This window comes from Tiliqua scincoides, chromosome 2 (genome assembly GCF_035046505.1).
Source record: "Tiliqua scincoides isolate rTilSci1 chromosome 2, rTilSci1.hap2, whole genome shotgun sequence".
Lineage (NCBI taxonomy): Eukaryota > Metazoa > Chordata > Lepidosauria > Squamata > Scincidae > Tiliqua > Tiliqua scincoides.
In genome coordinates, this window is record NC_089822.1 from 102,325,133 (window position 1) to 102,397,221 (window position 72,089).

Sequence of the window (72,089 nt, forward strand, 5' to 3'; positions counted from 1 at the left end):
ATCTACACCAGGGGTATGCAAACTTTTTGGCAGTAGGGCCACATCATCTCTCTGACACTGTGTCAGGGGCCAGGAATAAAAAAAATTTACATTTCAAATTTGAATAAACTTACATACGTTTACATAAATGAATATATTAGAGATGGAACTTATATGAATGAATAAAGGTCTTGCAATAGCTCAAAGACTATAAAAGGCCCTATACAAAGCAAGACCAGCCTTTCCTTCACTGCCTCTGCTGCATAACAGATACGAAACAGTAAGCAGTGGAGGAAACCCTTGTCCCACAGCTCATGCGAGAGGTCAAACAGTTGCCCTCACATTGAGAACAGTTGCACAGCACAGGCTCCAGCAAGTCTCCAGAGGGCCAGAGGCGTTTTTGCTGCATTAAGTACTTACGTTGCCACACTCAGTAAGACAGACTGGATGTAGTCAGGGATGAGTCTGCACACACCTGGCCTTTCTGATGTTGAGGAACATACATGGGTCCAAAGAACAGTTTCTTCAGTGTCCCCTCCCCTTTCCAGATCATACTGAAAAAGGGTACAACAGCCCCCCCTACACTCAGTTAAAAAAATTCAGCTACACAAAACCCAGTTCCATAAGGTTTAAGAGGGCTTTTGGAGTTTATTCTTTTTTAAAAAAAAAAAAGTAATGAAATTAAATACAAAAAATTCTAATGCAACATTAAGGTTGGAAGTTTAAAATACCCCCAGTCCCCCACCCTCACCCGAGGAAATGCAACATGAAAAGTTTGTTGAGCTGCTGAAAAGTTACCCACACTGAACCTACATGGCAGTTTCAGAGGTATGAGCAAACAGGAAATCGTCTCCTTAATATTTAGGAACTCAGATTCCACTGGCACTCTTCACTGAAGATGGCAAAACATCCAGTAACACAAAGACTGCCCAGTGCCTTAAACATGTGGCATTTTTTTTTTACTTCAGTGTGTTTTTATTGGCTATGTTAACCTTGACTGCATCTATTTAGAAGTGCTTTATATTCAGCATAAAGGACCTAGTGTTCTCTTACCTCAGTTCCCACAGTTCATTTGCCTTAAACCTTTTTCCTCTTAGGTGTAGCACTGAGATGGGAATGCTGAGTAAAATACTTCCAGATATGGTAGGGGAAGGGAGGATTGCCACCAGTAAGGGTGGAAGTTCTCCCTGAACTGGCAAACAATTTTCATAGTCCGCAGCAGCTCTGCCTGACAAACTGCAACACTTCCACATTCTAGTTCTCAGCACTAAGCGGCAGACATGACTTGTTAGTCCACTGAGGTTTCGGAATTTGGACATCTGTGTGGCTATATACACAGACAAGGAGGTTGTGTTATTCATACTCCCAGGGCCAGTGCTAGATTAAGAAGCTTGCTTGGAAATTAAGATTCTCAGTCATTTCCGCCTCTCCAGTGGCCAGCTTCTCAGCTTCTCCAGTGAAGACGAGAGAGAGATACTGCTTTGACCTTTCATTCTGGTGAACGAGTCAGTAAACTCACAGTTCTGACACGCTATAAGGCTCAGAGAACATAATACGCTCTCACGGGGCACTGTTCCTGCCTCCCTAGGTGCTCAATTTTTCAGAGACCTGAAAACCATATGAGAGCACCACTGATTCCTATGGTGGGGGCACACTTTTTCACTCCACTGTAGTCAAGCATGTTCTGCAGGTTCAAAAACCTGTTTGACCTGTGATGGTCATCAGAAGAGTAAAAAAAACATGTGTCACACACCTTGATTATGTTCCCATATACCATTTTTCTTACTACAGTGAACATGCTCCTGTCCATGCACAGCTCAAGACTCACCACTGACCTGTCAGAGAACAGAATGCCATAACAGTGTTCTTCATGGCTCATCAAGCCTACCCATGTGACCAGAGAGAACACTGAGAAATATGCTTCTTATTCTGGCAAGTAGCACTACTGTTTCTCACAAACATAAGGACCTACTGCCAAGTGCACACAAATGGGAGAAGTAGGGAATACACAACTCTTGTGTGAACACACAAAGCGAATGGACATTAGCATAAGACAACTTTCATTACAACACAATCATAGCTGGCACATGAAAGCTAGTACACAATTGTCAAAGCAGCAGCTCATTCTCAATCATTCCACTTCTGCCTAGTGCATAGAAAAAGGAGACAATTCCTGTAGACCCTACAATGCCTGCAACAATAATGGACATGTAGCTTTCTCAGGACCAAGTAATTCATGCCCTGAGGAAGAGGTAGTGTGGGATTCCAACACCCCCTCACTTCTTAAGTACTACTTTGTAATATTATTACAAAGTATTACTTTGTAGTAATGTATACCCATGCCTGACACAGAAGCAGTGCACACACTCCAATCCACAACAGAGCCCCTTCAGCCAAACAACTATGCTGAAACACTTATGTACCTAGCCCTTTTGATTTCACTGGGTGTGATGTCTATTCATCCTGGCGTAATTCAAGCATGCAGAATTCTCAGGTCCTTATGAACATGTCTTTGCAGACATGTGCAAGTGCTGCCTTTTGCACTCAGGGAAACAAAGCAGTTTGCATAGAAGGCAACCCAATTCACCCCTGCTGGGCTGACTCCCTGGTGGGATGAGGGAGGAACATGCAATCACCACACACTGGCACACAGCTTTTGTCAAGAATTGCCAGTACCTTTGTTCACATAGAAAGGCATCTGAATCAATTTATTCCAAGCGCCAATATTTTTAAAAGTCACAGTCCTTCCAACAACTTCCCCCCTCCCCCCTTGGGTATCTGTATGCACTCTTGGGAGCTTTCCTTTTGCTTAAGTCCCAAACACAAACAGAGCTTTTTCCTGCATCATATTCTGCCTCTGTGATCCAAGTGATAATAAGAACATTGAAATGATGGCATAGGAAACCACAAGATTTTAAAAAGGGGAGGGGAGAGAGAGAGGAAAAATAGGACAATAAATTGAAGGTGGAGAGTGAATGAGCCAGAAGGGTAAAAACCAAAGATTGAAAATAAAAATGTGCAAGGACAATGCATTTCATAAACACAGATAGAAACAGTTACAGCAAGGACAGACCAGGCTGGGTGGGGTTGGGATGTGAATAGATATCTATATATATTTTTATATATATAAATTCATTGTGGGAAGGGGCTTGAGTCTGTTCTTGGGGATTTCCCCAGTCTTATTGGTCTCTCTGTGCAGGGGTGGCTGTTTCCACCATATCCTTTTCACTGTCCACCCTCTGGAAGTTTCCTCTGGTTCTTGATGTCCAAATGTCTCCACCACAGCCACCTTATAAGTTCAGACTGTCTTGACAATAAGGAGAGTGAAGGAAGCATCTGGATGATGTGAAGAGAGGAGCAATTCAACAGTTCCCTTTCCAACTGGCCCCTCAAAAAGGTCTCCTTTTAGTCTGGCATGGCAGTCTGCAGTATTGCGGGGGGTGGGGGGGGAGGAAGGTAGGATCACTGCTTTAGCCCCCCTCTTTACAGGGGGACAACAGCCATGATCATTTTGGCACTCTTACCACCCGATGCTTTTTTGGTTCAGACTTTATATTTACCCCTGCAGCAAACTCATCACTGCATTGGTGCTTCAGCTGCAAAGTGGTATGAACTATGGCCTGCCCCAAAGTCCTCCAATTCCTTCCAATTCCCAAATTGGTTGGAAGAGGGACAATTAGCTACCCCCCCCCATTCACTGCCCCCCAGCCATCTACAGTATGAGATTAGGCTGAGACGAGTCCAGGCACATCTTAAGTAAGCCCCAGTAACATCCCTCACGTCCCCTTCCCTGTGGTTTTACAAGATGAATGTATTAGGTGCCTAGAACTGGAGCAGGGAGCAATTCCTCTTCCTCCTTACAAGAAGGGGGAAACAAAAAGAGCAAATGTCCTCCACTCTATACCCACCTAAGGAAACCTTCAGGATGTCTCCTGTTGTGCACTCACATTAAGCTGCAACCACTCAATGCTGAAGCCCCTTCCAGCCACTCGCTTTCCTCATATCTCATCAAGTTACTAGATATGAGAAGGTGCTCCTAATGCAAGAAGATAGAAATGGGGATTTTCCCTTGATAAACCAAAGATGTTTGCCAAAAGGAGGGAACCACTCCCGCCCCCCATTTAGGTCATGCTACTGTACCTCTTGAGGCACTAATGGTCAAGCCAAGTGGCGGCCACTAAAGGGATATAATCCCCTCCCCTGTTCCCGTCCCCCAGTGGGAAGCTGTAATAGAAGAGGCCAGCGGTTGTTGCATGAGGAGAGGTCATCACTCAAGAAATGCCCTTGGGCACAGGTTATGCACAAGAAGTTTTCCACGCCAGCATGCCACTGTCTCTAGGAACTGGAAAGGTGTTCCACCTGGATGGTGCTGGTACTAACTGTGAGACAGATGTCCTTGTGGTGTTCTGAAGTCTTGTAAGGGGTAAGGTCAAAGGAACATTGGGGTGGTGGGTTGGGAGGGTTGTCTCCAGAAGGGCCTCCTGCTCCTCCACCGCCCTGTGATTGGAAGTGCTGTTGCTGCTGTGATGCTTGTGTTTGAGCTTGAACCTGGGCTTGCACTTGGGCCTGGACGACAGCCGCCTGCTGTTGGGGGTCAGGGATGTTGTGTTTCCGCATGTGCTTCATCAGGTATGTCTCCTGAGACAAAAGAGAAATAAAAAACCATCAGAAACACAGATGTGCACATGACTTCCAATTCAAACCAAGAAGCTGGGGGATCCAGTGAAAATCTGTCTCCACTGCTCTGAATTACAACAGGGCCCACCTGCTCCTCTAGCTGCCTCTCCTTCAGAATAAAATAGTTCTTACCGAAGTGTAGGCCCGATTGCACATGGAACAGTTGTAGATCTTGGCATGTTTCACTGTGTGGGTGGCCAGATGAACCTCCAACGAGGCAGCATCTGTGTAAGCACGATGGCAGTTGTGGCACTTGAACGGTTTGTCTTTGTTGTGCTGCCGTCTGTGGGACTACAGGAGTCAAAGAGAAAGACAGAGGAGTGAGAATTGAAGCTAAATCTACCAATGTCCCATTGGTAGATCCCTCTACAGCTGCGATTTTCAAACTCACAGGGAATTTGAATCCTGCAATAAGTCTTTGTGGGGGCGGGGAGGCAGTGGCGCAATCCCCAGGATCGCGCCGTTCAGGGGGGGCTGCAGGGGCTTGGTGCACTTACCCAAGCCCCCTGCAGCCCCCGGGGGTGCGGGGAGCCCTGCACGACCTTCGGCAGGGCTCCCCGGGTCAGGAAAGGTGACAACGGAACAATCATGCCCCGCTCTGCTAAACCGGAAGCGGTGCGCGATTGCCCCACTTCCCCTTTTGACCGGGCTGCAGGGACTGGGGTGCACCCTCCAGTCCCTGCAGCAGCCATCCCTGGCTGCGGGGAGCCGGGCGCGAGTGCCTGCAGGGCTTCTCGGGTCAGGGAAAGTGAGAGTGGGCGCCTTAAGGGGAAAGGGACCAGGCCCTTCAGGCTGGGGCGTCGCGATGCCCCAGTTTGAATACCATTGCTCTACAGTATTACTCAAGATTCAGAGATCAAAACAATCACTCTCGTCTTCATGCTGCAAAGGGCATCCGCCTGTACATTTGGGACATTACACTTACCCTCGGTTCAATATGGGCGCAATCCTAACCAACTTTCCAGCACTGGCATAGTTCAACATGGATTCCAGCCGTGAAAGCTTTGGCATGTTTAGCCTAGCAGTGACATTTCAAACTGATTTCCAGTCTTCAAAGATAGCCTTCTAAACTGTGTTCCCTCTAAGCTGTGTGGTTACTTTGCTGGAACTCAAGCCCTGTGCAGTTTGCTTGTTGGTGCTCCAGAGCTTGAGGATGACAATAACATCATTGCTGAGCACTCTGGAGCTGCCCCTGTGCAATCACTGCCTGACTGCATGCACTTCCCTCTGAGATTAGAGGGAGCATAGCTCCTAAAGGAGTTGTGTGTTGGAGGCTATTGAACTTGATCCCAAATCCTTGCAGACTGGCATCATATTGAGCCTAAATCGGATGCTGCCAGAATGTGGTGGTTATTTTTGCAAAACAAAGGCGAGAGGACTCCTGCTACTGAGAGCTGCTAGCACTGTGATTAGATGAGACAGTCAGTGACTACATGTCATTTGTTCAGAAGTGCAGGGCACAGGAAGGAGGAAAGTAAGATATAGAAGCCAAGACTGCCCATTTTGGCTGCTAGGATGAGGGAAAGAAAGAGTGGGTCCTTCTTTCTGGAGGCCAGTATTAACAGGTGGTATTCTATATACATGGTGCCTCATTAAAGAAATTACTGTCTGAACTAGCCCCTCACTAAAGACAGATTCTCATAAGGTCACATGCCTCCAGTATACAAAACTGAAATAACATGCCACTTTATTAGGAGATGCAACAGACCAGAGGAAAGTGATAAATACTTTGAGATTGAGGGTCTGAGTTAGTTTCCCAGGCTCCAAGCACGTTCTTGAGGGAAAACCTTGTTTGAGTGTGTGTCCCAGGTTCAATCCTGGACTCTTTACTTTCTAATCATTTCTTCTCCCTTCCCTCTCACTTTTCTGCCACCCTTTCCTGGTTGTTTCAAATCTGCATTATATTTTCAGCTGATCTGCAGCACAGGATACGAATGAATGCACACCCCAAAGCTTAGGGTGCTTCCCCAAATCCTGAAGCAAAACCCAACTGCTTTTAACATTAGCATAACCTTGCAAAGCATCAATATTTTTTACAACACATTACATTTACACAAACGTATGTAAACAAGCAGATTTTTCTCCTTAAAGACTCACAAAGCAGGCACAGCAGTTGCTTTGACATAAGCACCACTAAGGTTTGCCATGATTCATACACATTAGGCAGTCACCTAAAGTCTGTTGAGAAAATGTTACTATCTACTGAGATCGCCTATTACTCACCAAGTGCTATAGTTATACACCAAATGCTATGGTAACAAAAAAAAGCCCCCTACCCCCACAAGCATCCATTCCTACCTCTAACAGCAATGCAAAACTTCATAATATCTCTATTTCTCCTTGTAGTTTTTCTGACAACATTCAGTTTCAAAAATCACACCCATGGAGGCACAAGACAGGTCTGTTTTATTTATTGCGCAGGGTAAAATGAACATACTGTAAACAATAAAAATGCACTAATGATAATAAAATGGAAGTAAAGATTGCCTCCTACACAAACTCCATAGGCTTTAAAAACCATTCCAGTATCTTTAGAACTCTTCTAAACACTGATCAGCCAATCCTTTTTTCAGCCTACGCACAGGTAGAGATGGGGAAAGCATATTAACTCCCCCCCCCATTTCCAAGGGCAGTCTTACCTGCAGGTTGGAGAGCTGCGTGAAAGCCTTCTCACACCCAGGGTGAGCACATTTGTAGGGCCGGTCTCCAGTATGGATCCTACCATGGATAGGAAAAGTATAAAGAGAAGATTAGCAGAAGAAGAATCAACACAAAATCCCACTCCCGGATGCTCTGAAGCCCTACAGCTGAGGCAGACAAGCAGATGTGCCACCCTCCACCAGACTTATTTCTCTATGTCCTTGCAGAGCCCACATGCCACCCTCTTCCACCCTCCACCTTAGCTTAGCTATCTAAGAGGGAGAGCACGCAGAGTCATGCAAGAACAAGGAAAGAGAAACAAGCAATTTATGGGCCAAAGCCAAGCTCAGAGAAATTGCAGTCGCCTCTGGAACTGCTAGGAAAAGGGACTTGAGAACAAGATCTCTATCCCAGAGCAGAAGTCAGTATGCCTTCATTCTACTCTTCAGTGCCATAGAACGATCCCACAGATCAGTTCGTTCACTTATGTCTTCATAGCAGCAATATCTTGCCCCACCCCAGATTAAAAATGTCCTTTAACAATTTTGGCCTGACAATTGTGTGCCTCTCTACCCCCTACAATACCAATGGAAGCTTCCACACTCCATCTCCACCTCCTGCCACCCTTCCACACCCCAACAGGTTGGGATCTTCATCACCCATGTCTGCCCCCCTCTGAATGAAGGGGTGAGGAAAGGATTTGCCCAGTCAGAAAATGCCCACCTCTTCCCTAGCACGGTCCATGTTTCCTCTGCAGCCCCCACTCATCCTCTCTGGTAGGCCGTGTCCATCCTGTTGACATGGCTGGCTGCGCCACCCTCCCACCCCTTGCATGCTTGGCGTGCGTGCTCCAAAAAGGTGCATGCTGACGGCACGGGGGGCCAGGCTGGGCCCCCAGCCTCCTTGGCCCTTACCGTGTGTGCTGCTGTAGGTGGGAGAGCTGGCGGAACGCCTTCTGGCAGTAACGACACGTGTAGGGTTTGACCCCCGAATGGATGCGGAGGTGCTGGGCCAGGTAGGACGTGTTGGCGAAGCTCTTGGAGCAGTGAGGGCACTTGTGCGGCTTGACAATCGCCGTGTGGAGCTTGGAGTGGATCCTGCCGAAGAGGAGGAGCAGGGGCAGCAGTTGGACATGACCGCCAGCTGGCTAGTAATGACAACATGAGGAACGGCACCATGCTGTCTGGCTACAGTGGAGGAAACCCATGTGGCTCTTGCCCTGAACAGAAGTAAAAGACCAAGGCCTATATACCCCAGGGGACCAGAAAAGAAACATGTGTTGGCAGAAGTGTGTGTAGGGGAAGCCCAGGGCTGGAGTAGCAGGGTGAGCGGGGGGGGGGGGGGAGAAGGAGAACTGCACAGTAAGTGTGGTGGTGGTGGTGGTGGTGGTGATGGTGGTGTGAGGAGGCTGCCAGTCCTGCAACTACTGTTTCCAGTTTCCCATGGATAGTACAAAGCCCTGCCTTTGATGGCTAAACAGCCCCTCAACTTATCACAGGCTGTCCCAACTTGTCCCTGCAAGGGTGAGCATTAACTAGAGTAAATGGCAGAGCTGACCTGAATACTCTCCCCTTGGGTACCCGCACCATGCCGAGATGCTGGCAGCATGCAGTGTGGATGCCCCCCACCAAACCCCAGCCTCCTTGGCCCTTACCGTGTGTGCTGCTGTAGATGGGAGAGCTGTCGGAACGCCTTCTGGCAATAGCTGCAGGTGTAGGGCTTGGCCCCTGAATGGATGCGTATGTGCTGAGCCAGGTAGGAACTGTTGGCGAAGCTCTTAGAGCAATGAGGGCACTTGTGTGGCTTTGCCTCCGTGTGGGATTTGGAGTGAATCTGCATCTCTGACTTTGAATAGAAAGTCAGGGAACACATCCGGCACCTGAGACCAGAAGCAGGGCAAAGAGACACTATCACACAGACAGTCAGACCTCCAGCCCCCCTCCCAATACCACCCACAGCTGAGCAGATAAATCTGACTACTCTGGGGACAGGGAGCATCCCCCTTTGCTAGAGCCCATCCCATCCCTTCACTAAATTCTATGATTCACTTCCATTTCCTACAATAGTTAAGACCAGACACTTGATACATGGCACAAATACGGGTGTGCGTCACTTAATGATGGGGATACGTTATCCGCTCCCTGTTGCTATGCGATTAGGTCATTAAGTGAACACTGAGTCCAATCTAATGACTTTGTTGTGTAAATAGACACTCCCTCCCAGACACTTACTGACTGCACAGGCTACTGGAGATTCATTGCCTCTTCTTTGCATTAAGAGCCTCTGCATTGTGTAAACAGACCCTCTGCTGCAGGCTGTGAGAGACGCGATTGCCTCATTAAGAGCATCTTTATTGTGCTTTGACATAAGAACAGCCCCACTGGATCAGGCCATAGGCCCATCCAGTCCAGCTTCCTGTATCTCACAGCGGCCCACCAAATGCCCCAGGGAGCACACCAGATAACAAGAGACCTCATCCTGGTGCCCTCCCTTGCATCTGGCATTCTGACTAGCCCATTTCTAAAAAGGAGGTTGCACATGTGCATCATGGCTTGTAACCGGTAATGGATTTTTCCTCCAGAAACTTGTCCAATCCCCTTTTGAAGGCATCCAGGCCAGATGCCATCACCACATCCTGCGGCAAGGAGTTCCACAGACCAATCACACGCTGAGTAAAGAAATATTTTCTTTTGTCTGTCCTAACCCTCCCCACACTCAATTTTCGTGGATGTCCCCTGGTTCTGGTGTTATGTGAGAGTGTAAAGAGCATCTCTCTATCCACTTTATCCTTCCCATCCATAATTTTTTATGTCTCAATCATGTCCCCCCTCAGGCACTTCTTTTCTAGGCTGAAGAGGCCCAAACGCCATAGCCTTTCCTCATAAGGAAGGTACCACAGCCCAGTAATAATCTTAGTCGCTCTCTTTTGCACCTTTTCCATTTCCACTATGTCCTTTTTGAAATGCGGTGACCAGAACTGGACACAATACTCCAGGTGTGGCCTTAACATCGATTTATACAGTGGCATTATAATATTAGCTGTTTTGTTCTCAATACCTTTGCTAACGATCCCAAGCATAGAATTGGCCTTTTTCACTGCTGCTGCACATTGGGTTGACACTTTCATTGAGCTGTCCACTACCACCCCAAGATCTCTCTCCTGATCTGTCACAGACAGCTCACAACCCATCAGCCTATATGTGAAGTTTTGATTTTTTTGCCCCAATGTGCATGACTTTACACTTACTGATATTGAAACGCATCTGCCATTTTGTTGCCCATTCTGCCAGTTTGGAGAGATCCTTCTGGAGCTCCTCACAATCACTTCTGGTCTTCACCACTCAGAAAAGTTTGGTGTCGCCTGCAAACCTAGCCACCTCACTGCTCACCCCTGTCTCCAGGTCATTTATGAAGAGGTTGAAAAGCACTGGTCCCAGGACAGATCCTTGGGGCACACCGCTTTTCACCTCTCTCCATTGTGAAAATTGCCCACTGATACCCACTCTCTGTTTCCTGGTCTTCAACCAGGTCTCAATCCATGAGAGGACCTGTCCTCTAATTCCCTGACTGTGGAGTTTTTTCAGTAGCCTTTGGTGAGGGACCGTGTCGAACGCCTTCTGAAAGTCCAGATATATAATGTCCACGGATTCTCCTGCATCCACATGCCTGCTGACTTTTTCAAAGAATTCTATAAGGTCCGTGAGGCAAGACTTACCCATACAGAAGCCATGCTGATTCTCTCTCAGCAAGGCTTGTTCGTCTATGTGTTTTGAGATTCTATCTTTGATGAGGCATTCCACCATCTTACCCAGTATAGATGTTAGGCTGACCGGCCTATAGTTTCCCAGGTGCCCCCTCTTTCCCTTTTTAAAGATTGGTGTGACATTTGCTATCCTCCAGTCCTCTGGCACCGTGGCCGTTTTGAGGGACAAGTTGCATATTTTAGTCAAGAGATCAACAACTTCATTCTTCAATTCCTTAATAACTCTTGGGTGAATGCCATCAGGGCCCGGTGACTTATTGATCTTTATCAATGAGGTCTGAAACATCTTCTCTTTTAACCTCTATCTGACTTAATTCCTTGGTCAGGAGCGGCCGTTCGGGCAGCGGTATCTGCCCAAGATCTTCTGCCGTGAAGACAGATGCAAAGAACTCATTTAATTTCTCTGCAATCTCTAAGTCTCCTTTTATCTCCCCTTTCCCTTCCTCACCATCCAGAGGGCCAACCGCTTCTCTGGTGGGTTTCCTGCTTCTAACATATTTGAAGAAGCTTTTATTATTCCCCTTAATGCTGCTGGCCATGTGTTCCTCATAGTCTCGCTTGGCCTCCCATATCACCTTCTTACATTTCTTTTGCCACAGTTTATGTTCCTTTTTATTCTCCTCATTAGGGCAAGACTTCCATTTACGGAAGGAAGCTTCCTTGCCCTTCACAGCCTCTCTAACCTGGCTCGTTAGCCATGCGGGCACCCTCCTGGACTTAGTGGAGCCCTTCTTTGCAGTATACACTTCCACTGGGCCTCTATTACTGTTTTAAGCAGCCTCCTTGCACTCTGGAGAGATTGGACTCTTTGTACCTTCCCTTTCAACCTCCTTCTAACTAGCTTCCTCATTTGAGGGAAGTCCGCTTGTCGGAAGTCAAGGGTTTTTGTGAGAGATTTGCCCGGGATTTTTCCCTCGACGTGCATGTCGAAACGGATCGCAGCATGATCACTGTTCCCCAAAGGCTCCGTAACATTGACATCTCTAACCAGGTTCTGAGTACCGCACAATATTAAATCCAGAGTCATCTGTCCTCTGGTGGGCTCCATGACTAGCTGCTCTAAGGCACAGTCATTTAACGTGTCAAGAAATCTAGTCTTTTCATAACCAAAACACAAATTGACCCAGTCTATATGAGGATAATTGAAGTCCCTCATAATTACAAGTCCCTGTCCTTCCGTGTCACCTCCCTGATCTTTGTCCTCATTTCATGGTTCCCTTCTGGTTTCTGGCCTGGAGGATGATAGTTTGCCCCCAGTATTACATCACTCCTCAGGCCTGGTAATTTAACTCACAGAGATTCTATGGTGGAGTCTGACCCGCCTTCAATCTCTACTTTGCTGGATTCTATCCCTTCCTTAATGTAAACGGCCACCCCACCTCCAACATGCCCCTCTTGTAGAGTTTATAGCCTGGGATTACGGTGTCTCACTGATTTTCCACATTCCACCAGGTTTCTGTTATGCCCACTATGTCAATGTTTTCCCTAGTCACCAGACATTCCAGTTCTCCCATCTTTGCTCGGAGACTTCAGGCATTCGCATAAAAGCATTTGTACATGGAATGTCCCAGGATGGGCTGCTTATTAGCTCTGCATCCTCTCACTGCGCCAAACCGTCTATCACATCCCATCATGCTACCATTCCCAATTTCTTCTCCTACTCTATCTTTACCTTGTTGTTCTCTAACCTCCCCATCCTTGTCCCATAGGGATGAGGAGTCCCGAACCGGATGCCCCTCGGCTCCTGTCGGCTTTCCCCCAAATGACCACAGTCATATAAGCAATCCATCATTAAGCAAATGGTTGTTAAGTGGCACACGCCTGTACACAATACAGTTCAAGGGCAGCTACTATTTCAACAATGTGTCGATAAACTATGAGAGAAACCATGACAAGTACAAGCAACAGCTTTCTGCTTCCTTGAATTCAGTGTCAATTTTACCTCAACCGCCACCAACTGGAAACTGTAGCTTATAATGTCATGACAGCCACTCACCCTCCTAAACCAAGGAATATACCTCCAACCTATTCCCAGCTCTCTGAAGGCATTTAATGATTCAGTACTTGTTGCAATATCTTTGGACTGCTCAACCCTCCACCCTGTTTGAGTCAGCTATAGCCACAATCCTCAAGATCAGGAGGACTGCACTTTACATGAAGATTCCTTTCCCTTGTGTGATGTTTTAAATGATAATCATGTAACGTTTATCTTCTACCAAGCCTATCAATGTCCTTGCAGAACAGAAGGACAAATACAAAGGGAAATGAAGAGACTATGTTGATCCCGCCCCCAATTCTTTCAGTGCAGGGTTTGGAGTCAGTGATTGTTACTGGATACTTATATGAGAGTTAAGAGACTATAACATATCAATAGATGTGGGGGGCATGAAGTTCTAGGCAAAGTACGGAGGTGTATCTGTACCAGAGATATCAAGTTTTCACCTTGCAAATAAGTATTTTAGGATCCCTGCACAATGACATCACATGCCTTGGGGGCTATAAAAATTATAAGCAGCACACCAAATTCTGTACAAAGCCATGGAGTATCCTCACAATACAAAAAAAATAGGCAACAGCATGAAGGAAAATATGCAGATTTGACTTCAATCTAATCAAAACAACATTCTAGAACATTGCCTCTTGAATATTAGGATGCTCTGAATTGTTAGAAGTTATTTTCCTTCTTCCACTGCACTCTCCAATTTTGGCTGCTGTTCCATTAATGGGGCCATCCTCACATACTTGCCAAATCTGTCTGGGGCTCAAAGCAGCCAACATTTACCTCTTGGGAAATGGATCAAACATTAATAGGAGGAATGCATGTAGGAGAGCAAAAACGACAGCTCCACTAGAGGTCAACCCTAAAGTCTCAACTTCTTCCACACCTGTATTGTTTAAATGAGCCATTCAGAGGAATGCAGTGGAAAAGCTGAAAGGCAAAGGAGTAGGCTGATGCTCTTGCAGGACTTTGTTTTCCTAACTAAGAAATAAAGCTCAATTCAACTTTTAATTTGATTTACAATGCCCATGCACAGCACCAAGTAAAACTATTGTGTACATCCGATGTTTCTTCAACCCAACTTCCCCAGAGTAGAAGTCCAAGTATCTGGGACTGCAGTGTATGAAGGTAGTGTGTGTACTATGGGAGCACAGAAAAAGTGCAGAATGCAATACAAGGCATAGAATTGAGCTTTCTGAAGGTCTCTCTTTTTAAAAACTGAGTTTCTAGCCCTTATGGCTGTGAATATATACTTGATACATATAGACAATGCCTGGCAAGATGTCAAAAGGGGCTGAGTCCATATCCAAGGAGTAGAAGTTGGGAGATTAGTACCATGCATATCTCCTTGCCTTTTCTCATGACTTGCAAAAACCAGACTAAATTATGCAAAAAAAACAAACAAACCCAAAAACCATGCAAATTTCTTCTGTTTGCATCATTAAACATGGGTTTTCTTGGCACAAAACTGTGATTGCCTGGGCACAGATTTGTACTTTATATAAGGATAAGAACATGCAGCTGAGTGAACTAGTGCTAGCCAAGCCTAGCAAGAGAAAAAGATGTTAACAGTAGTTAGGAAGTCTTTACTCTGTGCCCAGGGAGCTGAGGAGGGCATTTCTTCATGACCTTGCTACCTGTCGTCTGTCGGGTGCTTTAGACTTAGAGGAAGCATACAACAACACTCGGCAATTATGAAACATCCCATTTCTTGTCATTCACTATCAGCTGACCCAAATCTCAGTTTAGGTTTACTCCAGTTCTTAATATGCGTGCACTAACCCATTTAGACTGCATGAACAAAAGCAAACATTAGGGATCCATGAAAATTATTCAGGTAGACATGTTTTATCCATTGTCATAGCACCACAACATTTATATGGTGCTTTAGAGCAGCCCCGGCCTGGGAGCCATTCACAGCCCTCAGGGACCCCCAATTCAGCATGTGGGGAGACCCCAGCCTCCAATGAGGCCCTCTGGAGACTTGCTGGAACCCGCACTGACCTGATGCAACTGCTCTCAGCATGAGGGTGACTGTTCAACCTCTTGTGCAAGCTGCAAGCGAAGGGCTCCCTCCACTGCTTGCTGTGATGTTTGTGATGATTATGTTTGTGATGCAGCTGCAGCAGCAGCAGTGAAGGAAAGGCCGGCATTGCTTTGTGCAAGGCCTTTTATAGGCATTGAGCTATTGCAAGACCATTCATATGTTTCACTTCTAATATATTCATTTATGTAAATTTATTCAAATTTTAAATGTAAATTTTTCCCTAGCCCCTGACACAGTGTCAGAAAGATGATGTGGCCCTCCTGCTAAAATGTTTGCCCACCCCTGCTTTAGAGAATTCAAAGCACTTCACGTTCATTATCTTGTTGTAATTCTTGCTTGGGGGTTTTCCTGGATCCACAGCTGCTCCTGGAGTCCCAGCTGGCGGCGGTGGCCAGGGGAGCCTTTGCTCAGCTTCGGCTGATTCGCCAGCTGCGACCATACCTGAGATGCGCGGACCTGGCCACAGTAACCCATGCCCTAGTGACATCTGGATTAGATTATTGCAATGCACTCTACGTGGGGCTGCCTTTGAAGACGGTCTGGAAATTACAACTAGTACAGAACGCGGCTGCTCGTGTGGTTGCTGGGGTACGTCGGTTTGACTCTGTCGAGCCGTTGCTCCGGCAGCTACACTGGTTGCTGGTTCTGTTCTGGGCCCAATTCAAGGTGCTAGTTCTGACTTTTAAAACCCTTTACGGCTCGGGTCCGGGGTATTTGAGGGACCGCCTCCTTCCTTACAATCCTGCCCGTGCTCTTAGATCATCTGGGGGGGGCCTTTTGACTGTGCCGCCACTAAGAGATGTGAGAGGGGTGGCGGCCAGGAAGAGGGCCTTCTCGGTAGTGGCCCCCGAACTGTGGAATACCCTCCCCTTAGAACTGAGAACTGCTCCCTCATTGTTTCAGCATGGACTGAAGACCTTTTTATTTCAAAAAGCTTTTAATTGTTGACAGGTTGGCTGGCGTTCTTGCTTTTTATATGAAAATCCACAGGGTTTGTTTGTTTTTAGATTTTTTAATTATTGTAAATTGCTTTTTAATGTATTTTTAAGGTGTTTGAAAGCCGCCTTGTGTGCCCGCTGGGCAAAAAGGCAGGGTATAAATTAATAAAATAATAATAATAATAATAATTCTTATAGTCACCTTGTAAAAGTTGGTCAGTATTATCTTCAAATTGCCAGTGAAAACAGAGGTTGAGATACAGAGGCTTGCTGAAGGCTGCTGATATGTTTAAGGCTGAGGCAAGATTCAAGCAGGGACCTCCTGCTCGGGGCTCAATGTTCTTGGCACTACATCACCACAGCTGTCAAATACACTTCATATGAAAAAGCACATTCCTCACAAGGAAAGTCACATTTGGTAAAGCTGCATCAAAATAGGAGTGTTTTTATACAAATGACCTCTGTTAGATAGCCATGCTATAGCGTTCTTTAAAAGCATCATCCTACTCAGCAAGTAGCTGCTGCTCTCTGTAGGTGCAGGCTGATCACAGGAGACGAAAGAGGCCCAATAACACATGGGATGAATTTCTGCTGAAGAAGGTGGAGCTACATAGATAAGCACAGGGCAAATAGTACACCAGTTATGTCTCTGAATTCAGTTTGAAGTTAATTACTTTTAAAGTGTATTTATTCACTAGCTCCTGCTTGTATTTCAACAATCTCCCTATGTTCTCCTTTTCAGTGTTTGTATTCTGCTGGTTCTTTGCTGCTTGTCAAGCTCTGCTTTTCTCCCACGCCTGTGATTTTTCCTCTTATTGTTTATTCTACAGAACTTCTAAAACACAACTAAAAAAAATCTCTTCCTTTTAAAGTCTTTAAAATCCTTTATTTCAATTAGATAATGTCCAATTTTTTTTGGCCTTTCCTCATCTAGTTCTTTGATTTATTTCAGTCTAGATTAGATTGTAAGCTCACTGGGCAGAGCCTGACTTTTCTGAGTACTTTAAACAGTGCTAAGGTGTGTGTGTTTTTTTTTAAAGCACTTCATGCATAAATATTAATTACTATCACATTGACAGCATTTGTGAAAAATAATCTGGTTTCCACGATATGAGCACATGATTTGCTACCATGGGTTGGTTCCAATCATAGATGTCTGCCGATCACTGAACCTTCTAGGCTGGTCAAGGCAGCTTTGACCCTGGCTTCTTTTTTTCCACTGAATCCAATTAGGCTTTTTCCAAAGGCAATCGAATACTTGCACTGCTTGACTCTCTAATAAGCAATTTTGATGGTCTAATCTAGAGATAAGATGTGAAGTAACACCCAGGTTTGTGGATAAAGCTGAGATGAGAGAAGAGATCAAGACTGAAAATTAAACCTAAAGAAGGTTTCTGGCCTTGATGTAGGAGTGACTGGGCGAAATGCTGTACCTAACACACAGACCAAAGGATTATAGATACTGGTTCTCAAAAATTACGTCTTATTTAGAAATAAGACTAATAATGGAAACTGAGAATGGAAAAAGGCAAGACAGGAGAGAACCTGCCTTTGCAGACAGAGTCAAATCAGACTCCTCCCCCACTCCCTGTAAACAGTTCCAAAATTCAAACATACTGGAGATTACAAATTCCCCTTTTCTAAGGCTCCTGGAATTACCACAGCAGTTCCAAACCTAACCTGGGTCATGACACCCCTGCAAGCCACCATCACGGATCTTGCGAAATCTCACAAGATTCAAGATGGCAGCACCTAGAAAGATTTGCCCAATTGCAAAATCTTTTGGAAAGGCAAGATCTCCGCATGCAGGCTAGGATGAGAACAAGTGTCTCCTGCTATGCTAACCACGCTCATTTAAGCTCCATGAAACAACTTTACCTGACTCCAGGCCAATACACATGTGGTGGGGGAGGGTATGTTGTCACTTGCTTGTCACTTGAGAGAAATGCAGGATGAGAGAAGAATCTCCTTTACTCCTGCTCCCAAACTTCTTCTCTACTGCAGTATATTGAAGGCTGTAGACCCTGCCACAGCATCCTCGTCATTCCCAATTCCAAATTATAGAGAAATTCACCTCTAAGTTAGTGCAAATTTACTGTCCTCTTTGTCAAAACAATGGCCCTGTTTTCCTAACAGGAAGCACACAAGATATAGCTACCACAGCATTACCTACTTTGCCACTGCCTTCCAATATGGTTTACAGACTGTTGCCCTATTCTCCTTTATATGGTTACCCCATACTTCATTTTGTATTGGCTTATTATTCCTATACCCTGTACTACTCACTGTCATAAAGGTAAAATTATGTGCAAAAAGATTCTGGTTTTGTTTCAAGCTCTTTACTTGATATTTCAGATATGCACTACTAGTTATTTTACAGAAGCATGAACAATATAAATAGGGCTGTGTACACCCCATGATTTTATAGGAACAGAATCTAGGTTCCTGCAAATGAACTTTTTATTTGGGGGGGGGGGGTTTAAAAGCAAGTTTCTATCTATCAAGGTATGTTTTAGTGTATGGCTAAACCTGACATTTTGGAAGCCAAGGTGACAAAAATCACTTTTTAGTGTTTGAAAGCAGGGTTTCATTCAATAACATTGGCCCACCCATCCCCAGTCACCTATTATCAAAATCCAAAATTATATAGAATACTGCAGCATTATGCAAACTGAACAATTTTGCATAATTGCTACAAGTCAGTTTTCCCCTGTACAGAAATTTTTTTTAGCAAGACACCACAATCCTGAAAATAGGTTTATAAATTTTGACTCCCTTTCATGATCTCCTTCTCAATACTGAACACTGTATTTCCATTCAAAACCCTGAGTCAATTCCTCCCCAGGAAGAACCATTTTATATCCTTAATACAGTCAGTTCTCGTTATCTGCTAGCGTTAGGTTCCTGGAAAACCTAGTGGATACCAAATTAATAGATACTGAATCATTGAGCCTATGGGGAAAATGGGGTTAGGTTCCAGGGGACTCATTTCACCATACACTGTGAACTTTATGAACCTGAATTTTAACTTGAAGTATATGAGGATGGGTGATAGTGAGGGCTCATCAACATCTCAAACATCTGATGCTTCCTCCTCCTTGCTGCATATCCTTTGATGCACTGAAGGTTGTGGCAATGGTGATTTCTCTGTGCTGGTTATCGACTTGTTGAAGGTTGCTGGCCCAACAAGGCCTTAGAGATCAGCAGTGGGGAGGGGGTTGCTTCACCTGTCCTCCTCCTCCATCTGTCTCTTGGTGCCTTCCCTTGGCTTGCCACAGCCCCAGAGCAGCCCTCAGGCAGTCTCCAGAGACCTCTCATGATCAGCCTCTCGACATCACCAGAGTTGTGAAGATTCAACTGGAGTCCCCAAGATGGCGCCCAAGTTGGCAGGGCAAGTTTGGAAGTGGACACAAACGTGTCTGACAATTCTCCACAGGCCAATACCAATGCCTGTTTGATGCAGCACCAGCACAATATCTGCTATCAGTTGAGTTATAGAAAATGAGAGATGTTTGCAATTCTGCCCCTCACAGATAAGCAAATTTGCATATTAAGAGAACTGACTTCAATTACATGGTGCTATACGCTATGACTTTTCCCTTTACTTCTCCCAGATCATTTCAGTGAACACGTACCAGAATAAATATAGTCCATGCATATGAAATGATAGAAGGACAACCATTCTGTATTGTGCTTGCCTTTTGGATAGCTGCAGTACTTTAAACATATATTATCTAATAAAATTAATCTTTCCCATGCAGGATTCTCACATTTAAGGATGGCTGCAGCTTTTCCAAACAGCCAAGTGCCACCATGTATAAGGCTGGGTCTGACTTTCTAGAATTAACTTTTAAAAAATCCTCTGTGGTATCTGCTAAAATGCAACAGCTGGCTTTGATTAAGCATGTTAAAAAAAATGAGACACGGCACACACATGAAAAGCTACTCAGACTCCAGGTTTGAGCATAAAGATCTCAATGCTGGATTTGCCAGAAAATTCTTGCCATAGCTGAGCTATTAACTCATTTTCCCTTTTAACCCTCATGACAAACCCTCAGCAATACCACTGAAATGGAGCTGGCCTACAGAAAATTTTGCATAAGCATCTATAGAGAAGAGTTAGAAGTCCACAAGTCGCTGCTTTGATCAAGAGGTGTTTCAGTCTGAGGTTTCTCTCTCATCCCCATTTTCCACTCCAACTTTACATAAAAGTTGGTCTTCAAACTCCACATTTTCTTTCCTCAATGATCAGAAAGCTCTGTATAGTTCACAAACCGCTTTATAAAAAGGTTGCTATACTGTGCCCAAAGATACAACTAGCAGGCATACTATGTGAAAACACAACACACGCAACTGAATCTTACATAACAACTGCAAGAACAAATGTGGCTACTGGGAACCATGGAAAGGTTTTTACTTAAAATAGTGGTCCTGGAAAGCAAGACCATTCAATGCAGCACGATTACATCCACACATTGCATTTCCTAAACAGGAAACTGTTTAGATCTCCACCTTCCCCCCAACTTCAGGCACATTTTCTCACTTTTCAAGTAGCTAGTGCTGATTAGCAGAGAATAGCTTGGCATACAGAATCAATTTAAATCAATCCCAATGTTACGGATAGATAGCACAGGAGGCTGGAGTAGGAGGTGGGTGAAGGGTCAGAACATGAATTAAGGTAAGCCATGAGCATGAAGACAAAGCCATCACCACAGACTACTGTGGTCCCTAGGTGAGCTAATCAGGAGACTTGAGCTAACTGACCTGGCTTTCTAGATCTGAGACCTTGGCAAGCCACCAACACTCAGAGAAAAATGATACTTATCTAGCTAAGTCAATGTGCTGATTCAGGATAAGGCAGATTCATGTGAGCAGCAAACTTCCAAGTTCCCTTTTATACCCACTTCTATCCTAGGTGCCTGTTAACCATTTAAAGCCAGGATTCACGACTATCTAAAGGAAGGGAGAGAGGAAAGCACACATAGGCATCAGCCATAGTAAATACTATGTACAGCAATACTTTGACTTTCATTGTTTTGCTCTTTCAGCTGAATTACAGGGCACCCGCATTATCCACAGGTTAGGCATCTACGGATTTCAACATCTGTGGATGCCTACAATGACTACAGGTGACTGCAGCAGAGCTCTGGTCACCTCCAGAGGCTTTCTGAAGCCCAGAGAGGCTGTGTGCATCCCCTGCAGGCTTCAGAATGAAGGCTGGAGTGCTTTTAATGCAACTTGGAAGTTGCATTTAAAGCGCTCCAGGCTTTATTCTGAAGCCTGCAGGGGCTGCAGGTGGACCTATGCAGCCTCTCCAGGCTTCAGAAAGCCTCTGGAGGCAACCAGAACACTGATCCAGTCACCTTCAGAGCCTTTAAGTCAGTGGTTCCCAACCTTTAGGAGCCCATAGACCACTGAGGCAAGAATTGGAATCATTGCGGACCACAAGCGGCTGTGGAAAATCTGGTCTCAGCCCTCTCTGGGGATCTTGTCTCTCAAGCGCTCTTCCACAGACTATTAGAGAAGACAGAGAATGGCCCGCCCACAGCCATAGCTAACACTTCAACGGCTGTGGGCAGTCAGTTTCATGTCCCCTCTGGTGGTCTGTGGGAGACTGCTTGCACGATGAGACACTGGAAGTGATCAAAGTTGATTTTTTTCCCTGAGGCCTCACGGACCACTTCTCAGAGTCTCTCGAACCACCTGTGGTCCACAAATCACAGGGTAGGAACAAGTGCTTTAAGTGGACCCAAAAACCACGGGTTTGAACACCCACAGGTTTCCTTATCTGTGAGGGTTCCTGGAATGGAACCCCAGTGAATAATGAGGGTCCACTATATAACCACATTTCAAATTTCATCCAGACGCTTTCCTCTTTTGAACAATATCATCCAACCTTCCACGGCGTTATGAACATAAGAGTGTTGATATTTTTTATTTCTATTTATTTAGGTTTCACATGCATTCACTTGTGTTATATTTATGTTTTCTGCCAACCAAAATACATTTGCAAGCTAAATAAGGCTATGCTTTGAGTTTCATTCATTTTTTACATTCATCCATGCTCTGGTCCATACAGACAAAAGCGCAAGGAATTGCCATACTACTAAGGAAAGGTAAAAAAAACTCCAACGTTAGTGCTACATGTGCAACTATAGCATCCTTATCAACAGCTAGTGTTCAAAACATTCACAAAGATAATTCTTATAACTGGTAGACCAGATATTATCTTCACTTTTCCAGAGAGGAAGTTGAGATTTCGACTGGGGATTTCCTGACTCGGAACTTGTATTCTTAACTACTATACAATATCAGTTCTAAACACAGATACATATGCAACCTTAAGGCAAATTCAGGAATCAGCACCTGTTTAGGAACTGAACTCTTTGATATTGACAAGAAATCACACACCACCTCCAAAGAACCCACAGAAAAGATCACTGGGAAAGCCACCCAAAAGGCATTGTAAAGATGGTTTATAACAAATTTGTTATTTGCCAAGCTGATCTTTCAAAATCAAGAGAATAAATGAGTCAGTTACAGGAGCATAACAAGCATTTGCCAAAATGAAACATGCCAAAATTCTAACTGAACTATAAGATTGTGCGAGAATTTTAGAGTATTATTCTTGTTTCCTGTGGGCACAGAGGCTGTATTTGGAGGCAGGAGAGGATGGCTACTACCTCATCTGTATGCATGCCTAAGCAAGCAGATTCCACAAACTCAGCCCAATGATCTTAAAATATCTCAACAGGGGAGGGGTGTCCAAACATTTTGGCAAAAGGGGACATCATCTCTCCGACACTGTGTCGGGGGCTGGAAAAAAATTCACATCTAAAATTTGAATAAATTTACATAAATGAATATATTAGAGATAGAATTTATATAAATGAATGAAGGTCTTGCAATAGCTCAAGGCCTATGAAAGGTCTTGCACAAAGCAAGGTTGGTCTTTCCTTTGCTGCCACTGCTGCATCACAAATGTGAAACAGCAAGCAATGGAGGGAGCCCTCGCCCCACTGCTCATGTGAGAGGGCAAATAGTCGCCCTTAGGCTGAGAGCAGTTGCACTGGGCCAGCACAGGCTCCAGCAAGTCTCCAAAGGGCCAGAGACTCAATGGAGATTGGGGGCTCTCCGCAGGCCTGACTGGGAATCCTCAAGGGCTGCAAGTGGCCCCTGGGTCAGGGTTTGGGGACCCCTGGTCTAGGACATAAGATATTACTTTGCACATAGTCAGGTCACTATTTCATCTAATGCAGTCTGTCCTAGCTTCTTTCCTGAATCTCTGAACTCTACCTCATCCTAAACTAGGCAAGATGTCCAAAGACTCCTGCACAAGATCAAGGAGAAACTGGCTTGTCCTAAGGCAGATCTACTGAAATGAAGAAAGGACACTTACCATCTGCCTCCCTAGAGGGGAAATGTCTAAGGCTGCAATTCTACCCACACTTACCTAGAAGTCCCACTGAATTCAATAGGATTTCTGAATAGATACACATAGGATTGCATCATAGTAATTGCAATTCTGAGTAGGAGACTTGGTGCAGGTTGTACTCCCTACTAAATTAAATGACTTTGTGCAGCTATATTTTAGGCATACTAGAATGTTGGACTTTCCTGAATGGATGTAGGCAGCCAATCTGATAGTCTTTATAAAGTGGTGCCTCGCAAGTCGAATGCCTCGCACAACGAAAAACTCGCAAGACGAAAGCGTTTTGCGATTTTTTGGTGACTTGCAAGACAAATTTTAATGACCGTGCTTCACAAGATGAATTTTTTTTTATGCTTCATGCCAGTTTATGCTCACATTCACCCTAAGGAAGGGGGAGGATCTTCATGCCAGTTTATGCTCACATTCACCCTAAGGAAGGGGGAGGAAGACAGCGAAGAAAGTGATGTCAGTGATTGTGAGCAAATGAGCTTCATAAATTCGGACTCTAGCGATGATGAGTTCTTGGGGTTTCCAGAAAACAAGAGTACTCAAACCTTTAAGTCTCTCCATTCGTTAATGACAGTGATAATGGTTCTTAATGCCACTGTTGACTGCTGTTCACTTTACATGGAGCGAAAAATACGGTATGCCTTTAAAGAGCACTTAATAAACACTTTGTAAACCAAATTTGACTTTGTTCTGACTTTTTTTGCCCATAGGAACGCATTCATTAAATTTCAATGCATTCCTATGGGAAACCGCGCTTCGCAAGACGAAATTTTCGCAATACGAAACGACTCGCGGAACGAATTAATTTCGTCTTGTGAGGCACCACTGTATTCTGTATTGTCATATTCACCACTTTCTCCAGATTTCATGATCCAATGGCATTAACACTTGCTTGACTGTATATTACACTTTGGTATATCAGTAACAACTTACAATATGAGCAGAAGCTGGAAAGTTCACATTCTGGAAGCTGTACCAAGTATTAACAGTCAGTACATCAAATTTTCAAATCTGAGGTCCCTAAGGACCCCAACACATACTGAAGAAAATCTGAAGCATCCTTCTGCTAAAAATTTAGATTATAAAATAGGTTGGAGAACTTACTGGTACAGTTAAGTAATTTGTAACGCTTAGGAGAGAAACATCCAACATATCTAAAAGACTACAACTAAGCAGTAGTTAGCATATCAATTAGTATATCATTAGTATTAGTATATCAAAGCAAAGCCTCTTTAAATCTTCACTTCAGAGTAGTTTTATGTAGTCCCAGAGGTCACAACAAACACAGAAGAAAAGAGAAGCCTACAGGCAGAAAACAGGCTGGCTAGTTCATATAAATGTGATATTCAACCCAACACCCAGTATTGCCACTATAATGCTTCACTGATTGTAAAAAATACAGCTGGCACAATTATTCTCTCTGCAACTCTTAAAAGGTACAACCTATCAGAATCTACAAACCTTTGTCATCTCCTTTGTTTCATGGTTCACTGCCCTACGTTCTCCAAACCACAGTTGCTCTTCTTTCCTACACAATGTTTTTTTTTGGTCAATCCTACTTTTGTCTTGGCTCCTCTGCCCCTTTCATCATGGCATCTTTTCCTCCTTCAGTTTCATGTTTCAGTCCATTGTCTGCTGTGCATCCTTCTTTCACTCATGTTGCCTCTAGGTTCCCTACCCCTTATAGGTTTTGGAACCTCTCACCAGCCTTCAGCCTGCCTCACAAAACTGCTCCTTTCTCCAGTGCCCATACAAGCTTTAATCCCAATCAAACTGGCAACTTTCTCGCCTCTCAGACAAACTGGACTGCAAACATTCTGACTCCTGTGTTCCCTGAGCAGTTGGATTGTTTTTGACATGAACACTGCCTGCCATCACATCCATTCAGCAAAATCTGTGAACTGCAGTGGAGCTTCTGACAATACAGATACTGAAGAGCCAAAGGTTTTTTTGAAGATTCTGCTACAAATAACTTTCACAGCTGTGAAGTGTTCATATGAAAGGACTAGACCCCCCCCCCCCAAGAATGTCTCTAGTCTCCCACTGGTCCAGATATTTGTCCTTCTAACCTCTGTAATAAAAAAAGAAGAGGGCCAACTGTCAGGAGGGGCAGTTTAAATGCTAGTGTTGTGTCATGGTCAGAGTGTTGAACTTGGACCAGGAAGTCCCAGATTCAAATCCCCACTCATGAAGCTCACCAGGGGGACCTTGAGCAAGTCATCATTTCTAAGCCTAAACTACATTACATGGTTATTGTGAGGATAAAATAGTGCAGGGGCGAGAAGCCGTGTACTCTGAGCTACTTGGAGGAACAGTGGCACATAAATGTGTATAAACTAAATGTGGCTTTGGTAAAACTTGGAAATAGGATACATTGTTAGAATGTATATTTCTGTGGTCTTTTTAATTATCAAACATAGAAACTAAAATTTTGTATCCTCATCCACTGAACTTGATTAAAACTGTCTGAACTTTCCTGTTTAAGCTCACTTTTCCCATGTATGGGATGAAGAGTATAATAAGACCAGAGGATATGAGCAAAATACCTCAACCAATCTGTAGGTAAGGGGACCATAAAGTGGCTATTGGGACCATCTTCAGGCAGAGTAAAAGGCATATAAGGAAGATAATAAGAACCTGGTACAGTTTCTGCTAGGTGCTGAAAAAACAATCTACTTTGGATGCAACCGAAAAAGCAGCTTGCCTCTTTAGTAGCTGCTGTGGAACATCAAAAGAAACAACAGACTCTATGCATGATACACCCCATCCCACAAGCATGTACCGTTTTGCTGGACTGAAGACAGAGTACAAACATGGCAGTTTTTATTCAGAAAACCTCTGCCATATGATAAAAATGTGGGTGGCTGAAAAATAGCAAAATAGCAGTTGCAAACCCCATGGAAGTAAACGGCCAGAGTGCTGGGAGGACCAAACCTGTTTTGAATCAAGTTACAAGTGCAGGACATGGCAAAACAAACAAAACAAGGAACTCTTACAACCACAAGTGGAAGATCACCATACCAAGGCATAAAATGAATTGGCTTGCCCCATAAAGAAGGATGCAGTTGAGCACACTGAGGTTCCTTATTTTTTATTTCTACTAGCTTAAGCCATTTCTGCCCAGCGCTGCATACATGCAACAGGGACTAAATGTGTACACCTGTGGGTTATTAATGTGAGACACACTCTTGCTTAAGTGGAAGAGAACCTGAAGTACAGGCAGCAAACTTGTTCAGCCATGTCACAGTACAGAGTTCAGCACAAAGTACTACTGGAGCCATCGTTCTAAGATGCATTCCTCCAAAATAGAAGTACAACCAGACCTCAAATCTGGCTAGACCAAATATGCTACAAATGCAAGCCTCTAGCATTAGATATGCTTAATCCATCCCAGAAAAAAGGAAGTGTGGTCATTCAGCTCCTACTGCCCCAAACTTGGAAGGCAGCGTTAAAGACATCCTTGGCGTACCATAACCCTTTACCATTTCCATTACCCTAATCCAGGGGTGTCCAGACTTTTTGGCAGGAGGGCCACATCATCCATTTGACACTGTGTCAGGGGCCAGGAAAAAAAGAATTTACATTTCAAATTTGAATAAATTGACATAAATGAATATATTAGAGATGGAACTTCTGTGAATGAATGATGGTCTTGCAATAGCTCAAAGACTATAAAAGGCCTTGCACAAAGCAAGGCCAGCCTTTCCTTTGCTGCCACTGCTAAATCACAGACGTGAAACAGCAAGCATGGAGGAAGACCTCGTCCCACAGCTCACACGAGAGGTCGAACAGTTGGCCATCACGATGAGAGCAGTTGCATCAGGCCAGTGCGGGCTCCAGCAAGTTTCCAGAGGGCCAGAGGCTCACTGGAGACTGGGGGCTCCCTGAGGGCTGAATTGGGAGTCCTCAAGGGCCGCAAGTGCCCCCAGGGCCGGGGTTTGGGCACCCCGCCCTAATCAATAGTTCTATGCATTGGTTAATACACCATTACATTGGAACACCACCCTGGAACTCAATGCGAGCAGTTCATCTGACTTGACAAGGAGCATATTAATCATCAGCAGGGGCAGTCTAAAACGGTATTTGCAAAATACCACCATAATGTGAAATTGGGCTTATAAAACAACAAAACACTATCCTGCACAATTAACAAAATAACAACCCCATGTACCTATTAAAGTGGCTGCAGAGCATGTGTGGATCATCCCAATCGTCTGCAGGTTGTCCCAAGTGCTTCTGTGTTTCTAAGCCCCAAACTCGCTAGAAGCTCTCCTGCTTTAACTGAGGGTAGATTCTTTTGAGCAGGCTCAGATGCATGGTGTCCTATGGAAAGTGGAACTGAGCCACAGTGCGTTTACTCATGAGTAGGCAACTGTGTCTTGGTCCAGAGGAAAGGGCAGGCCAAGAGGAATGCAGTGCCACCAGAATGGTCCAAATCTAATGAACGCAGGCTCCAAAAACACTCGAGAAGGAAGTCCCTTCCTCCAAGCTCATAAATATAATGAACCCTATGGAAAGCAAAACTATGAGCTACATGGCCATGTTTACTCATGAGTAAGCAAGCGTTTACTGCAAAGTTTTCAAACTGGGGCATTGCGATGCCCCAGCCTAAGGGCCCTGGCCTCTTTTCCCTTAAGGGGCAGGGGCAGCGAGAAGGCAGTGGCGCAATCCCCAGGATTGTGCCACTCAGGGGGACTGCAGGGACTCGGGTGCACTCACTCACTTTTCCTGCACTTTAAAACCAGTTTGTTACCATAGCAATTCCATGCAATGTTCAATTCTGTTGGTCCAAGTTGCCATCATCTCAATGTTTTAATTAGGCAATGTCTTAATTTGTGTTTGGCAGCATTATGTTCATTGTAATTGTTCATACAAGTAGCATGCAAATCTTAAAGGCTCCTATAAGTTTAATTCAAGTAGTTGACTATGTAGTTGTGCTCTCTGGAGCACGTGCATGATGTGTTTTATGCCTTTTTTATTCCTGTGGCCATACCTGTTGACAGCCACAGGTATAAAAACAGATATACCACCTATACAACAATGATTACACTTAATAAAAATGCCTCTGTGACAGACCATGAGCAGGAGAAAAAAGCATGTTGCATTAGATATCTTGTTCCTGAACCCGGAAGCAGTGAATGGCTGTTGTGTCATCATTGATAGTCCCATCCTTGATTAATTTGCCCAATTCCCTTTTAAAGTCATCTAAAATAGTGCTCCAGCCCAGTGATCATTTTGGCTGTCCTCACTGACAGGTCAAAATTAGGGAACCAGCTTCTGCTGCAGCAGCATTGCCATTATGACCAGGAAGGGCAGAACAGCATCTGATGCAGAATGGGAATTACTGATGAAGCCAAGAGCCCATGCTGCAACAAGCTGCCCAAGATGCTGTTTGGTACATAGCTGCATGGTTATTTCTAGCAATTCCATGAATTTAGTTATAGGTCAAAGTTCAGATTTTACCTTCTTCTTGAGCCAACAATAGCACGCCAGCTCAAGGCTAGACAAGAGAAATTCTTATCTTTATTATAGAACACAATTAAACCAGAGAGGCCTAGTGACCTAGAACAGGGGTGCCCAAACCCCGACCCAGGGGCCACCTGCAGTCCTCGGGGGCTCCCAATCTGGCCTGCAGAGAGCCTCCAGTCCCCAATGAGCCTCTGGCCCTCCAGAGACTTGCTAGAGCCTGTGCCGACATGACACAACTGCTCTCAGTGTGAATATGACTGTTCAACCTCTCACCTGAGCTGTGGGATGAGGGCTCCCTCCACTGCTTGCTGTTTCAGGTCTGTGATGCAGCAGTGGCAGTGAAGGAAAGGCCAGTCTTGCTCTGTGCAAGGTCTTTTATACACCTTGAGCTACTGCAAGACCTTCATTCATTCATACAAGTTCCATCTCTAATATATTCATTTATGTAAATTTATTCAAATTTAAAATGTAAATTAATTCCCCCCCCCCCGACAGTGTCAGACAGACGATCTGGCCCTCCTGCCAAAATGCTTGGACACCCCTGACCTAGAATATCATAGTAGAAAGAGTAGTTCACATGCAAACCGAAACAAATGCTATTTAAACTATACATATGCCCCATCTTCCTACCTGTATGTCTTGCCATCCTTGTGCTGCTCTTCATCATCCTCATTTGACAATACAAAATGATCACTCATTTCTGGCAAGCCGGATTCTTGTAGCCGCTTCTTTTTCCTACCTCGGGGAGCTTTGGGGGTTATACCCCCAGCACTACTGGCTGCCCCACCCTCTGAAAGGGCAATAGCCTTCTTGGAAAGGTCAGGCACAACTTGGAGAGTTGCCTGGGAGCCAGGGGGAAGCGCTGAGACAATCATGGGTGCTGAAATGGGAAAGGTTTGCACAGAAGAGGCTGTGGTTACCAGGGACCCAGAGGGAGAAGTGATCACCAGACCAGGACCTATGGTGAGAGAAAATGAAAAGATAAGATATTCACCAACCTCCTAAGATCTCCAGGGAAGGAAAACTTGCCCCTTAAACCCCAAGTCATATAACCTACAGCAACAATGCATTCTTAGAATGCAGGACCTGAACATTTATTTAAAAGATTTTTACCCGCCTTTCCTCTGCCAGAGCAAATGCTGGCTTACAATTTATAGATAAAAATCATATGTGCTGCTGACACATTTGAGAAAATGGTAGGTAGGGGGGAGATTTATGGAGCAACAACATCCAGACCATACAGTATGTGGCTAAAGCTTTCTTCCTGTGCACCACCTGAGAAGGATCAGCTATGTAGGTCAGCATAGCACAGCACAGCAAGGAAGTCCCAAGCCCTCAACCCTGCCACCAACACCTCTCATCAACTCCTCCACCCTACTGCATTCATCCCAAACCCTCTCACCTGTTGTCATGAGCCCAGCAGACTGCACAGGCACCACAGTGATGTTCTGTGTCACAGATGCCTGACTGTGTGGGGTAAGCTGTTCTGGCTTGGTATCAGCATCCATAGAAATGTTGGTGGGTAGGGCCACAGAGGTGGGTACTGTCAGTAGGGTAGGATAATGGGGGGGAGCCAGACCACAGCCCTTTTCTGAGGGCATAAGTTGCTCCTTCATCTTGTTAATAAACATACTGTTGTCAATCTACAGTGAGAGGGGAAAAGAGTTTTTTAGAACAATTGATTGCAAACATTTGCATGAAGTCTTTTAGAAGTCTGAAATCCCTTACCTGTCCTGAAACGGTGGGCACTGCTGGCCAGAAATACGGAGAGGAGTTGAAGTGAGATTCTTCCATTCTAGCTGAAGAAAGAAAGACAGAGCCCAACATCACTCAGAGGTCCTTTTGTACTACTACTACTATTACTACTAAAATAATACTACTGAGACTCAATCCTTTCTCATTTAAAACCAGTCCTAACGCTCTAATGCCAAGATTCTATCAGCCTGCAAAACAAATTGGATGCTTCCCTGATGTTTCAATGGTTCCATAGTTAAAATTATCCCCCCAACCAACATTATCTAGAGAACATGGCCAGACATGGCATACAAAGTCATGATTTTCCCAGAAAGACACTTGTCTTTCATACCCCGAGTGGCAAAACTACACACACCTGGGTATTTGATTCTTTCCTCTCAAAACATTGCCAGGTTGCAAAACAAAATACAGAAGCAGAAGATTCTTCTAAAATGCTTAAAATGGCAACGTTACAAGAATTTGAGCCTCTGTGTAAAAAACAAACAAACTGTTGAATCTTCCCTGTTGTAGAACTTTTGATGATGTGATTGCAGAGCAAACCCTAACAGATCAGGACAGGTAGCTGATAATTTGCAGTGCAAGCCTTTTTGTGACCTTTTGGTTGAAAAGCAATAAATATTAATAGAAAACCCCAGATTTCATTGGCAGCATACAAGAGCAGGTCTCATTTGCTGCAGTTTGTTGAGATGCAATGAGGTGGGCCTATACAAGCTTTAAAATAATCACCTGCCAAGAGTGTGACCAGTCCAAATTCTCAATGAAAGATGTTAGCTTAAAAAGCTTTATACTCAACAGTCACATGCATTTAACAAACCCTTTCCCCTCTCAAAGGCAGGGCAATAAACACTACTGACATCCTGGATCCTACCTCCCCTTAAGTCAAGATCCAAACACAATCTCTAGAGTAAGTTATGCTCAGATCAGAATCATGCTATCCCTATTTTTCTTCAGCTACCAGCAGGCCTTTCAAACAGCCTAAAATGCTTTTCACAATGATACTGACTGGGTTACAGAGTCAAAAATATTGAAATAACCACAGAAAAGATAAATGAACTTATATACAATAGAATTCTGGATCTGATGGTAGGAAATCAAGAAATGGGGCCTGGAAATCATCGTATTTCTGCTAATTATGCCATTTTTATGTAGCATGATATACCTAAAAATACCACTTTTTCCAATCAGAACAGCCTTACTCCAGAGCTAGGAACAATAGTTCTTGGCCATGCATCCAAAGTGCATGCCTAAAAGTACTATTAGGTGACCCTGAATCTGAACAGGAACTACACCTGAGAAAGGGCAATATGGCAGTATGACCCAATATGGGGCAATAAGGGCAGTATGATCCAAAATAAACATGATAAGAAAATCCGCTGGGCTGCTAAACTTCCACAAGACAATATTGTTTAACGTGGGAGAATGCACCACATTGGGTAATGCACCTCTTGCAATGCAGCCTTCTAATGATGATACAACAATGGCAACAATCCTGAGCACATGTTCTTTTCAACAAAGCTCGTTAGACTCACTGGCACTTACTTCCAAGGAAACAGACTTGAGTCATGATTGCACAAGTGTATAATGCCTTCATTGTCAGAATACTTTATGCCCTGCTGAAAAGTTATCATCTCAGTTTTCAAATGCAATTCAAACTTTTTTAAAAGTTCCATTGATTTCTTTACCTCCAATTTATTATTAAAAGTCAGTGTAGCTTTAAAGTAAAAATAACTTCCAGAGTCCAATAACTGTGCACCAACAGAACAGATAGTCTACAAACAATGAGGGCAATACCACCATACATGGTTCATCTCCCTTTTCAATATTAGTCAGAGATGATCCAGAGAGTATAAAGGTTGAATTCACGCTAAACAAAATATATATGAAGTTGCAGAGTTGCAACCCATACCAAATATACAAAAGAATAAGTAGTATATGTTACTATTATACAGTCACCTATTCAAATGTCATTATCTCCTATTCCTAGCTGCTATTGATCGCAAAGGATCTGGTTTCCGTCAGAACATGCTACTAAAGCTAAGCAAAGAGCTTTTATTTCACCAACAAGTAAGACCAGTCAAAACATTAGGTATGCTTCAGGCAGGAGCACCAGGTCCTCAAAGAATCAACACAGTTAGACAGCACAACAGGTTGAGACATCACAGCACAACAGGTTCTTTAGCATCATGTTAAATATAAAACTATACACAAGACCATAAACACCACATTTCTGTGGACTGGGGTTAGCCAGATGACCAGTTTTCAACTAGGGCCCACACTGCTAAAAAATCCAGAAGGCAAAGTGATTTTTTAAGACAGACTCTAGCATAAGAGTTATATACTGCAGATAAAACACAAACACACTCCACTGCACAACTCAAACAGTGGATGGTGGATCATCTCTGACTCTTATATTGCAATCCTAATCACAATTATCCAACACCAGTAACTTAAAAAGAGTATCAGAACAAGGGACCTACACATAACCCTCTAAAAAGAACATACAGGGAAACATTATAAACATAAAAGAGCAGCTTCAGTGGGAGGGGAACTATAGGTCCTGGAACTTTATATCCTGCCTCCCTCTTCTAGGTATCCCTACCTTTCAGACCCCTACCTGTAGCTTGAGGATCTAACTTCAGAGTAAGTGTCAAAGAAGGTGTTATAAGCATCCCAAATACTGCTCACAGCACTGCCAACCGCATTTAAGCTATTAACTAATTTTGTACTGAAACTAATTCAGTGGAGGGAGGAAAAATGAATACGAACCATGGAACCTATGGGTGAGGAATTCAATCCTTACGAATAGCCCTACTTTTAAATCAGACCATAGGACCATCCAGTCCATGGCTTGTAGTGAGGCCACAAGCAGGCATGAAGGCAGAAGACCTCCCCCACAGTTGGTTTCCCAGCCTGCAGAGTAATGCTGTCTAGGAGCACCAAAGTTCCACATATCTATTATGGCCAATAACAATTAATAGGACTGCCCTCTGGGAATTTGTCCAGCCCCATTTTGAAGCCATTTAAGCAAGTGGATACCTTGTAGTAGCAAGTCCTATGAGTGGCTACTACAAGCGGCAAGTCCCGCAAGTTGCTACTGCGAGCAGCTACTACAAGTGGCAAGTCCTGCAAGTTGCTACTACGAGCAGTTACTACAAGTGGCAAGTCCTGCAAGTTGCTACTACAAGAGGCTACTACGAGTGGCATGTCCTGCAAGTTGCTCATACGAGCAGCTACTACAAGTGGCAAGTCCTACAAGTTGCTACTGCGAGTGGCTACAGCGAGTGGCAAGTGCTGCAAGTTGCAAGTCCTATAAGTGAGTAGTGCAGGACAGAAAAGGTCCTCTGGTCCAGCGCTCCAGAGGCGGACGAGGCCCGCCTAGGAGGACCCGGCTGGCGACCGCAGCGGCGCAGACGGGCGTCCCGGTCCCGGCCCGCCACCCCGCCCGCCCGCGTCCCCGCTCGCACTGACCCCGCCCGCGGCCCCTGGCCCTCCGCCCCGTGCGGGCCGAGGCGGGGAAGAGCGGTCGGGCCGACGCGGAGTCCAGCGGCGAACGGGCCAGCAGCTGGGAGGGGGCAGCCCCGGAGCCTCCGCTGCCGCCGCCGCCTCCCGCCGCCACCGCTCCCCCGGACAGCCAGGCGGACAGGAGGCAGCCCTTCTCTTCCGCTTCCGGGTGACCCAGCCCCGGAAGCGCCCCCTGCCGAGCGAAGCCGCCCATGTTCTCCCGCCCGCTGCCCATGGCGCGGCCCCGCCCGGCCCCCGGAGACGGCCCCCCGCTCCGGCCCCACTGGCGGCAGCGGCGCCTCCTCCTCACCGGAAAGGGGAGCGCGCCTTCACTTCCGGGGCCGGGGGCGGTGCTTCGAACCGCTTCCGGCGCGCCGCTCCCGCCGCGCGTAGACGCCGCTGCTCCTCGCAGGAAGTGACGTCGGCGCGGCCAACGGCCGCCTTTCGAAAGCGGCTTTGCCCGGGCGGGCGGAGGGTCCGTGGGCGGCTCTGAGGGCCTCTGGGGCGGGCCGCAGTCTTGCCACGCTGTCCTGGGAGCGGGACTTCCTTCTGAGTAGACCTGCTCTGGACTGGGCGCTCAGGCTGCAGGCCTCCCCACAGTGACCTGGGAGTAAGCCCCACTGACTGCATTGGGGCTTCCTTCTGAGTTGACCTGCCTAGGATCGGGCCCGCCCGGCCACCACAGCATCTTTGCTTGTGCTGACACGCCGCACAGCGGTGGTGATGCCCAGAAAGGGGCCTGGGAGGGCTCTTGCTCAGGGATGCCTCAGGCTCCTTCTCAGTCACCGCTTTGCATTTCGAAGTCGTCCTCGAGCCCAGCGAGTCTCAACCTTTGACCTCCGCTGCAGCACTTCACGTGGTCCACCTGTTCAAAGGACTGCACTGAAAGTGACTGGTGATGACATCGTCGCCAGTTACTTCTGGAGCGGGAGGCCAGGCGTGATGCAGCAAACGCCAGAAAGAGCTTTGCAAATCTGCCCACCAAGCTGAACTTCCTGCCACTGTTTGCCATGTCGTATTCCTGGCCTCGCTGCCAGGAGGCAGGTGTCCCACACGTACCGCTAGACACCACCTCAGGGACCACTGGTGGCACCTTGTACCACTTGTTGAGAAGCACCGTTCTAGCCCTTTTGCTTTTAGCAACACGAGGGGAAACGTGGCAGCAGCATTTCTGCACAACTGAAGCGAGTTTTACTTCAGCCATGCAGCTTTCTAGCCAGTGGAGGCAAAAGCACAAGAATCAAAAATTTGGCACTTTGGTGTACTTCATTAATATATTTAATACAGGCTGCAATCCTAACCACACTTTCCTGAGAGTAAGCCCCATTGAACAAAGTAGAAGTTACTTCTGAGTAGACCTGGTGAGGCTTGTGCCCATTATTAAATAACTTCAAGCAAGTTCATTATCTGAGTTTAGCGGGGATTCTGCCGCTACAGGTCCCACCTTTTCATACACTGATTTTTTATTCACGGATTAGATTAAACAGTGATGGCCATTGCAGTAAGAAGTGCTGATCCTTGGAGAAGGGAGAAAACACGTCCCCTTTCTAAAAACTTTTTCTAGGGAATCAAGAGAGTCAGACTACTAGACTGATATTTTCACTGAGAAAAACAACACCTTCCCTTCCCCCTGAGCCACCAAAAGAATGGAATGCAGAATCGATGAACCACTTTCACATTCCACTCCCCAGAGAGGATTACAGCCTTTATCTTACTGAACACAATGAGCTTACTTCAGAGTAAAATGAATAAATCTGTTTTCAAACACCTCTACCTATGAATTCTTGTTTGGGGATAGATAGACCAAAAGCCGTAAGCATACTTATTAGGGAGTAAGAGACCTACTGAACTCACCATTGAATGAATTCCTAAGTAGACATATTAGGATCAGATTGCAACTAGCAAAATACAGTGTAAATCGTACTGAACTCAACAGCATTTACTTCTGAATAAATATGCTTACTATCCTCCATGGAATTTTGAGTGCATGTGCACGCCATCAGGCTGTAAACTGTTTTGTGAGGGTATACTCAACTAGCCCCACATCTTTAGTTAATACCATTTCTGTCCAACATTGCATATACATAGCAGGAACCAAATGTGTACACCTGTGGACCAGGCAAAAAAAGGTTCACAGGACTCTTGTAGCTTGTGCTGAACTGAAGACTGACCACTGGTATCATCTCAGAAAGCATAAACTGTGCTCTCCTCCCTTGCAGTGGCCAAAAAAAACACCAACTGCCCTCTGAGGAGGAAGAGAAGACGCCTATAAGCCATAACCCCACATGCACACCTTTTTATTACAATAATTTCCCCATTGATTGATTTGCTGTAAGCTGCACTTCAGAGCTTTGTCTGCTAAAGGGTGGGGTACAAATGCTTAAAACAAAGAAAGCAATGTCTTCTAGCTTGTAAGAAACTGTATTTAAGAATATAAGAAGGGATCAGATCAAAGACTAGGCTTGTCCAGCATTTTTTTTTTTTTTGCAGCAGGGACAAGCCAGATACCTCTAGGAAGCTTGCAAGCAGGGAATGAGGGCAGTGGCCCTGTCGCTGGTCTCCAGAGCTTTTGTATGCTCTAGCTACCTATCCATCTAAATAGCCATTATAGCTCTATCCTCAATGAATTGTTCATATCCTTTTAAAAATCATTTCCACAAGGGTCATCACCCTATCTTAAGCCAGTAAATTCCAAAATTATGTGATGTGGGAAAAGTGCTTTCTTTGTGTTCCTGATCCTAAATATTAGAGTTTTAAGATTTTCAATGTACTTTAGGATGGATGAATGACTAGCTAGGCTATTCATCTCACTGATCTATTCAGCAACTAGTCTTGTGATCTCTCTTGTGGCAGGGTCTGGGTGACACGGTCTGGCTTACAAGACATCTTATGCATGCTTCTGTTAATACAACAGATAAAGTTTCCACCCTTTCCAGAAGAGGGACCTCATCATTGCTTATTAACAATATGAGTTCACTTACTGTCTAATCCTATCCCCCCATTGGTGCCAATACAGCCATGTTAATGGGTTGGGACCATTAGTGGACCACGACCCAATTTTTGGTGGGTTGCATAAGAAAACTGATAAGAAAAATGTATTGAGCCCTATGGAAACTGAAACAGAGCAGCATGTGCATGTTTACTTGTGAGTAGGCAACTGTGACTTGGTCCAATGTGAAGGGCAGGACAAGGGGAATGTAATGCCGCCAAAATGGTTCCAATCCAATGAACGCAAGTCCCAACAAACTCTCAAGAATGAAGTCCCCCCACTCCAAGTTGATAAGGAAAATGTATTGAGCCCTATGGAACTCAAAGTGAGCCACATGTGTGTATTTACTCATGAGTAGGTGAATATGCCTCAGCTCTTCTCAAAGGCCAGGTGAAGTGGAACACATGGCCACAAGAACAGTCCTGATCTGATGAACTTGGAGCTCAACAAACGCTCCAGAAGACACCCCCTGTAGTAAAAAAAATATAAAAAAACAGGCTTGAGCAGCTGGTAAAGTGAAAGTATTTTTAGTCTCATAAAGTTAGGTGGGCCCTGGCAGAGTGTCATTTTAAAAAGTGAGTCCTAGTGCTAAAAGGTTTGGGAGCCACTGAAATAGGCAGTGTCTCAGATACCCTGCCCCCAAGCTGTATAGGGCTTTAAAGGTCAAAACACATGGGGGATATTTATTTACTACTGGCCAAAGGGTTTTGTTAATTTTGGGGTCAGTTCCCTGCTCTTTCTGTGACCACACAGATTCCATTCTTTGGCACTCCTTCCTTGGAGTTGAGCTAGTTTGCAAATTGGGGCCATTTTAATTTCAAATCACCATATCAGGCCCTGCCTATGAGCTTCTTGAAAGATATAGGTAGTCTCTATTGGAAACAGAAAGCTAGACTCATCACTTAGACTGATCCAGCAAGGCAATTCCTTTGATGTTATGCCCCAATTTCACTGCCTGACGTTACAACCATATATGGTAGGGTCACTGTTGCTATTGTTACATATCTACTGTCTCCAGTTCTGTGTCATCCCACAACTTTTCACAATGAATCATGAATAATCCTGTCACATCAGGTGATGTTTTATGGATGCAGAATCCTCAATTGGCTCAGCATGTTGGTAGAACATGCAGTGCGGGCAGAGGTGTGGCAGCACCTCACTGTAAGGTGACTTTATGACTCCTTTGTCATAAATGGATCATACTTTTTCACAAACAGTCCATGCAGCCACTTTGGATTATGAAAACATCAGAGGAGCTTCAACTCTGAAATGGCTGCTTGATCTTTTTCACTCTGATGATACAAAAGAGGGCTCCAGTGCATTACAGAGGACTCTGCTTGTAAGGATTCCTATTCACCTCAATAGAGCAGGCAGCTTGAAGCACACAAAGGGACAGGCACTTAGAGCAGCTCATTCCTTTAAGGAGCTGCTCAAAAAACACATGTGGATATTCAAGGACCACTGTATGTTAATGAACTGACTGCCTGATCCTATGCCACTGCCATGCTATGAATTCAGGGTTGCCAGCATGGTGGCCACCAAATCCAATGTAGTGTCATGGCAGAGAGGTTGGGTGAGGGGGGTGAGAGGAGTTAAGCCTTACCTCTATGTGCCAGCTGCCCCATAGCCCCCATGAGACTCCTCTGAGTTATGCCAGCTCTGTGACTAGCGTAATGCTTCAAAGCTGCTGGCTGCAGGTTCAGCTTGGGAAGGGGGTTCAGGATCTAGTAGCCACCAAGTCCAGATCATCCCCCCCACACCCCGCTCACCACCCTTTTCCTGCCCCTTCACTATTGGGATTCTGCTGGCATGCAGTTTTTTGGCTACTATATTGACATCTGTGCAGCAGCTGCTGGTGCAAGGGCTTCTGTGATAGTGGAGCTGTCTTTGCACTTGCATACCTGGCAGTACACTAGCATTTCCCAGGGATATGAGCCATGAATGTCTTGACTTGGACCAGGAAGACTCAGGTTAAAATTCATGTTCTTCTATAAAGCACAATGGATGGCTATAGGTGAGTCATTCTCTCACTGCCTGACAGGTCACAGAGATGCTGTGAGGATTAAACAGAGGCAGTGGGAACACATTTTATGACACCTTGAGCAAGAAAGACGGGATGCAAATTCGATAGATCAGAGTGCATAAGGGGCTTTAGCTTGTAGGCAAGTCACAATACATATATAATTTTTGTGAATGTTGAAAAAATGCTACTAATCTTGTGAAAAAGCAACCCGTGTACTTTTGAATTCAACAAATTACAGACATGACGCAACAGTAAACAGCTACATGAAACAAGGATAAAAAATGTTGGCTGTCCTAGTTTATATAAAAAACAAATGAAGGCGTAATGGAAACCTGCAATATAATGAATGAAGGAGAAAAGGTAGTGCTAACATTTTTCTTGCTTTTCTTTTATAATAATCAGTGTTTGGGCACGTTCAATGAAATCAGGAGGAGAAAATGATAGAGGCAAATGCTTTTTAATAAAATGCATGTTTATCTTGTGACAAGTGAGGCAGACTGAAAAGAGCAAAGAAAATTAGATATTTTTATATGAATGATGATCATATCAACAGTTAGGCAAGAGAAAAATTGCAAAAGAAATGACCCTCTTTTCAAGCATAAGCCAAAGGATGATGGGTATGAAGAAGGCAGTTTCCCATGGGCTTATTTCCATAGATGTCATCAATATTGTAAAGCTGATGGCTTTCACTGAAACATACACATGAAAGTTGATAAAGGAAAATAAAAAATGTACATTTAGCTTAAAAGCAAATAGTTGATATGGTTTAATGCATAAAATAAGCATGAATATCTCCTTATGTACAGAGAGAGAATTTATATGGTTATCTAAATTGAATTGATTACTGTATTATATTTGGAAAACATACTGTTCTAAATCACCTAGATGATTAATGTAGTGGGACTGGTTGGTTTAACAATTGTAGGCAATTTAACAATGATGCTGATTACCTATATGCTTCACCAAGATGCAGTCAGTAGCATAGCTGGGGAAATATCATGATAAGTATTGCAGGTACTGCAACATGTCATCTAAGCCACCCCTCCCACTCAGACAGAGCCATTCCAGACTGCAACAGCAATATGCAGGCACGCACTCAACCAAATGGAGTCTTTTGAGCATTGCCAGTGCTGCCCAGAATGGCTCTGACTCTGAATGCGCCACTGACACAGCGTGATGTGGGGCCTGCAGTACTTACTATTCCCCCCCCAAGGTATGTTACTGGGTGGGGTAAAAATGTACATATTTGTCAGTGTCTCCATAGTTTCCTTTTATATAACTGAAGCACTTCTAGAGTTTTCCTCCTAAAAGACACTGGAAAGGTTAAAACAAATGCTTCTAGAACTACAGAAGTGAGAGAGTTATAGTAACAGTCACAAGAAAATTAACATAGGTAAACACCAGCTACAGTGCTATGTAGTTGGGCCAGTCCCAATAATATTTAAGGCTGCAATATTCACTGTAGATAGATTCCTGGAAGTAAGCCCCATTGAACAGAGTGGGACTTACTTCTGAGTAGACAAGTATAGGCTTGCCCAGTTAAGTGCAGGAAATTGCTTTTGGAATTAGCAAGAAAAAAAATGTGGAAAGTCTTGTAAGAACATCTAGGAGCCCAATCCAAGACTTTAGAAAAGCCATCCTGAGTGGCCCATGATATGGTGTACATCCTTGAATGCTCGTACAACTATACCTGTGCCAACAGCAACACAGCCCAGCCATTACAGTCTTACTGGTGGACATGACACAGGCACTTGTTCAATGCTGCCACTAGCATGATTACATCACCTACTGCTGATGTAGATGCCCAAACAGAGTAGAAATGTGGGTGGGCTGTGAACAGGACAGGGAAGTGCCAACTTACACCATATCTTAAACCCTCTCCAGGCAACAGACATGCCTGCACAAAAACAAAACAAAAACTATAGAAAATAGGGAAGGAAAAAGCACCATAAAATTGCAGCTCTCTCCAGTCGATTCATTTTTTTTTACAGCAGAATGTAGGATACAGACTACACTCCTTTAATCAGACTACACTACAAGCTAATCAGAACTGCAATATAGTGGGAGGGGGGGCAAAAATACTTTGTCAGAGAACCCATTCCTTAGCCCTCTTTTCACAGAACAAGAGTTTTCGGGCTAGAAAAAGTAATAAACCTGTCTTAAAATGGGGTGTAGATGTGCTGTTGTGATTGTAAGCTTGTTTATCAGTTTGGATTCCTGCTCTCACAGCCTCACATTCTTGGGTTTTGTTTATAACAGGGGTGTCCAAACTTTTTGGCAAGAGGGCCACATCATCTCTCTGACACTGTGTTGGGGCTGGGAATAAAAAAGAATTAATTTACATTTCAAATTTGAATAAACTTACATATATTTACATAAATGAATATATTAGAGATGAAACTTATATGAATGAACGAAGGTCTTGCAATAGCTCAAGGCCGATAAAAGGCCTTACACAAAGCAAGACCAGCCTTTCCTTCACTGCTGCTGCTGCATCATACTCGTGAAACAGCAAGCAGTGGAGGGAGCCATTGTCCCACAGCTCATGCGAGAGGTCAAACAGTTGCCCTCACACTGAAAGCAGTTGCATCAGACCAGCACAGGCTCCAGCAAGTCTCCAGAGGCTAATTGGAGACTAGGGGCTATCCGCAGGCCAGATTGGAAGTCCTCAAGGGCCGCAAATGGCCCCCAGGCCGGGGTTTGGGCACCCCTGGTTTAGAAGACCTGAATGGAGGGGGGGGGTCCTGGGGGGTTCCTGTCCCAAAGTCCCAACCTTACCTTCCTTCCCAGGGCTGGCCCAACCATTGAAGCCAACTGAAATGGTTGCTTCAGGCAGATTGATGAGGACACTAATCTCCACTTCTCCTTCTCCCTGGATTGGAAGAGGAAAGGGGGGCAGAGAAGCAGAAGTGTGGTGAGGAGAAGAGTGCTGAACTAGAACACTGGAGGGCGGAAGAAGCAGAGGCTGGCTCATCATTGGATAAGGGGGGGCGGCATTTCACAAGTCACCTCAGGTGTCAGGAGGTCTTGGGTCAGTCTGCTCCTCCTGCACCACCATACTCTTTTCTCTCTTGTTAGTGCCCGAAACCATTTCACCACAGTGGGCAGAAAACAGTGACAAAGTTTCTCACAGATTTATCTTACCTTAGGCAGCAGTAACCCCAGGCATCTCTCTTGTCCCTTCCACCTGAACTAGTTTAAAACCCATTTCTGCCCAGCCTACCAGTGTACACATTTGATTCCTGTTGCATATATGCAATATTGGTCAGAAATGGCTTCAAAGGATGCAAATTTCCCCGTCTCTTTTCTTATTCTTTCTTAATTTGCTCTCTTCCAAAAACAAAACAGAACACAAAACAAAAAACACAGCATGATCCTCCCCACATTTACTCAGAAATAAGTCCTATTTTGTTCAAAAGGAGCTTATTCCCAGGTAAGTGTGCATAGGATCCCCGGTATAAACACACACACACCCCCAGCCTTTTCCATTCCACTCCAGCAGCACTACCAGAAGAGGGAAGCAGTTTACAATCCACTTACACAAACTGAGGAAGCTGAGAAGAGGTGAAAAGGAAGAGTAAAGACAGGCTAAGCAGCAAGAAATATGTAAAAGTAGAAGGGGAAGTTAGTCAAAGGCTTCGACAATTCAAGCTAGATACTACTGAATTTAGAGGTCATCTTGTGCTAATTCAGGTAACTCCGAGCCCAATCCTATGCATATCTACTCAGAAGTAAGTCCCATTAGAGTCAATTAGAGTTTACTCCCAGGAAAGTGTGGACAGGATTGCAGCTTTAGAACCCAATCCTGTGCATGTCCACTCTGAAGTAAGTCCCATTAGAGTCAATGGGGCTTACTCCCAGGAAAGTGTGGATAGGATTGCATGCATGTCTACTGTGCATGTCTACTCAAAAGTAAGTCCCATAACAGTCAATGGGCTTACTCCCAAGTAAGTGTGGATAGGATTGCAGCCTCAATCTTTGCCAGCTAAGTTGAGGAGAAAGGAGAGTCTCAGCCCAATGTTCAATCGGTGGCGTGGTTGATGCTTCCTGAGTGCACTGAAGATCCATTTGGCTTCAGTTCCATGCAAAGGAAACGCTCCAATCCTATTCACACTTACCTGGGAGTAAGCCCCACTGACTATCACGTGGCTTACTTCTGAGTAGACATGCATATGATTGGACTGGCTGGAACAACCCCAAAAACTTCTGATGACTCCAGATGAATTCTGAATAAGGTGAACAGCAGCGGAACTCTGAGTTTGGTTGAGCCACTGGGAATGGATCCTCACCACATTGCATACAGTACAGTACCCTGTTCAAGCTCAGACAAACCAGGGAGAGGATGCACCAATCACAGCCCGCCTATGGAACCAGCCTTGCAACAGTTGCAACACAACAGTTCCATTGTCTCCAAAGTTCCATTGTCTCCAGAGTAACTCCTTTTGGAACTGGATTTGCGCAGCACATATTGGCCAGCTTCTGGGCCAATCAAAAACCTGCCGCCTCAAAAACCCCACTGGATCAGGCCATAGGCCCATCTAGTCCAGCTTTCTGTATCTCACAGCGGCCCACCAAATGCCCGAGGGAGCACACCAGATAACAAGAGACCTGCATCCTGGTGCCCTCCCTTGCATCTGGCATTCTGACATAGCCCATTTCTAAAAATGGGCTATGTCACTTCATAGTCCATTTCTGTATTTTTTAACTTGATTGTTAGCCGCCTTGGGTGCCCTTCAGGGAGAAAGGTGGAATACAAATCCAATAAATAAATTAATAAATAAAATCAGGAGGTCGCACACACACATCATGGCTTGTAACCCGTAATGGATTTTTCCTCCAGAAACTTGTCCAATCCTCTTTTAAAGGCATCCAGGCCAGATGCCGTCACCACATCCTGTGGCAAGTAGTTCCACAGACCAATCACACACTGAGTAAAGAAATATTTTCTTTTGTCTGTTCCAACTCTCCCAACACTCAATTTTAGTGGATGTCCCCTGGTTCTGGTGTTATGTGAGAGTGTAAAGAGCATCTCTCTATCCACTCTGTCCATCCCTGCATAATTTTGTTATGTCTCAATCATGTCCCCCATTAGGTGCCTCTTTTCTAGGCTGAAGAGGCCCAAACGCCATAGCCTTTCCTCATAAGGAAGGTGCCCCAGCCCAGTAATCATCTTAGTCACTCTCTTTTGCACCTTTTCCATTTCCACTGTCTTTTTTGAGATGTGGCGACCAGAACTGGACGCAATACTCCAGGTGTGGCCTTACCTTCGATTTGTACAATGGCATTATAATATTAGCCTTTGTTCTCAACACCTTTGCTAATGATCCCAAGCATAGAATTGGCCTTCTTCACTGCCGCCGCACATTGGGTCGACACTTTCAACCAGCTGTCCACCACCACCCCAAGATCTCTCTCCTGATCTGTCACAGACAGCTCAGAACTCATTAGCCTATATGTGAAGTTTTGATTTTTTTGCCCTAATGTGCATGACTTTACACTTACTGACATTGAAGCACATCTGCCATTTTGCTGCCCATTCTGCCAGTCTGGAGAGATCCTTCTGGAGCTCCTCACAATCACTTCTGGTCTTCACCACTCAGAAAAGTTTGTGTCTTCTGCAAACATAGCCACCTCACTACTCACCCCTGTCTCCAGATCATTTATGAAGAGGTTGGAAAGCACCGATCCCAGGACAGATCCTTGGGGCACACCGCTTTTCACCTCTCTCCATTGTGAAAATTGCCCATTGACACCCACTCTCTGTTTCTTGGCCTTCAACCAGTTCTCAATCCATGAGAGGACCTGTCCTCTTAGTTCCCTGACTGGAGTTTTTCAGTAGCCTTTGGTGAGGGACCGTGTCGAACGCCTTCTGAAAGTCCAGATATATAATGTCCACAGATTCTCCCACATCCACATGCCTGTTGACCTTTTCAAATAATTCTATAAGTTTCGTGAGGCAAGACTTACCTTTACAGAAGCCATGCTGATGCTCCCTCAGCAAGGCCTGTTCGTCTATGTGTTTTGAGATTCTATCTTTGATGAGGCATTCCACCATCTTACCCAGTATAGATGTTAGGCTGACTGGCCTATAGTTTCCCGGGACCCCCCTTTCCCTTTTTAAAGATCGGTGTGACATTTGCTATCCTCCAATCCTCTGGCACCGTGGCCGTTTTGAGGGACAAGTTGCATATTTTAGTCAAGAGATCAGCAACTTCATTCTTCAATTCCTTAATAACTCTTGGGTGGATGCCATCAGGGACCGGTGACTTATTGATCTTTAATATATCAATGAGGTCTGAAACATCTTCTCTTTTAACCTCTATCTGACTTAATTCCTTGATGAGGAGGGGCTGTTCAGGCAGCGGTATCTGCCCGAGGTCTTCTGCTGTGAAGAACTCATTTAATTTCTCTGCCACCTCCAAGTTTCCTTTTATCTCCCCTTTCCCTCCCTCACCATCCACAGGGCCAACCGCTTCTCTGGTGGGTTTCCTGCTTCTAACATATTTGAAGAAGCTTTTATTATTCCCCTTAATGCTGCTGGCCATTTGTTCCTCACAGTCTCTCTTGGCCTCCCATATCAACTTCTTACATTTCTTTTGCCACGTTTTATGTTCCTTTTTATTCTCCTCATTAGGGCAAGACTTCCATTTACGGAAGGAAGCTTCCTTGCCCTTTACAGCCTCTCTAACTTGGCTTGTTAGCCATGCGGGCACCCTCCTGGACTTAGTGGAGCCCTTCTTCCTTTGCGGTATACACTTCTGCTGGGCCTCTCTTACTGTTGTTTTAAGCAGCCTCCATGCACTCTAGAGAGATTGGACTCTTTTTACCTTCTCTTTCAACCTCCTTCTAACCAGCCTCCTCATTTGAGGGAAGTCCTCCCATCAGAAGTCAAGGGTTTTTGTGAGAGATTTGCCCAGTATTCTTCCCCTGATGTGCATGTCGAAACGGATCGCAGCATGATCACTGTTCCCCAGTGGCTCCATAACATTGACATCTCTAACCAGGTCTTGTACAGGCCCTGCTTGTCCCAAAACATTCCCCAGTGCCTAACAAATCTAAACCCCTCCTCCCTACACCACCGTCTCATCCACACATTGAGACCCCTGATCTCTGCCTGCCTAGCTGGTCCTGCGCATGGAACAGGTAGAACTTCAGAGAATGCTACCTTTGAGGTCCTGGCTTTCAGCTTCCTTCCTAATAGCCTAAATTTGACCTCCAGGACCTCACAGCTACACTTGCCCATGTTGTTGGTGCCGACATGCACCACAACCACTACCTCCCCCCCAGCACTGTCCACCAGCCTGTCTAGACGAGAAGTGATGTCTGCAACCTTCACACCAGGCAGGCAAGTCGCCATGTGGTCCTCACATCCGTAGCAAATCCCCCTATGTTTCTAATAATCAGATCCCCCACTACAAAAAGCCCCCAACCCCCTCCCAACGAGGAGTATCCTGCATGTGTTCAGATATGGGCCCGTCCCCTGTGAAAGGGGCCCCCCTAGGGGATTGTTTCCCTCCTCTCCAGAATGACGTCCTCCAGCCCTGAGACTTCCCACCCGGGCAGCTGAGGAGCTGCACACCTGAGGTTGGGATGAAGCCTGATCGTCCCTGGAAGTCTCCCCACAGTCCTTCTCTGCCTGCTTCTGCTTCTCCAGGTCGGCCATCAAGGCTTCAAGGGAGCGGACGCGTTTCCTGAGACCGTGGAGCTCCTTGCACCGAGGACACACCCATGACATGCCCCAGAGGCATATAGTCATGCATGTTACACTGGACAGCCCCCAGCCTGCTGCTGGCTGTCTGACTGCATAGCTTTTTTTGTTGTTTTCATTTAAGAGTACTCAGGGCTTTTTTTCTAATGGAACGCGGGGGGATGGAGTTCCGGCACCTTTTTGCAGGGGCCCCTCCCCTTTCCTCCCCATTCCAAGAGGGGGGAGCAAAACAGAGGCATTCGCTGGGTGGGTGCTGGGGGGTGCAGGGTCAGCGGTCGCCTGGCCCCTGCCTGACCGCACAACAACCCCCTCCTGCCCCCACAAGCTCTCGCCTGAGCCCAGCCCGCCTCCCCTCCCCCTGCGCTCTGCTTCCCCACGCAGCTTCCAAGGGTGGGCAGAGGAGGGTGGAGGGCGTGGGGGACACACGCTGATGCTGAGGAGGATGACCGACAGCCAGCCAGCCAGCCAGCCAGGGAGATGGGCTGCAGCACCCACGGAACGCCCAGGTACTGGCTTGGCGGAGGAGGAGGGGAAGGAAGCTGGCTGGTGCAGCCCCCGTGCCAATCTGCAGCACGAGCCTAGGCGTGTCTACTCAGAAGTAAGTCTCATTGTGCTCAATGGGGCTTGCTCCTGGGAAAGGGTGCATAGCCTTGCAGCCTGAGAACCCAAGCCTATGCATGTCTACTCAGAAGTAAGTTCCATTGTGTTCAATGGGGCTTACTCCCGGGAAAGTGTCATAGCCTTGCAGCCTGAGTAGACAGGCAGAGGAGGGGCTCTGAGGCTGCAGTCCTCTCCACACCTTCCTGGGAGGGAGCCCCACTGCCTCTACTGGGATTGACTTCTGAGTAGACAGGCACAGGATTGGGCCCTGAGGCTGCCATCCTATCCACAGTAAGCCCCATTCACTATAATGGAACTTACTTCTGAGTAGACAGGCACAGGATTGGACTCTAAGGTTGCCATCCTATCCACAGTAAGCCCCATTCACTAAAGTGGACTTCTGAGTAGACATGCATAGGATTGGGCTCTTAGGCTGCAATCCTAGGCACTTTCCTGGGAGTAAGCTCCATTGACTAGAATGAGACTTACTTCAGAGTAGACATACCTAGGATTGGGCTCTTAATCCTGGCAGAGATATATATCTGCACCCGTTTTCACCTGCTAAGGGCAGGTGAAAAGGGATTCTATGTGTGTACAACATGCTGTCCAGCCTTGCCAGAGATCCTCCTCATCCTTCCCCCACAAGCATGCCCTCCGCCAGCCAGCATTTGCAGCTCCTCTCCAGCAATGCACAGCAGCTGCTCAGGGCAGCAGAGAACATATAATTGCATGCCAAGCACCTTCCCAAAGACACAGAGTATTCTGATACCTGAATTAAACCATATTTAATCGCTTGTTTGCAAATGTAGCTGTTTCTAAGTGCACCCAAGGACCCCTCTTGTGTAAGAATTCCTTTTTTGTTCTTACTCCCACAGTTGCTTAGAGTAACTTTACAACATGGAACTCATGTAAGCCATTTTTTGGAATCCATTCACTGCTTCCTCTCCTCGAAGTAGTGCCACACTACATACTACATGCTATAAGTGCACCTGTACAGTATTTTTCCCCATGTGTAGAAAAAGTAGCTAGGGGGAAGGGGATGTGGAGATTGACAGCCCAATCCTATGCATGTCTGCTCAGAAGTAAGTTCATCTTTAGGGGGGAAGCACATAAAAATATTTTATTTCTCCAATAAAAAATGGTTTATAAATAAATAAATAAAAGATTAACAAGTTGTGAGTTCCTGCACCTTTTATTTAACAAAAAAAGCACTGAGAGTACTTAAAAAACCCTACACTGGTTTGCTGCCCTCTTCTCAAGGGAAGAGAGGGGCGGTGTCTGGGGCCCTGGCTTCCTCGCTGTGCTACTCGTCCAGATGCTAAATTCGTGGTGCCTTACCTGGCACTTTGTTCCCAGGGGCACTGGGTTTCCCAGAGGCCGTGTGCGCTTCTGCAGAGAGGCTCATGCGGTGGCAGGCACTAGCTTTATACCCCTAGCTAGCTGCTCCTCCCTCCCTCCTTGCTGATTGAAAGGGGAACTGGTCTTCCCAGGTCAGATTACAAAAGCTCAGGAAGACAAAAGGCTGCTGATGGGCTTAATCCACTCTGCAGGCCCCTGAATGGGCTGCTTGGATTAGCCTAATGGGGCTCTTATCACCTCCTAAAGGTCAATGACTATGCTAAATTGCCCTGCCTGGTTGGGAACTGGCCCTTCCTAGGTTCTTACCCTCCTAATTCAGTTCTCTTAGGTTGGACTGTTTTTTTAACCTCAAACTAGTTTTTGTTTATTTATTGCTCTCACCTAGATCCTGTGTCCCAATTTACTGAACTGTTTAGATTATGTTCTAACTTAGATTAAGTTTAACTTGGGTTAAGTATAGGGTTAATTTAAAACAAAGTAGAAGAACTTGCTTTCCACTTTATCCTCCTCTGTTTTATTTATTTTTCCAAGTGCCTGACCCTTGGGCTCTTACTCATAAGTAGGACTCTGCTCCTGCTCAGAGTAGACCTATGTACACACCTACATATTTATTTTTATTGCCCTCACCTAGCTCCTGTGCCCCAACTTGCTGGACCTTAGATTCCCTCCCTTAGGTTAGATTAGGTGCTAACTTAGGCAGAGCTTAGTTAAAGCTAAATTTCAGTGTTGATTTAAGGTTGATTTAAAGTTAGAAGATAAAGCGTTAGAAAGACAAAGAGTTAGAAAGAGTACACTTACCTTCTCATCCTCCTACACTCCTTCTCCAAAACTCAGAGGTCCATTTGCCTTCTCCTCGCCCAGATGCTAAACTCGTGATGCCTTACCTGGCACTTTGTTCCCGAGGCACTTGGTTTCCCAGAGGCCACGCACACTTCTGCAGAGAAGAGCTCAAGTCACGGCTATGATGAGCGGGGATTGGCTAGTCACACCTTCACAGGGAGATGCTCATGCGAAAAAGAGGGGGGGATTCTAAAGCAGGGGAGGAGCATTGAACAGATGCAGCTGGTTGTGCAGGTGCCAGGGGAATCTCCATCCTCACCAATGCATCATCCCCCCACCACCACCTGAGGCATAGGATGGGGGCAGCTTTTTGTCCAGAGGCTCTATGTGTGACAATAAGGAACAACAACAATAAAGTTTCACTCCCACTCCTTATTTCCAACCCCCCCATATCTGACCCTAACCTGTTCTCCCCAAAGAAAGTAGCTGTGCCCAGTGCTGACTTACCAGGGCCTGCAACATTACAACGCTGCCTCTGGCCAACCCCAGAGTGGTTTTGCAGCTCTTTTAAAATATATTTTTCTTATTGTAAGTGATGAAGCGATGAACGTTTGCAAGAAATGCAAGGGGAAAGACTGGGAATATCCTCTGCCGGTTTAAAAAAAAATATCCACATCTTAAGTAAATAGAAGGCTTTTGCCCCCTCAGACCTGGCAAAAACTGCTGGGCTTTGCCCCCCCCCCTTCAACCTGATTAACTCATTGTTGCCTGACCCACAGGTGTACACATGTGGTCCCTGTTGAGTATATGCAACATTGGGTAGAACTTTAAGGGCCCAATCCTATTCAACTTTCCAGCACAGTTACATCCGTGACAACGAGGCATGCACTGCATCCTGTAGTTGGGAGGCAGTCATGGAGGCCTCCTCAAAATAAGGACACATTTGTTCCCTTATTTTTAGGTTGCACTGCAGCTGCATCAGCCCTGGAAAGTTGGATAGGTTTGGGCCCCTAAGGGCCCAATCCTATCCAATTTTCCAGCACAGGCACAGCTGCAATGCAGCACCAAGGTAAGAGAACAAATGTTTCCCTACCTTAAGGAGGCCTCTGTCACTGCCTCTCCACCGCAGGATGCAGTGCACTGCGCCCCATTAGCACAGCTGCACTGGCACTGGAAAATTGAATAGGACTGGGCCCTAAGAAGGCTCCAACCCCCAGGCCTTACCCTAGCATTTAGGATGTTTGAGTTCACAGGTTGGCAACCTTAGGGCGCAATCCTAACCCACTTTCCAGCACTGACATAAGGGCAATGCAGCTCCGAGGGAAGGGAACAAACATTCCCTTACTTTGAGGGGGCCTCCAAGATTGACATCCAACTGCAGGATGCAGCACATGTCCCATTGGCACAGCTATGCCAGTGCTGGAAAGTAGGTTAGGATTTGGGCCTTAATGGTGTAATTCACTCATTCCACATCCATTATTTCACAAACCTGCAAAATTTGTTTGACCAATAGACAAAAGAAATATTGTATGACATTGGAAATAACTTTATTAAGCCATAGAATATTAAGGCTGGAAGTGATCTTGAAGGTAATCTAATCCAACCACCTGCTCAGTACAGGCAACCACTACAGCATCCTCAACAGGCAGCTGTCCAGCCCAGGCTGTGCAAACCTCCAATGGGGAAGAAGCCGCTATAGCAGGAGGCAGACTGTTCCAATGCTGGACAGCTCTTGCAGTTAGAAGATTCTTCCTCATGTCTAGCCTAAACCTACTTCCTTACAGTTTCAACCAACTGGTTCTAGTCCTGCCCTCAGGGGACTAGCTCAAGTCTATGCATGTCCAGAGCTCAAGTCTATGCATGTCGACTCAGAAGTACCATAAGTACAATTATAGTTAATGGGGCTTACTCCCAGATAAGAATGGATAGGTATGCAGTCCCAGAGCCTAATCCTATGGGCTCTGAGCACCGGTGCTGGGTATCGCAAATAACATGTCTGTGTAAGACCCATCATAAGGCATATCTGCAACATCTGGAGATGAGGGAGCACCGGTGCCAGCCCAGTGCCGAATGGATGTCCCCAGAGCAGGGTAAGAGCTCTGGGTGGCAATGAGGGCCTTGGGGGTAGGGGGAGGCATTCTAGGGTGGGGGGGAGGAACTGGGGCTAGGGCCTAGGAGAGGGGGTAAAGGGGGTAATTTGTACCCAGGCCCAGGGTCAAAAGGGGGGCCCAGGAGCCAAAGGAGGGGGCCCAGAAACTTCCTGGGATCTGACATTTTCCTATCTGCTCAGACTTGTTGCCCGTACGGGATGCTGGGGACACTACTGATGCCACATGGGTGGGTAGACCTGGGCTCCAAAGATGTTTTCCAGTTGTTTCTACCCTCCCCTCACCCTGCTTCGCCCCTCCCTGCTCTGTTCACCACCCACCCTTGCTCTGTTTTACCCCCCACTTTGCAAAGGGGCCCAAAAGAAATTTTGTACCCCCTGATAAAGTTCCTCTCGGAGGCCCTGACCGGGGCAGGAAGGGAGTGGGACTGGCAGAGCCCTGCGCCGCCGTGTCCTATCCTCTGTGTCAGACTGCAAAACAGCCGGCGCAGACTTGAGAAACCCCATTGCGGGATCTCGTGCTTTCCTCTGGAGAAGTGGATGAATCCCCTTCCTCTGAGGAGACCTCCAGTGGCCCTGGCAATGCTGCTGGACACAATAGTGGCTATTTTGGCACCAATGCACTCAGCGGTGCCACCAAGTATAGGACTGGACTGTAAATCTGTTCCTTTTTCTGCATGACTGTCCTTCAGATACATGGAGACAGCTATCACATCTCCCCTTAGCTTTCTCCAGCTGAAACATACCAAGCTCTTTGAACTGATCCTCACAGGACTTGGTTTCCAGGCCCTTTACCACTTCAGTTGCCCCCCCCCCCCCGAACCCTGCTCAGCTTATCAATATCCTTCTTAACACACGGTGCCCAAAGCTGGATGCACTAGTCCATATGAGGAAACTTTCACTTTCTTAGAATTTAATGCGTACCACAAATACATTAATTGATATAAGCCCTCCCTCCACCTCTCCAGCAATACTGGTAACTGGAGTTTGGTGAATGGCGCTCTCTTTGAGACCCTTTAACCTCTCCCCTTCACACAACTCCTACGTGCTTTCTTGGCAGGCACCCAGAGTGTACCCATGTATACACATGTGTCTCTGCTTGTCTTAAACAAAAGAAATGAAAAGATTTGTCATGCAACAAGTGCATAGTGCAGATATGCGCTTAAAATCTATCTGACTGGCCCCAGCCAATACTGTATTGCCTAAACTTGGATGAATGAGTATCAGATGAGCAACCTGAGTTTGGTCTTCTGTGAAAAGTACAAAACAATGAATAAAATGCAGTGAATAAATTCATTTAAGATAACAAATAGAACATAATATATCGGCATAAAATTATGATTGTTCTCCCAGAGCCATTGTAAAACAATCCCCACATCCACCCACCCAATCCCCTGCCAGTGATAAAGCTAGAAATGTTTCTGCTTCTTCCAGCCTTGGGCATTAATCAAGTTAGCAGCAATGTGTTCGCTTCCATGTCAGAGAAACCTGGGTATAGTCATGATCTTGTTTTAAATGATTGTCACTGAAAGACTTTTATTGCTCATTGGACAAGTTATCTACATAAACAGCCCACACAAACAGAAAGACCTCATTCATTTTTGTTTTCATTGCATGAACAGATCTCTGAGAATAGTTTCCTTGTATCAGGGCCCAATTCTGTCCAACTTTCCTGCACCAGTGCAGCCCCGAGGTAAGGAAACAAATGTTCCTATATCTTGAGGAGGCCTCTGCATTGCCTGCCCAATGCAGGAAGTTGTGCATACCCCATTGGCACAGCAGCACCAGCACTGGAAAATTGGATAGGATTGGACCCTCAATCATTAAGAAGGTCAACCATCAATAAGGAAAGTGGGTACACTTTGCAGTTGTCTGTGGTTGTGTGTGTGTACACATGCGAACAAATATACTAAACAGCATCACCTTGGTTTCTTTAAATAGATTGAGGATATCTGTTAAAATAAAATGGATCAATGAAAAGGATGGAGGTTATATTCCTGAAGGAAAGTCATGTCCCACAGAAAGCTGCCAACAGACAGTGGGCACAATCCTCACCAGGACTACTCAGAAGGAAGTCCTATTTTGTTCAATGGGGCTTACGCTCAAGAAAGTGTGATTAGGATTGCAACCAGTGTTTCTAGGGCCTGCACCAGATATGCAGTTATTCTGAGGGAAATTACTTCCATGTGCACGTCCATGATGTCAACTCATGGGATTTAAAACCACACGTTCACTCCAGTTCAGCAGTTTATCAGCTGTGCTCCAGTGCTGTCAATCATCCTTTGTCTTCCTGCATTCCTCATGAGCAACAGGGGCCAGCCTGGTGCCTCTGGGAAGTTCACAAGGGGAGATGAAGGTAACAGCTGTCCCTCCCCTAGAAACTGGTATTCAGAGGTATACCACTGGTAGATTCATGGCTAACACTCACTTTGTAATCCCATTTTAATACTGGTCAAGAGACACTCATGCTAGCCACTGACTCTACTGCTGTGGCAGGCAGCATAGCAGTAGGTTGGCTCCTGCCCAATGAGGATGGAAGGCAAAGGAGCTGGCCTTGCATATTCCCCTTCCACACTCATGAATGGGGAAGGTGCAAAGAGTGGCTTGATGGGGAGCACAGGGAGAGAGCAATGCAAGGCTTCGCCCCAGGGTTTTCTGCAACCTGGCACTGATATTGATTCTGCTCTGTGTGAAGAAGCACATTCTTTTCATTTCTCATGGATCTCCTGCTGAGCAATCTTACTGGATGACTCCTGGTGCTAGTTGTATGAGAGAGGGAGAAAAATTTCTCTGTCCACTCTCTTGACACTGTGCAATGTTTTATAAACCTCTGTCATGTCACCCTGGCCTTAATGAAAAAGCCCAAAATGCATCACCCTTCTCTCACAGGGGAGCTCCTGATAATTTTGCTCCAAGTTTGGAGATGGTTCAGGTTAGTAGCTCCTGCTGACACCCCTAGCCATGCCTTTGCCTGCTTTCTCCTCCATCAGGCCTCTCTTAGTCCAATCTTAGTCCTCCCAGCAGCTTGTCTGTGCACTCCAGTCCTGATCCTTCTTGCTTTCTCCAGCTTCCCCTGAGCTCTTTCTGCTCATCTTCCACCCTCCTGACCAGACTTCCAACCTGGTTGCATACAGATAGTTACTCTCTCAGCCTGAGGCTCAGCTTCAGAGGCTGGTCCTGGCCCCACTTTTTCCCTCTCAGCTGTCATCAATTATTTTCTCACATGGGTGGGACAGGAGTGTCCCACACCACACTTTTTAAGACTAGGCCAAACTTCATATCAGGAAGATATAAATCCACCCAGAAATGTATACATTTCCCTGGCCTATACACATTCCCTAATGCAGTGTTTCTCAAACTGTGGGTTGGGACCCACTAGGTGGGTCATGAGCCAATTTCAGGTGGGTCCCCATTCATTTCAATATTTTATTTTTAATATATTAGACTCACTGCTATGATGGTATATGACTGCATCTGGGGAATGCAGACCTGTACTTTGACCAAGCTACTATATATATTCTTTTAACAATGATAGTAAATGGGACTTACTCCTGGGTAAGTGTAGGTAGGATTGCAGCCTAGGATTGCAAAAAATTTTCCTGCTTGATAATGTCACTTCTGGTCATAACATCACTTCGGGTGGGTCCTGACAGATTCTTATTCTAAAAAGTGGGCTCTGGTGCTATATGTGTGAAAAACCACTGCCCTAATGGAGTACAAATTAAGTATGATTAGATATAGAGGAGGCTTTATTTCCCCTCCCATATACAAACAGAAAAGTTTTCCAAATGAATTAAGTTGTAGTGGTGGCATATATTAAAAATGCTGCCTGTCATTAAATAACTTTTAACTTTCAGTCCAAATATTTTTTGTTTGCAAAAGACAGACTGATCACACGAAAAGATGATTCAGAGGAGTAGCCTTTCCTTTCAGATGTATCTCAAAACAGAAGCCTGCATGTTTTTTGTTCCTTTTGGAACCCCCAAGAGTGTGTTGTGTGTGACTCCTTCCATTTCTATAGTGTGTACAACAGATGTACTCGCTCTCAGTACTAACACAGTTTTTTTAGTCTTCATTGTTACCCTTCTCCCTATGTTTCATGCAGGCTGTCTGCCTCACTTGTTTGTTTGTATGTTTATTCAAAGCACAGCTTACACTTTTCCCACGTTAAAATGTTCATTTTGAGCCTAATTTTTAGGTTGTAAAAAAGCCCAGTCCATTTTCTAAAGCTGAAAAGCTGCCCTGGGGAAAGGATAGTGGGAGGTGTCTTAGTGATAGCATGGACACCAACCAATCAGCACTTTGTACAGCCAGCTTGTGCTGTAAGCTACTTCCCCCTGAAGTTGATCAGCATACCAAAACGGAGTTAATGCCAGGGTGCACTCCCAACTCCTGTTTTTAAATATGTCTATCTGTGCTGCTCATTGTCTGTTGCAGGTGACACCACCCACACAGTAAAGGGATTGTCGGACTTTGTTTCTCTTGCAACCCTCCAGTAAAATGGATCACATGGAAGCATTGTTGGTGCATTTAAATAAAAGGAACTGGCAGGCACAATCACTCTGGTAATTAATTTTCTTATTAATTGGAGTTGCATGAATTGCCTCCTGAATATTCATGAATTCTCATCACTTTTTCTCCTCATGTAATATAATTTATTCATGTACTTTAGAGATCAACCTTGGCAATGACATTTCATTTCCAGTGTCAAGACTCAACAGAAGAGGGGGCAGATCCAAGTGGGATGCAAACCTGATAGATCCAGTACTAAAAAGGTGATGACTCCAGACTCTTTGGTTCCTACAATTACAGGACTATTGACCAGGCTATCTTTCCTGCCTGCTTTTTGACCGCATCTGACTTTCCTGCTAGATGCAACAGGAAAGGAAAGGATGCCACAAGGAAGAGCAAGCAGTCAAAACTTGATTAGAATCAGGACTGACCAATGTGTGAACTACTGTATATGTCTCATGGTCTGCATGTCCTGGTGCCTATGGGGATGAGTTACTTCAGACTACAGATGAGGAGGAGGAGGCAGGATCTTCTGGGCTCCAGCACTACCCTCATTATGTAGCCCACTTATTCCTCCTGATCTGGACTGGTTATATGCTTCAGGATCAGGTTGAGGTCTTTATCTGAGAAATACGACACCTGGCCTTCAGCTCATGCACCCACTTATCAGGAATTCAATCTGCAATTGGTCTCTTGACCTGGTAACCTGAAGGATGTGGTCACCCACAAAGATTTAGCCTATGCAAAACTACCAGGATCTGTCCACAGGAAGAACAGCAAAAAGATCAGACACGCCAGTTAAGGAAACCTCCTTATGAGTCTTAGGCGAGAGTGGGATACTGGATACTCCTTGACTCTAGCTTAGGTGGCTTTAAAAGGAGATTAGACAAATTCATGGAGAACAGGTCTATCAGTGGTGACTGGTAATGATGACAGTATGCTATGTGCAGGTCCAGAGGCCAATATCTCTTAAGACTAATTGCAGGGGAGCATCAAGCAGGAAAGGGCTATTTGTCTTCATCTGCTGCTTATGGACTTTCCAGTGGCATCCAGTTGGCTACTGTGGGTAACAGGATGCTGAATTAAATGCTCCTTTGGCCGGATCGAGCAGGGCTCTTCCTGTGATCTTCTAACCCCTATAAAGGCTTCCAGGTCTGATTTCCTGAACAACAAAATGACCTTCCACATCAGCCTCACTCTATCATCCCTATGCAGTAGCCAGGTTTGACTCTGCTGTCTGTTTCCCAGCCTGCATCTTCCTCACTCTTTGAATGGACAGTGTGACTCTTCAGTGAATCTTCTTATTGCCAGCTCTGGTTCACCATGATCCCGGTTGTAGTGTGCTGTCTCTTTGGCTGCAATCGTGGCTACTCCTGTCCATGACTTTGGTTCCCCTTGTACTGCTTATCTGGGTCCAGGCCTTACTTTACAACTGATTCTACCTCAGTGTCTGCTGTAGTGCTCCACTCAACTCAGATCCCTATCCTGCCTGCCCGGATTGATGTTTCAGCTTCCCTGTGTTTGGCTGCCTAGGGCCCAGAACAATCAGTCAAAACTACTCCATTCACATATTTTGTTAAAGGATTGTCTTTATAAAAAGAGAGAGAAAAGCAAAGCAATCTGGTTAAGGCTTTTCCTTAAGAGCCCTTGTGCATTTTGGAAAAATCTGTCTTTCTGCCATGAAATATCTGCCTCAGCTGAACTGGCCCCCACCTCTTCCATGTTGCCAGAAGCACTTAGAGTCAGTCAATGCTGAACCCATAGTAGTAAATATTTCAAATCTACAAGAGGTAAAGAAACCTATTTCCCTCTCGAGTAGTGTAAACTATCCATAATTCCATTCAGCAAATCACAGGGTAGAGCCATGTCTTTTTCAGAATTTTATATATATGGATCATAGTCAAGGCCTATTCAAAGCAGCCCCACGGCTCTGAAAATATTATGCCTATCTTCACCCAGAGGAGAGAAGGGAAGCAGCTACGGAGGGGCAGAATCCAAATCTGGAAACATTCCCTGCCATTGCATTAAATCTTTTCCCAGCATTTTGAGGACCCTTACGGATGGGAATTGGTGCAAACAACCAGCAGGTCTGAGTACAGGGAAAATGCAGAAGCACAATCTTGAGGAGAAATGAATCTCATACAGCAAATGAACAGCTGTGCATTTGCCACACTCTCAGAGATAGTTGTCCAAAGACTGACAATGCAATGGCTGTTTGGCTCATTTACAAGATCCAGCCTTGCTTGGTTTCTATTCCTGGCCTATCCACTAACATCATATTGTTTTTCCTTGATTCTCTTTGAGAAGTTGGTATTCAGGGAGCCCCTATTCCACTTGTCCTCCTGACATGGGGCTTAGTTATCTGTCCATTGTCTGGACGGAGGAAATCCCCTTGTAAATCCCCTTGTAAATCATGAAAGAGCTGGCGAAAGATTTGCTTCTCCACTGTTAATTTCTAGGAACAAGGAATGCTTTTTTTATGTAACTGTACAAAATCTCTGCTTTGGTAGCCACAATGTACTAGACAAGGCCCACTCCAAGGGAAAATGGTGTCTGAAGCACCTGCAAATTCTGCTGCCCCACCTCCTCCTCCTCCTATTTAGAAGTGGAGGAGAAGAAAACAATAGTAGCTTTCTTTGCCCACCCCCTTGCCACCACCTCCAGAGAAGGTGAGGAGGCAGTGGTGGCAGCAGACCTCTCCTGACCAGGGGAGAGGAATGGGATTGCTGTTGCTGCCACACCTTCCACCCTGTCCAGCAGCACTGGAGGCAGCCCAGCCCCCCAGCTTCTGTGTTTCCTCCTCGTTGCTGTGCCACCGCATGTTCTGAAGTAGAGCAGCAAATCTAGGCTGGAACACAATTTCAGGAGAAGCCGCAGTGGAGCGGTGCATCTTCTGGTGTTCTGCCCTGCTCTGCAGCTCTGTTTCAAAACATACAGCCGTGGAGCAGGAAGGAAGAAGTAAGGAGGTAAATGAAGGCTGGCTAAAGTGGCCACAGAAGTGGCCAATGTCTGCACCCATCTATTGCCTGAGGTCCCAATCCTACCCAATTTTCCAGTTCTGGTGCAGTTGTGCCAGTGGGGTATGTGCTACATCCTGTGGTGGAGGGGCAGTCACTGGGGCCTTCTCAAGGTATGGGAACATGTGTTTCCTTAGCATAGGACTGCATTGTGGCTATGCCAGAACTGGAAAGTTGGACAGGATTGGGCTCGGAGGTAGTCTGCTTACCTTACCTCATGGCTGGGCCAGCCCTGCACTGGAGAAGCAAAGTGAGCATAAAGCATGCCAAGCATAGCTGCATATAAATGAAATACCATGGAACAGAGTGAATACGGACACAGTCACCCTGAGGAACCCAGGCATGCAAACATAGACCACAAAACTTATCAATGACACCTGGCTCTTCAAAGTCCCAGCATTGCTCTGCCTCCCTCTTTCTGCACTTGTTGACATGGGTTTGACATGGGATTCCTTGGAGAATCTTATCAAGCAGTGGCGTAGCTAATGATTGTGTAGCCTGGTGTCAAACTCAAAATGATGTCCCAGAAGTGATGTCATACCCGAGCTTATAAAAAAGTGAAAATAGGGGAAATCCCCCCTCTTTCCTCCAGCAGCTCACCATCTGCTTGCTCTTTCACCCACCCAGGCTCCCCCTATATTAACACCTTGTTGGTTCCCTGTTGAATCATAACAACACCTAATTGGCTCTAGGAACAATCAGTCTCATTGGTTAGTTTTGAGTTAAAGAAAATCCAGTTTTTGTTACATAATGCAGTTGTGTTTTTAATATTTGGCTATTTGGCTTTAACTTTTTAGAATAGAGATATTTTGGCACAGTTTGTTTCATTGCATTCTGCATTAAATTATGCATCAAATGGTATATAAGATGATGGTATTATTTAAAATTACCAAGGTTGTCACAATTTTGGCCACTAGTATCAAGTTCAGCTTGTTACCCTCTAAAGCTTGTTGCCTGGTGCAATTGCTAACCCCTGAACCCCTTAGCTATGCCACTGTGATCAAGTCAAGCCAGACAAGACCACAGCAGAAGGCAGCATCTAAAGCAGTGATTGTCAACCTTTTTCATCTCATGGCACACTAACAAGGTGCTAAAATTGTCAAGGCACACCATTGGTTTTTTGACAATTGACCAGGTACACTGTGGTGTCAGTGAGGAGCTCACATCCCCCAAAGGCCCTATTCATAAATTGCCCTCCCCCAAACTCCTGCAGTACACCTGGAACATTCATGGCACACCAGTGTGCTGTGGCATACTGGTTGAAAACAGCTGGTCTAAGGTGAACCTGTGACAAACATTATGGGGGTCGGTACTATGGAAATTTTTTTAAAATGAGGAAATGAATGATTTTGTATTCGGCACAGGCATTTCATGGCGTGAGATAAATAAGGCCTGGGGTAGATATGCAATGATGAGAGGAAAGAAGAATATTGAGGAGCTAACCATTCATTCAGCCCTATCAATCTTGGCCTCTGAATGAGGCACCTGAGGTTCTTTGGAGAAATGAAATGAGATCCTGTAATTAAAAGAGCCTATCAAAAGCCAAAGGGGGCAGAAGGAAGGTTGAACAAGCACCCTTAATTGTAGCAATTCCCAGCCCCTGACTTTAAGCCTTCCTATTCTTTAAGCATGGGGGTCTGCTTATTCCCCCCCCATGTAATTTGCAATGAGATTGATCTCTGAAGCTAGTTTCTTGCTCAAATGATTCAGTATGTCCACAGAAGCTCTGTTTTATTGGATTTCATTTATATGCAACGGTGTTTGGTGTCTGTCTGCTTCTTGACTACCATCTATCTGTGCAGAGGTTTTACACAGACTGTGCAATTTCTTACAGCTGAAAATTGCAAGTGGAGGATGCCACAAAGCCCTATCAGCCCCCTTCCCAGGATCTTACCAGTGCATTGCTAATAGTGCATTGCACACTCTGCAGCAGGCAGTCTTGCAGATGAAGGCAAGGGAACAAATAGCAATATCCAAAAAGGGTTTATTATAAAGATTGATTTCATTAGCTATATAGCACCATCCGTGTCCACATGAGGCACCTTCCTCATTTTCAGAAAATGTCTGCTATATAGAGAGGCTTAGTCTGAGCTTCGGACTCTTGGCACTCTGTTCCAAAGCCCCAAATCCTTCCTTCAAATATATATGTCCCTCCAACTGCCTTTGCAGTATTGGCAGAATCCACCACTCCCATTTTTTGATCCTGATCTCCCTGCTTTCTTCAGGTGTTTGAGAGCATTACAAACTGGTCTGTGCTCTCCTGCTTTGTTTTGGGATTGCATGTGTTGGATGTCTGCATTAAATTTTATGTGTGCACGAGGCAGGATTCATGTGAATGATTCACGATTTAGAAAGGAGTTTGAAAGGGTATGAAAATATGATCAGAAGTAATCTTTTCCCTCTGTGTATAGTTGTAACCTGCTAGCTCTTCCTCATTATCTCATTTTCACTTTTTAAATGAACATCTGAGTGGGGGCAAGACCCAGCTTGCTCATGGGTTTGCCAGTGGGCTAGGCCCTTCCTCCTGGGAGCCCTGGGCCCCAGGACTGCAGGATGTCCCTCTAAAACAGGATCCAGAGACCCAAGGGAGAAAACTAGGGGTAAAGACTGGATACTGTCTGTATCCTGCCTATCTATAGCCCGAGGTTGGGCTGGAAACTCTGTAAATAACTCCACCTCTCCAAAGTAGAAAACCTATGTATGTACTTAAAATGTAAAAGCGGAGTGATCGTGCTCCGCTAAAGCGGAAGTGGAGTGCAATAGCTCCACTTTCACTGCTGCGGGGAGCCCTAACAAAGGTTCGCACCGGGCTCCCCGCACCCTGGGGAGGCTGCAGGAGGCTTGGGTAAGTGCTCCCAAGCCCCTGCAGCCCCCCCGAGTGGTGCGATCCTGGGGATCGCGCCGCTGCCTCCTCCCTGCCTCTAGGCTGCCCCCGCCCCTTAAGGGGGCAGAGGCCAGGGCCCACAGGCTGGTGCGTCACGATGCCCCAGTTTGAAAAGTCCTGAGTTAAGGGGAAGCTAGCTCTTCTTTCAGTGGAAGCCAAATGAGCACTGGGCTCACTGGTCCTTGTCTCACACATGGTCCTTGTCTGGCACATGAAATCACACCTCTCTTAACAGCTTTTGAAATGTTTAAAAAAAAGTGTGCAAGAATAAAAACTTTTCAGATGTGCCAAATGAATGTTTTGGCAGATAAGCGTGGAAGGCTCTTGGAAAAACACAAACAAAACAGACTGCTTGGCTGAAGTGTGGGGGAGGGGCAGGTGGGGATGTGGGAAAACAGAGAGAGCCCCCAGCAGTCAGTCTGGAGGCTCTCCATGTGTCACTGGAGGAGCAAGGCTGAGAGGAAGCAGAACTCCTACCACAGCAGAAAAGCCCACGTCCACATCTGTCCTGCACTCGAATCAGGTTATGTGCTGTCAGGCATCAGAACTCCTGTTCGCATCTGACCTGGACTGACTGGTGACCCTATTTGTAAAAGCAACTAACAGTCTTTTTTCCACTGGATTTACACTGGGTGGAGGTGGACTTTGCTCCTCCCGCCTTTTTTTTTAAAGACACAACTTCCCACTCTCAGCTGCCCCATAAACGTGATTACAACAGTGGTGCAACTTCTGTTAGAATACCTCAGGGTCCAATCCTTTCCTGGCAATTTTTTGGTGCCAGTGCAGCTGTGCCAACAGGGCATGCACTGCATCCTGTGGTGGGGCGGCAATCACAGGGGCCGTATGGGAACGTTGGTTTCTTTACCTTGGGGCTGCATTTCGGCTGCACTGGTGCTGGAAAGTTGGGTGGTATTGGGCCCTTAGTGTGGTATTTTTCTCAATGCCGGGCAGAATGCTTTTTGTGTGTGTGAACATGTTAATTGTGGTGCTCTCTTTTATGCCAGTCTGCTGAGAGCTGGCATAACCTATATAGTTGGACTGTTTATCCAACCGATATAGTTGGGTTATCAGTCTGCTCTGAATGGGGTCACACTCCCTTTGAAGGAGCAGGTCCACAGTCTAGGGGTTCTATTGGATGCACAGCTGCTCCTGGATTCCCAGGTGGAGGCTGCGGCAAGGGGAGCCTTTGATCAGCTTTGGCTGACCCGTCAACTGTAACTACACCTGAATCTATCTGACCTGGCCATGGCGACCCATGCCTTAGTGACATCTAGATTAGATTACTGCAACACACTTTACATGGGGCTTCCTTTGAAGCCCATCTGGAAACTGCAGTTAATGCTGAACGTGACTGTTGTGTGGTTGTGGGGGCTGCACTGGCTCCCTGTACAATTCAAGGTGGTAGTTTTGACTTTCAAGGCACTTTACAACTTGGGACCTGGGTATTTAAGGGACTGCCTCCTTCCTTATAATCTGACCTGTCCTCTGAGGTCATTAGAGATGGCCATTTTTACCATGCTGCCACCATCGAGGGGATGGTGGTGAGGAATAGCGCCTTCTTGGTGGTGGCACCCCAACTGTGGAATTTCCTCTCCTTGGAGTTAAAAACTGCTCCTTCTTGGAGACTTTTTGGTGGTGCCTTAAGATTCTTTTTTTTCAGAATGGCTTTTGATGGCTGAAATGATGGGCTGGCTTTTTAATTTTAATTTGTTTAATTTTATGTGATCCACCGTTGTATGTTTTTAACCTTTTAAGTTGCCTTGAGTGTCCTTACTAGGAGAAAGGTGGGGAAAAAATAAATCAATAAACCTCTTTTTGGAGAAAACCCTTGTGAATTCTGATGCTTTCCTGCACAGTATACATCTTTATTCAAAGAATTCTTCATCTCAGTGAATATGGGTTAATTGATCCAGCCCCCCCCCCCACAAGAGCCAAGTGCCTAAACTGTGCCACTGCCATGCTATGTGTTTAGTTGCAGAATATCCTTCCTCTCCCTGTCGTTGCCTGCCAGGCCTGATTTAAGTGGGGGAGTTTAAGCAGATGAGGGTGGGCAATTGCAGAACCACCCTGGAAACCTGGAACTCTGGCAACAGCACAGCAGCATGGACAGGAGAGAAGGCTGAGGAAGAGCCTGAAATAGAAAATGTGGAGGCAGCCGTGGGGAATGGAGCGAGCGAGCGAGCTTACTGCTCCCTGCCTCGCTCTTCCTTTTCTTCCAGTTATTTCTGTCCTCCCTCCCCCCCCCCCCCCCGCTGCAGCCTGAAATTAAAATGTTAAAATTCCCAGATTTCAAGATGGGAAATTGCATGTTACCGTCAAAAGTGACAATTATGCAACTGAGCGTGGAAATTCAGGGGCAGCCCTACAATGAGGTAAGGTGAGGCAGCCCTTTTAGGTGAAGGGTGATGGATGTTATGAGCTGCAGCAGAATAGCCAGGTCTGACCCATGGAGCACAACACACCAAAAGGTTCTTTTGTGAAGGCCTATTGACACGAATGGTCTGCTCACCAATGAAGCTCATGCAGGAGAACCTCCCAATATTTGAACGAATGGGTGAACATTTTCCTTTCTTTGCATGCTGAATCATGTCTTACAATTGCCCCAGCCATCTTTCAGGGTAGATTACTCCCCATGAAAAAACAATACGCACACACCAGCATTTGCACTCCATATTTTGCAAAGATTTATTTTAAAAATGTTGAAACTTACATCTCACAAGAATTTAAGAATTTCACCACAAGAAGAAAAGAATCCTACAAAAATATATCATACAGTGCACATGGGGCAGGAGAGAAAAGATACAGAGACCCTGCACACACGACAAATGTTCTAGACAGATATCGCTTCCAGGAGGGAAACAGCCCATACCCTGTCACATGTTACAAATGCACACACATTTGTTTTGCCATAGTAGTCTCAACTGGAGGTGGGTTCCCATGGCATATTATATATATATCAAAATAGGCATTTATTACACGTGACAGTGGGGGAAGTAGAAATATCATCCCTTGCAGGTTCTTTTGGCCTTGGTGTTGTAGCCCCACTCCTTCTCCATTAGCCACATCCATTTAACACACTTCCTTCCATGATTGGTGTTACCCCATTTAAAGAAAAAGACCATGTCCTTCAAATTTAATTTATATCAACATGTCCCACATTTAACTCCAAGCCAAAGAGAAAATGGTGCCATTAAAAAAGGTCATTGGAAAAAAAAAAGTTTATGGCAGAACTCAATACCTGACCACTGATGACCTCATCACCTTATACCTGACGAATACTACTCACTTGCACTATTGAGGTACACACCAATTTCCTACAAGGAAGTGATATTTGTGTAGGAAATTTGTCATGGGTGAAGTCACTCACAGTGGGCAGAAGCTCAAGGCAAAGGAGGCAGAGAAAGATATGGATATACAACAGAACAAGACTGGGTGACAAAAATTCTCACCTAATGCATGGAAAGACCCCACTGTTTTTGTCTTACTCTTTGGCACTCTCCTCAAATCTCTTTCTTTGCATTTCACCACCCTTCTTCATCTATAGTTGACTCAATATACCAGTAGTTTGAGGTTGAGATAACTGGGATACTATGGATCATTTGTTCTGACAGAGGTGAGACTGAAGTTTAACTTTGGGGTTCAAATCCAGCTAAATGTGGTTGTGATCAAGTCCCACTGAAAAATGATACTCGTGGGCTGTTAGATGGAATTTGTTTTGTTGGTTTCAAGGGGGACTTAGTAACAACTCAGTTTTGCTGGGCTGAGGCCATATGTATATACACTGAGGAAAAAAAATTGAAATTAGTAGCAAGCAAGCAAGAAACGAAGTAGTGTATAATGATACCAAGCAAGTAAAAGGGCTTAGAGCAAGGATAAGTTGACTAGAAACTAGAGAATAATGTGTGTTCTTGCAAGGCTATAATTGGATAGAAACTTGAAAGGGTTAGGTAGGTGACCCAGAAGCCATCAAGATATACAAATGGCTCAGGACTTCAGCTCAGCTGGAGGAAGAAACTTCTACAGTGATAAGAGTGAGCATCTGAATGCCCTGCTAACTTGTGATGCTGTGTCGTCCTCTGCCAAACTGGGTCATACTATGGCAGAAGGCCATGATCCTACACTGCAGGATGACAATATCACTGCATGAGGTCTTGCAGGTCTAAGGGTGCAATCCTAACCAACTTTCCAGCACTGGCATAGCTATGCCAGTGGGGCAGGTGCTGCATCCTGCAGTTGGGGGGCAGTCATGGAGGCATCCTCAAGGTAGGGCAATGTTTCTTCCTTTACCTTGAAGTTGCATTGCCCTTATGTTAGTGCTGGAAAGTTGATTAGGACTGTGGCCTAAGTCATATGCTGGTAGGGTATACAGAATATGGTCCTAGATGCAGAATCAACTTCCTGAGAATCTTGATTTTTGTTTCAAAAAAGCAATGTTCTAACCCTCATGGCTGCAAAGTTATGCTTGAAAGTGAATGGGGAATGACTGCTGAAATCTCAGAAGCTTGGGGGTAGGGTGGGGTGGTCAGAATAAAGTGGGTTGGGGAAGGGGGCAGTGCCCCCTCACTACAAGCAAAACCAGAATAAATAATGCAAAAGAGTCAAAGTTACAGAATTATGCAAAATTAAAAAGTAGGCACATTTGCTCAATTTGCATAATTTATGCAGGTTGCAGAATACAGTTTTCTTGGTGCAAAATTTGGATTGGATGGATCCAGAGGTTCCCCCCCCCCAATGCTTTTACAGGAATCATAGGATTCACAGAGGCTTGACAATAATACCCATGATTCACAGAGAACAGTAAGGGAGTGGTTCTCATGCATCTTATAATGACATGTCCACACTGGAACATCCCTGTACTCTGTACCTGCTTAGCCCTCTTGTGCAAAACCAGTGTGTTCCCTTAAAAAAAAAAAAAAAAAAGCAGGTAGCTTTAGTTCTATAGGATTCCTGGCTCAAAGGTTACATGGCACAGCTGGCATTCATCCCACACTGATCGTGCAACTTCCCTGTCTGTAGGGCAGGCTGCCAAGAGTTAGCACAGAATGAACAACTTTGACACATGCCGCAGAGATAAACTGTGCATTCATTGTACATCCACCCCCTTTGGAAGTCTCTATATGGCTACATGCTTGCTTTTACCATCTTGCCCACCCACTTCAAGTGGGTGTTAAAAACTACTAGTGCTGCCTGTCACTGAATGGATGATGCCAATGTTGAAGGGGTTTGCCTCTTTACAGAAGTGGCAATTACTATGTAACACTCCTAAGGATTCAGGCTCAGCTTTTTTTCATCGAGTTGAACATGGCTTCATTGCCTGTGTTGCGCCCACTCGCATCCCACTTTTGTCTCTGTGTATAGATTTTTCAGGTTCTTAAAAAACCTGCAAGACCTGTTCAACAATGGGTCAAAGGAGATGACCATGGAGACTGCAGGCAGAGGGGCCTCTTGCAACTCTCTTTAAAATTACAGCATTAAGGAAAGCTGTTAAGAGAGGGTAGCTTATATAAAGGTTTGGCTAAAACACAGAAATGGCACTTTTATGAGCCCCAGGGGTGTGCAGCCCTGTTGATGTCATTGGGGCTTGTATAAGACAACACCTCATGGACTGTGCCCCATTTAATCATGAGAGGTGGGAGCCTTCTGCACCTCAGACACTCACATGCGTTGGTGCCAATCCTGGCATCATTCTACTTCAGCTGCATGTGAATAACAGTTTTAAAAGTCAGAGGACAAGACAATGGCAGAAATTTGTTGTGCAGAAAAATTCCCATCATCTGCACATATACATTTCAGGGAAGACAAAGTCACAGAGAATCAAACAGTAAATTACAACATCTAACCAGGTAAACAGACATACAAGTATTCTACATTCAGCCTCTTGGAGTTAATATAGATCCTTTCTTTCCTGCATTTTTTGGCAATTTCCTGCAGTCTTATCTTAACATTATATTATGTACTTACATCCTTCTCCCCTACTTTACTTCTTACCTAGAGTGTGACCCAACCCAACAGAAGTGCTTGAGTTCCTATGGAATATGAGGCGCTGTGTGGGTTGCCAATCACCCACCACCATTTCCTCCTAGATAGACTCCAGGGTCTACTACATTTTCAGTTTGCACAACAGATCGTCTGCCAAAAAGAACATGGCAGCAAGCATCTTGCAGGGGGAGATTTAAGAGCATGAGTACAGTGTAACTGAGTCCCACCTGAAGAAACGGCACTTAAAAATACTCAACTTTGGCTGAATCATACCCTTCAGTCTGCTAGAGGGAATTTGAGAGAGAGAGAGAGAGAGCGCAAATATCAACAGCTAGTAATTCTGCAGAACCCAGTGAGACTCTACATGGGGTGGGAGAGTATGTTTCACCCTTGGCAGCACTGCAGATATGTAAGTGTTCTCAGGGTTGATGCCTAATAAGGTACTATTAAGTGCTTCAAACACCCATTTCTAACGCCAATTCTAACAGTAATGTAAATATAAAACAGAATCCTTAGTTAAACCAGGCCACTGATGTTTGTGTTAGTAAATAAAATAATAACAAAAATATCATTAGCAGCAGGACACATAGGTTAAACCTTCATAGGTGTAGATTTTAAAAACATTAAAAAAATTATAATGTAGCTTACCAAAGCTCTTCTCATACATATAATGCTTTGAGTGCCTTGCCAGAGATAGTGTAAAAAGTGCCTTTCCTTCAAGTTACCAGGAAAGTGAAGGCAGCCAAGAAAGGATACTTGTCTTGGGGGGGGGGGAATTGTCCCCCATTGTTCCCTCTAGTGCCCCCTCTAGGTATGCAATTCGCTTCTCAGAGGTGGCACTATATTTCTGGAATTCCACCACCATCCCGAAATACCTGCTTAATACCAATTTATTCCATTTTTAGTGCCAAACAAAAGTTAGTTGATTAGTTTTGTAATCTTTGCTTTTTTAAAAAATTGATTTTTAAAATCTTGAACATAAGCTTAATTGTGATTTATACAGTCGGTGCTGTTAAGTTGTGCTGAACACTTTGAAAGAAGCAGGCTGGAACAATATAAATTCTTCTAATTGTGTACAATGAACTCCACAAAGAAGGTAACCAAAAGCCAGGACTAGTCTATCCATGAGGACAACCAAAGGCCAAATCCAATCCAATTTTCCATCACTGATGCACGCATGCCGATGGGGTGTGTGCAGCATCCTGCAGCAGGTGGGGCAGTAAGGGAAGCCTCCTCAAGGCAAGGGAACAAATGTTCCCTTTCCTCAGGGTTGTATTCTGGCTTCTTCAGCACTGGAAAATTGGATCAGATTGGAACCTGTGGCAGTCACCTCAGGCACCATCTGCCCGGTAACCTCCACTGCTGCTTCTCCCTCTAACTCAATTAGAGAAGGAAGAGGGGGATGGAGTGGAAGATGGAGAGTGATGGGCAACCTCTTTTGTTCTATTCCCTTCTTTTTTAGGGAATGGAAGAGAGGCTGACACATCACCAGGTGTCAGGGAGCGGCAGCATCTGACATGTCTCCTTAGGTGCCAGGAGGCCTTTGGTTTGCCCTGCTGAAAGCCAAAAAGGGTGGCAAGGCTCCTGCACCTTTAATAAGCTGTAAATAGATAAATTTAGCAGCTGCCAAAATCTACTCCTCTTTCTATGGTGTAGGAGCCATGCCTCCTTTATCCACTACTGAAACTATGCGGTTCTAAATGGTTTTTAATGGTTCTAATTTTTTTTTCTTTTTTTAAGAAAGGAAAAAGAATGGTCCTGAAAGTTAATTCATCACTGTTTTTTTCCTCCATAACTTTGGTATCTCATAGCTATGCCATCTAAACTCCTGGAAAGGTTAGAATATGTCCATGTGTCTGTGGCTCAGGGAAAGTGGAGGATTCATATTAGAAGCCACATTACATGAGGTTTTGAAAAACGAAGAGCACTTGTTAGAAAATGGGGTGGGGGGGAAGCGGCGGAGAGTAGGTGCTTTCTTGCTGGCAAAGGTAAAAAACATATTAGGATGCCAGCTTTTGAGTATCGGTTTCCAGTACAGACGGTGGGAAGCTATCAACTTACATGCTTGATAGGCTGTTCCTAGCAGAGTTATTAATCATTCAGGTTAATAAAAAATCTATGGCAGAAAAAAAGAAACTGGGAAAAACCCAGTAGTGGGAGGGGGGCTTGGAAGGAGAGTGAAGCTGCTCCTAAAACAAATCATGTAGTCCAGATAATGACTAAGTACAGGTAAGCTAATGCCTTGCTGCATAATACATGCGGACTAATTCATTATCATAAAATATGGTGATACATTTAAGAAAGGATTGGGCAAATCCATGAGAATAGATTATATTAAGGACTGTTAGCACGCTATATTTAGAGGCAGTATATACCCCTGATGTGAGGGTCAAACAAGGTTGGCAATTGCCTTCAGACCTACCCTCCTAGTGAGAAGCAGCTGGCAGGCTGGCTGATTTGGGAATGCTAAGCTAGAACTCCGCCTGATCCAGCAAGGCAATTCATAAATCCTTACAGCTTAATAAGCTCTTCTATGCTAGTCCTAAATTCTTCTTCTGTGCCTTTTCCTCTCCTCAGTTCCTTAGCAATTGCTGTGAGCTAACCTACAATATGGAATATTTTGCTAATCTTGTTGCAAGATGTTCTCATAAGTGGGGCTTGATCTCTCCATCACTGTATCCCCAGTTCCTTCCTTCTCTGAGCACCAGAAATTCAAATAAGCAAAATGCTTAATTATCATTTTACATAATTAAGCTTAGCCAAGGTGACAGTCCTTAAAACAGTCTTTAAAAAAAAAAAAGATAGCATTTTTTTTAACATGCTCCAAATTGTGTAAGAGCAGGAGCAATTCTATTCAAGATAAGTATTCTGCACGACATAAAAGAATACAAAATCTTTGCACTCCAGTATGGATTTATTCCATACTGATGGAGGATTGAATGCTTTAGGAAAAGGTTCTCAGTTATTCCAATAATAATAGATTGCAGTCTCCCATTTACCTGCTATATGCCCTCTGAGCTTGCCAAAAGAAAGTAGCTATTAAGTCCCATTCACCTCAGTGAAAGCCTCAGTGGGGCTTTCTGCAGAGTCAAAATGCTTAGGCACATGTTGCATATCCGCTTCATGCTGGCAGGACAGGCTAACTTAAGGCCAGATAAAACTTTTCCTGGTCTGGGGTCCTTGCAAAGCCCACAAAAACTGCAAACTCTTAATTGCTGTAAAATGATTGATAGAAAAAAGTTGGAAATAGGTGCCCAGACCAAATTTGAATGAATGTTTAAGGCTACAATCCTAAACACACTTACCTGTGAGTAAGCCTTATTGATCTCAATGGGGCTTACTTCTTAGTAGAGATGCCTAGGATTGCGCTGTAAAAGAAGCCTGGAGAATTTTTAAAGACAGTGAGGTTTTGATGCTCTCTCATTGTATTAACTGCTGTGATGAGTTAAGGCTTCTATCTCTTCTTTTGCATTAGCATATTTTATTATTTCAAAAAAATCTTAATAAAATATATCTCAAAATCTCATTGAATAAAGACCACATTGGATTTAATAACACAGGAACCAGCTCTTCAGCATGAACTAGTGTGTAGGGGTGGAGGAACTGCCGAAAGAGGGATAAAAAGATGCCATGGGAGACTGGCGGGGGGCATGATATGAGGGGAAAGGAGAGAGAAATGTATCTCTGATTCATTAGCTTTGCGTGTGTGGAAATGCAAGCATAAATCTCAAACAAATATGGTTTGGAAGACTGGGTAGGAGACATGACAGCTTCCTGCTAGTGCTAGATGTCTAGTTTTCTCCCCTCCCCACCTCCTTCCCACCAGATACGCCCATCCCCCCCCATGCAGAAGTGTCTTCACCATACAGGAAAAGTGATGCTGAGCTCTGGCTCCCTGGAAGACACTTCAAATCACATGAAG

General features: G+C 45.2%; 1 protein-coding gene across 2 annotated transcripts; it reads right to left on the bottom strand.

The window, feature by feature from the left end:
* Positions 1 to 3,330: 3,330 nt before the first annotated feature.
* ZNF384 (zinc finger protein 384) lies at positions 3,331 to 34,464 on the bottom strand. 2 transcript variants are annotated; one of them, XM_066613883.1, is made up of 9 exons: positions 34,177 to 34,464; positions 30,682 to 30,752; positions 30,356 to 30,596; positions 29,584 to 29,911; positions 8,951 to 9,175; positions 8,211 to 8,393; positions 7,296 to 7,374; positions 4,789 to 4,947; positions 3,331 to 4,617 (listed from the first exon to the last, which is right to left on the bottom strand). In XM_066613883.1, the coding sequence occupies exons 1-9, from the start codon at positions 34,442 to 34,444 to the stop codon at positions 4,315 to 4,317; spliced, it is 1,857 nt and encodes a 618-aa protein (XP_066469980.1). In that variant the 5' UTR covers positions 34,445 to 34,464; the 3' UTR covers positions 3,331 to 4,314. The 2 variants fall into 2 exon arrangements, with proteins under 2 accessions (XP_066469980.1, XP_066469981.1); XM_066613884.1 differs by lacking the exon at positions 8,211 to 8,393.
* Between the last annotated feature and the right edge of the window lie 37,625 nt (positions 34,465 to 72,089).

Coding starts and splice junctions, on each gene's coding strand:
- ZNF384 (XM_066613883.1), bottom strand. CDS start 34,444: ATGGGCAGCGGGCGGGAGAACATGGGCGGCTTCGCTCGGCAGGGGGCG. Junction 30,597..30,681: donor TGCCCACCGTTTCAGGACAG/GTAAGGGATTTC, acceptor CTCTCACTGTAG/ATTGACAACAGTATGTTTAT. Junction 4,618..4,788: donor GCAATCGGGCCTACACTTCG/GTAAGAACTATT, acceptor CTTTTGTCTCAG/GAGACATACCTGATGAAGCA.